This window comes from Chelonia mydas, chromosome 2 (genome assembly GCF_015237465.2).
Source record: "Chelonia mydas isolate rCheMyd1 chromosome 2, rCheMyd1.pri.v2, whole genome shotgun sequence".
NCBI lineage: Eukaryota > Metazoa > Chordata > Testudines > Cheloniidae > Chelonia > Chelonia mydas.
Genome location: NC_057850.1, coordinates 197534495 through 197606583, shown reverse-complemented (window position 1 = coordinate 197606583; position 72089 = coordinate 197534495). Strand labels below are relative to the sequence as shown.

The 72089-nt window shown below is 43.5% G+C and overlaps 1 protein-coding gene across 5 annotated transcripts; it reads right to left on the bottom strand.

The window, feature by feature from the left end:
- Nucleotides 1-14798: 14798 nt before the first annotated feature.
- On the bottom strand, nt 14799-52364 carry DAZL (deleted in azoospermia like). Of its 5 annotated transcripts, XM_043540987.1 has the most exons (12): nt 52261-52359; nt 40863-41006; nt 40418-40509; nt 39418-39469; nt 38627-38693; nt 38056-38192; nt 35134-35211; nt 27309-27359; nt 18436-18543; nt 18093-18112; nt 17357-17455; nt 14799-16380 (listed from the first exon to the last, which is right to left on the bottom strand). In XM_043540987.1, the coding sequence occupies exons 1-11, from the start codon at nt 52261-52263 to the stop codon at nt 17392-17394; spliced, it is 816 nt and encodes a 271-aa protein (XP_043396922.1). In that variant the 5' UTR covers nt 52264-52359; the 3' UTR covers nt 14799-16380; nt 17357-17391. The 5 variants fall into 5 exon arrangements, with proteins under 5 accessions (XP_043396922.1, XP_043396921.1, XP_007053304.2 ...); XM_043540986.1 differs by lacking the exon at nt 18093-18112 and having other exon boundaries at nt 17357-17484; XM_007053242.3 differs by lacking the exon at nt 18093-18112 and having other exon boundaries at nt 14803-16380; nt 52261-52364.
- Nucleotides 52365-72089: the final 19725 nt, after the last annotated feature.

Below are 72089 nucleotides of genomic sequence, written 5' to 3'. Positions count from 1 at the left end.
GAAGTGCAAGGGATTATATGAAGTCCAGAAGGAACTTCACTAACCTCTGAGAATAGGACAAGAAGCAATGGGTTTAAATTGCAGCAAGGGCAGTTTAGGTTGGACATTAGGAAAAACTTCCTAACTGTCAGAGTGGTTAAGCACTGGAATAAATTGCCTAGGGAGGTTGTGGAATCTCCATCATTGGGATTTTTAAGAGCAGGTTGGACAAACACCCATCAGGGATGGTCTAGATAATACTTAGTCCTGCCCTGAGTGCAGGGGATTGGACTAAATGACCTCTCGAGGTCCCTTCCTGTTCTATGATTCTATGATACTATTGCAACTGATTTTATAGGGAGATATAAAAATCTACAGATACTACAGTAATAGGTAGCAGTATAAATCCCAAGACGGATAGAAATACTCTATATTCTCTGTAGTAAAATAGTTCAGGATGGCTGTGACCTCAGTTTTTAAAGTGATTAATTTCTATCTGAAGGCACATGGAACAACTACACAGAACAGATTTTCTGTATGTTTTAGAAACGTAAAGAAAAAAAAGGAAATATTTTCAATAGAATTAGAAGCAATGAAGCTGTGTACTTTTACTTAGTTTTGGAACAGACATATTGTACATTTCTACTCTTCTGGAAATGGCAAAAATGGATTCTACATAGCTGCAGCTTTACTTTCTGCATTGGCTGCTTTTTGGCATATGAATGTATTGAATATTTTAGTTTTGACTTCCAAAGCCCTTAACGGATGGGTTTCTACTGTAAGTTACTGTTCACGCTCCTGCACTCTACCTTTGCTCTGAGGGGCTGGGGACACAAATGGTACAGCTCATCTAAGTGTCTCTCCTGCTCCAAATCTCTAGAATGCTGTTCCCCTAACGTGATGAGTGCCATGGGCTATATTTTTGATTCCTCCTTAAAAGGATATAGAACTTGGGAAGAAGTTTGCCCTTAGCACTGTAACTGATTTTGTTTGATCTGTTTTTAAGCTTGTGAGAATTTCAGTCCCTGTTGCCATAACTGAACTGTTATGTCTGTGAAGTGCCTAAAATGCACTTGGATAATATAGGCAAAATTATAGGGCTAGGTAGTAGCCCTACTGTCTATTCAGATTTCTTCTATGTACACAAAAGGGATTGGGGTCATTCTTTCCCCTGCACACAGAGTGCACTCCACAAGGTTAAAGACAGAGCTGGATGGAACATTTCTGACAAAAAGAATTGTCAAGCCAAAAGGAAACATCCGTTTTGACAAATTTCAACAAATGTGGGGGTGGAGGGAGAGAGATAAAGGATGGGAAGAAGAGAGAGACATGCCTATGGTTAGGACACTGGCCTGAGATGTGGGAGATAAGTTCAATTCCCTGTTCTGCCTGGATTTAGAACAGAGACTCAAACCTGGGTCTCCCACAAGTGCTCTAGCCACCCAGATGGGGGTCGATGGACAGAGACACGCACATGCCTCTTCCCCAATCAAAAGCTCAGATTTCAAACAAAAATGGATATTTTGACACAATTCTGTTTTTTGCAAAGATGTTTGAAAGGTTTTTGTTCCAATGTGAATTGCAAATTCCAACACCGCAAAAGTTGCTGTGAAATGGAATTGTCATCCTCTGGCCAGCTCTAGCTAAGGATCTGCTTGTGGGAGAGAGCGCTGCTGGAGCATTCAGAATTCACACTCCTCTACCAGACATGGCAGCCACACTGGCTGGCTCTCGAGGACAAGGAAGAAACACTGGCATTAAGTATTTACTAAGAAATGGAAAGAAACTGCTGGTATCTTGTGTGGTATCAGACGTGTGGATTAGCAAGACGGCTGTATTTTTGCTTACTGTGAATGGTGCACATTTAAATTCATAATCAGCAAGGTATACATTTGTATATAAATGAACCTTAAGAATTTTTTTTGAAGCTTACATGGTCAAAGTTATTTACAAATAACTACATAATAATTTTTCTAAGAAACGGACTTTGTCATTGGACAATGTTAATTCCAGAATGAGAACATTTCAGAAGAAATTTTCTACTGTAGAATCAGCCATGGAAGCTGAAACACTGAAAAGTCCCTGATCCTCAGCTGGGAAATCCCCCAAACAATCAAGTCAGGGCACAGGGGACTGATCTTGCGAGATGCTGCACATCTGCAGCTCCCATTGGCTTCAGTTGCAAAGACTTAGCACTTCTCAATATTAGGCCATATATCTGGCACACTTAGCAACAACTGATTGTATTTTAAATGAGTGGGCAAATGTCAGTGTCAGACTCCTACCTGCTCATATGAACGGACAGAGGAATTGGCGAAAATTCTGAAGAGTAGAACAACATTCTTATCCATTTAAATCCTAACTCCACCTGGTAAAGGAGGAGACAATGCCTTTCAGCTTACATTGCTAAAGATAACTATTGTGGTGTGGTCATTTGTACCCTAGGAATGGTAATGAAAGACAACTTATTTCACATAGCTAAACTGATATTTCTGTACTTTTAATAAAATGAGTCAGACTAGCTCAAGAGTTGCAGCACACTATGCTGCAGGATTCACATTATGAAAGGCAGTCACTCTAGAGTCCTAGTAGAATAACAGATATTAGGTTTTTGTTAGCTTAAAGCCCCATCTGCTGGCTGATTATTAAATTTCATCATGGCCCCTACCAAAGGAAGTCATGAGACTATTATTCTAATACCTCAAGGTAGCAATATGCTGTCACAGCAACTCAGAAAACTATGTGGAAAATGTGATGCCTGGTTGGGTGAAGTACTTTGTGTATAGATTAAAAAATGGTTACGTACCCTACAGTAACCAGGATTCTTTGAGATATTTTGTCCACATATATTCCACTTTGGATGCACATGCACCCCATTCCCGTGAGACCAGAATCTTTCTGAACAGCACTTTCCATTGGGGCCAAGCTTGCTATGTCCTCTGGTGCCCCATAGCAGAGGGCATAAAAAAAACAGGGTGGCTGCAACCATTCTCCAGTTCCTTCATTCATGTTGAATCCAAATTGGCAGGGATTCTGCAATAGTGGGGAAGGAGGATGGATCATAGAATATATGTAGACAATATCTCAAAGAACTACAGTTATTGTAGGGTAAGTAACCATTCTTTCTTGAGCTCTGGTACAATGGATCTTAATGAGCTCAAGTGAGTCTAAATAGGCCTCTGTGTAGCATGGCTTTCAATACAGTCCAAGACCCATTTTAATAGTCTTTGGGTAGAGATAGGCTGACCCTTCATTCTGTTGGCAAATGCTGGGAACAATCTAGCAGAGTACCTAAAACAGTTTTGTTCTGTTCCGATAACAGGAAAGATAACTGACAAATGTCCAATATGTGGAGTTAAGCCTTTCCCCAGGTGATGTGAGGCTTGGGAAAGAATGCAAGTTGGTGGATCAGCTGGTTAAGATGTAAGTCAGAAACCACTTTGGGTAAAAATTTTGTGTGAGGTTTTAAACACACTTTGTCCTTGTGGAATACAATATATGGTGGTCCTGTCATAAGGAACCAAACCTCTCCTAATTTTCTGGCTGAGGTTATGGCCACTAGGAACACAGTCTTCATAGAACAGTACAAAGAACAGGTTGCCAAATGTAATAGAATGCTGAACTGTATTATACTCAAATAAATGTGTTAGTCTCTAAGGGCCACAAGTACTCCTTTTCTTTTTGTGGATACAGACTAACACAGTTGCTACTATGAAACCTGTATTATACTAAAAAGAAAAGGAGTACTTGTGGCACCTTAGAGACTAACCAATTTATTTGAGCATGAGCTTTCGTGAGCTACAGCTCACTTCATCGGATGCATACTGTGGAAACTGCAGAAGACATTATATACACAGAGACCATGAAACAATACCTCCTCCCACCCCACTCTCCTGCTGGTAATAGCTTATCTAAAGTGATCATCAAGTTGGGCCATTTCCAGCACAAATCCAGGTTTTCTCACCCTCCGCCCCCCCGCCCCCACACACACACAAACTCACTCTCCTGCTGGTAATAGCCCATCCAAAGTGACGACTCTCTTTACAATGTGTATGATAATCAAGGTGGGCCATTTCCAGCACAAATCCAGGTTTTCTCACCCCCCCACCCCCCTCCAAAAACCACACACACAAACTCACTCTCCTGCTGGTAATAGCTTATCCAAAGTGACCACTCTCCTTACAATGTGTATGAAAATCAAGGTGGGCCATTTCCAGCACAACTAATGTGCTGGATTTGTGCTGGAAATGGCCCAACTTGATGATCACTTTAGATAAACTATTACCAGCAGGAGAGTGGGGTGGGAGGAGGTATTGTTTCATGGTCTCTGTGTATATAATGTCTTCTGCAGTTTCCACAGTATGCATCCGATGAAGTGAGCTGTAGCTCACGAAAGCTCATGCTCAAATAAATTGGTTAGTCTCTAAGGTGCCACAAGTACTCCTTTTCTTTTTGCGAATACAGACTAACACGGCTGTTACTCTGAAACCTGTATTATACTGTGTGCCACTAGGTGGCACTTACATAAAATACCTTATTTAAGCTAAACCCAGCCACATCTGGCAGAGCATTAAATGATCTTATGATGAACACATCTGGCATATATAAGCAAGTTCTGTGTCCAGAAATACCTGGTACCAAGGGCTCAGAAGAAGGTCCCAGAAGGGCAGTCTCCCTGACTGGTGGAATGACATGGAAGAGACCGTTGAGAAACTGAAGCACTGTCAGATGAGAGAAAACAGTGTGGCCAAAGGATGATGGGTGGAGATGGCTGCCAGGTGTACTCTCAGTCAGCTGAGGAAAAAGGTCTGAATGCCTTTAAGACAAGGCAGAAGTCCAGGAAGGCAGCCAGCAGTGCTTCTGAAGAAGCAAAATGATTCTTGAATGCTCAGATAACCTCTTCCATTTAGCAGTCTGGTGGAGCCCTTTCTGCTGGAAGCCAGAATGTTTTCAACTACTAAAGAGCATGATCTGTGAATGGATGTCAGAGAATGGGGTTTCCAAACTGTGCTGGGGCCACTGATAGGACTCATGTGCCTTTAATTTGCCCTCCTCAAGGAGCACATAAACAGAAAAGGGTACTACTCTATTGTATGGCAAAACTGAAGTCCCATTGGAGATATCTACAGATCAGTTTGGATACCTTGCAAACTGGAGCACCGGCATGCAAGCAGACATGTGGCCCAAGAGTCTGAGCCCAAGCTGCAAACTGAGCCAATGGTGCCGAATTGCCTGAAAACGGTTGGTCAACAAAAGTGTTCTCAAACAGAATCTACTACAGTCCCAAAGAACTCAATTTTCTGAGTGGGAACCAAATTTGACTTTCCAGTGTTTAGGAAGAGACCCAGATGGCCAAGCAAACACAGTACAATGTGAATGTGGGAAAAAACTTCCCCACAGTAACCAATCATCCAGGTATGAGAAGATGTGGATTCCTTTCTGGAGGTACATCATCACCACGACCATAAGTTTGGTAAAAACTTGAGGGGCAGAAAAGAGGCCAAAGGGAAGCATCATAGATCCAGAGGCTCCATAATATCAGCTCAAAGACACTCTAAAATGGGCCTCCAGTTGCATTAACCACTGTTACCATGCACGTAACCTCTTGCCCCCATCAGGAATCCTCATGAATTCCACAAGATCCGTTTCCACTTCAGTCGTGCTTGTTAAAGATGTTCCCATCTCAGAAATCTGCAAGGCAGCAACCTGGGCCTCTACCCATACCTTTGTGGAACACTACCTGATTACTCGAGACTCAACCCCTGATACCATCTTCAGATCCACAGTACTATCATCAATAACAGACTCCACTCCAAAGTCGCAGCCTTCCATGGGGGATACTACTGTGAAGTAACCTATAATGGAGCACCCATAGGGATAGTACTCAAAGAAGAGGAAGTTACTCACCTGCCCTGGACTTTACAGTGGTTTAGGTGGGCTCTCCAGAGAGGCACCTGTTATTAGAATCAGTGTTGCTGGGATTTGTGAATGGGATGCCTGCATGGACATTGGATAACTCTTTCCACCAGTCAAGTGAGAGAGTGTCCCTCGAGGGCATTAACAGTGGCTTGTTTAGCCTGTCTTTGTGGGACAGTAGACAGATCTGAGCCATATCCAAAACATCTCATATATGATGTTTGGGGTGTGGGGTCACAAGCGTTCATGCCGTCATGTGTCCAAGAAGCTGAATTCCTGGCCATTGTTTGTGGGCTAGCCTGGACTGTCTATGAGACTCATCAGGGTATGGAATCCATGGAGCTGGAGGAATGCTCTTGCTTGCACTTTGTCGAGTTCAGCCCCCATAAACTCTAGACATTGTACTGGGGACAAGGTCTATTTCTGGGTATTGAGCTGTAGACCCAGTGAGCAAATATGTGCATATCTCTGGGTGGCTTCCAGGGTGGCTTTAAAGGAACGAACCTGGAGAAAGTAGTCATCCAAGTATGGGTAAATGACAATACCTAATGTTCATGAATGTGCTGCTATGACTGAGAGGCTCTTGGAGAATACCCTGGGTGCAAACGAGAGGCTGAATAGGAGCACTCTGTCCTGATCAAAAGGTAAATCAGAGGAATCTCCTGTGAGATGATCAGGTTGAAATGTGGAAGTAGACATCTTTTACGTCAAGGGCGAGAACCAAAAATCTCCTTGCTCCAGAGATGGAATGGACTTAAATCTGTCCTGACGGGCTCTATTTCACTGTGGTTACGACCAAGGAATTTGGGGACAGATGCAAGTAAAAAGCTTCAAATCCTTGCCCTGGCACAAAGTAGCATCTCTCCCCTCACTTCACGGTAGACAGTACCAAAGCTGGCACACTCCAGAAAAATCTTAATAGGCTCTAGGATCCCACTGTTAATAAGGAGAGCAACTCTCCCAGAGGCAGATGGCTGCAGGATATCCAACAACTTATGGGTTTTCTCCTGCAGAACCTCTGCTTGAATACTCAAGGAAGTGGTCATGCACTACAAGAGGTCCTGGTACACTTTGAAATCCTCTGCTACCAAAAGGAGAAAGAACTAGATACTGCAGAATTGGCCAGGGACAAAGACAAAGCAGTTAACTGTGCCAGAGCCTGATCCTGCTCCATGATGCTGAAGGCTCCACAAGGGGAAGGTTCACTGGTACCTGGGCCTATGGTGGATCGATGGTCACCACTACATGCCTGCTCAGGGATCACTGCTTACAGTGAGATGAGGAGTAGGACCTCTGTGACCAAGGAGCATCCCATAGATTCCATGGAGGCCACTAGTATGGATAGGGCATTGGTGCCCAGTAGGTACCAGGCTGGGGCCCCCATCCTGACTGGGGCAAGCACCAACCCAGATACCCACAGTGCTCCAGGAACAGCCCTAGATGTGCATCAGGTGATGGAGAACAGGAAGAGGACAGGCTTCAGAGGATAATTGTGGAGCCAACCCTGGGGATGTGAGCTACTGGTCTGCTAAATTGGTAGCCCAAAATGGAGAGGGAACTAGCACCAACAGTGGCAGCCAGTACACTCCTATTGTTTCCAGTGCCGGAAGTGGTGTCAACCCCAGGAGTGGTACAGAGGTCACTAACAGTGCTGAAGCGATGGTGGTGAGTGCCGCCACAGTAACATTGGCAGCACCAACATCAGGGATGCCGAAGAGGTGATTTGTGCTGAGTCTAGCGCCAGCCCCACTTCCACTGACTGTAGAAGGGAGACAGTGGGGTTTGGGGCCAACTGACCCACAGGTTCAGTGCCCCTCCCCCCACCAACAGGGCTGAAAATGATGCAGCCCTGACAAAGTACTGAACCAAGAGAGGTTGGGACAGAAAAGCAGATGTCCATTGCATCCTGATATGCCGCTGGCACAGAAACAGCTGGTACCCACATTACCCTTGTTGCCCTCAGTCTCTCCGGGGCCAGAATTGGAGTTGATAGTATGGGGTCTCTGACCTCCCTGCATGGTACCTGAGAGCAGCTGATGGAATCTGCTTCATCTCACATCCCAGTATTCATACTATGCCAGTCTGTAGTCCTTCTGGAGAAGACAGATGAGTCTGCACACAACCTGGAGCAGCCACAATCTGTCTTACATTACTTTTTCCTTGATACACTCAACAGGGAGCGACTTCTTCGTCTCTTCAGAGCATGCAGTTCCAGGATTTATAGCAGCAGCACTCCCAGGACCCAGAGTGACCTCTGATCCAAAGCAGGGCGCATGGCCTATTCAAGCAAGTGCTGGTTTAGACAAAGATCCCTTGTCACCTGAGTCCGTTTCATGAACGATTTGCAAATCAAACACTACTCCTTGTCATGGGCTTTGCCTATACACAGCAAGCACCATGTGTGGGGATCATGTTGGGGAGAGATCCCCCAACAATGACAGAATGTTTAAACCCCTATGAGGGCATCATCAGGAAATACTTATACTAAACCTAACTATATGCAAGTAGAGAAAAGTCACTAAGAAATAGAGAGGTTGTGAGGTTAGAAACCAGACAGAGCTCCGATTTCAGCCATGGGAGGTAAGAAGGAACTGAGGGGGGTTTGGGGGGCAGTGCTGCCTCATATAGCCAGGAGAGGAGCTATGGCCAGGAGGCACAAACATTGTCCCTCTACAAATACTGCTAGGCAAAGTTCACTGGCTCCAGTGCACTGGGTGTGCCCACACTTAAGAGGTATACACAGCTGCATCTACTAGAAGAAAAAAAATGGCTTTCAAGGCATTTTTACTGTTTGCATTTCCTGGTTGCCATTTTGAATTCCACAAAGTTGGGGAGGGGGAGCAAGCCACCGGTGGCATACAATCCACCATGAGCAGAGGTAGTACATGCTGTTAGCCAGGGCTTCTAACGACTTTTGCATTGGTTCATAGTACAGAAATCTCTCTGTGACAGGTTTCAATCGGTCCACCGAGCCTCTACGGGGTGATGGAGAGCTACTGTCCCACTGGCAGGCTTTAGTCACACCTTTCGGTCACTGGGGAATTAGCGGAGAAGGTGTGCCGGCCTGAGGCCGCCGCGCGCCCCTCAGGCAGGGGAGCGCCGGCCCGAGGCCGCAGCATTCGGGATTCTGCTACCCAAGGCGGGTTGGCCGGGGTAGGGGAACGCAGGCCCACCCAACTCCACTGCGTTCCAGACCAGGGCCCTGACAGTGGCGGGAGGAGAGGGTCCCGCCGCTGGGTCAGCGGGGAACCATCCGCGCCCGCTGAACAAATACACCCACCCCACGGTGCAGCTCTGCCCCTGGGCTACTTCCTACCAGTCTCTCAAGCGGGCCTCTCCGGACCCTCCAGCTCGTCCGGGTATACCGCTGCTGGCAGCTCCAGCTCCCCCTCCGTGTCGGGCTCACGCTGGCCCAGGTTACAGCCTGGCCCCTCCAGGCCCTCCGGGTACTCGGCGGCGGGCAGTCCTGGTCGCCTCAGTCCTTCCTCCAGGTCAGGTTTCTCCTGGCCCAGGGCCTCCCCTAGGTCGGCACCAGGGTCTGGAAGGAGGAGGGAGCAGCCTGTGTCTGTCTCCCTCCCTGGTGCTCCCCTCACTGGGCAAAGGGCCCCGCCCTCTGTACTTCCTATCCCACCCCTCCCCTTCCGGGGATTGGAGTAAGCTTGGTCTGGCCCCACTCACTCAGGCTGAGAGGGTGGCTTTTACCTACACTCTCCCATTATTATAACAACATTAAAATAGAGCTAGAAACTTATTGGACTCAGGGGTCACTTCTGGCCCTTCTGTGTCTACTGCAGGTTCTACCTTGGGCTGTTCTTTGGGGTGGGGGCTCAAACAGCTCCTATGCGTACATCCCAAAGATGTGCTGCTGCTGCTCCTTCTACTGCAAAGCCTCCTCTGGGACTGGTTTCAGCAAGAGTGACTGCATTATCCTCACTTGGCACCTACTGCTGGCTCCCATCAGGCCCCATGTTGGATTTTGGGCCCAGCTGAGCACCGTACAGGCTGACCAAGTCATCATGCACCACTGGCTCCATGCTTGGCCCAGTACCCAACAAGAGGTCATAGAATGGTCATGATATAGCCACTTTGCAGTTCTCATCCCTGGTTTTCCAGTACTCAGTCTTGAGCCACTTACTCCACTGCCTGCAGTGGTCACTGGTCTAGTAAATTTGCAACACTGCCAGCTTCTTCACTATTTGCTAGTATGTATAGTCATTCCTGGTACTTTTACTTAAGTCCACTGTTTTGCTGGCCCTGCACCAGAAATTTACCAAAGTCTGGCTATGCTCCCCTGACCATGGAACAGCACCCATTGCAAAAGATTTCTTGTGTTTGCAATGGACACTGAACAGAAGGCTCTTTGATGAGTGTTTGCAGCTCAGTGTTCAGAAGACAACGGAAGGATTGAACACTGACTCTCAGAACTGTTGCTCTACACCACAGGGAGATGCTTCCATTTTCCTGGGGTCAATTAGAGATTCTTGGAATCAAGAGGACAAAGGAAGTTGGCTCATGGGATTCTGGGATACTTTTGGCAGAGTCCCAGAACCTGAGCTGCGGGGGAAACTGTGTCTGCACTGCAAAGCAACTGAATTTAAACCCTGGGTCCCAGTTTGATTAAGGCTTGAACACTTCAGCCCCGTAGGGTCCTAGCAATTTAGGTCCAAGACAGAATCAGAGAGAGTTGTGTGTAGACAAAAGGGAGTTGGGATCAACTCTGAGTCTGGTCTTAAATTGCAGCCTACACCTGCCTTGTGAGCCTTCTCCAATTTTCAGTAGTCTCACTGGATTCAGATTATATTTTCAAATATTCCCACTGAGTTCAGAATCATCTTTAAATAAAAATGACCCCAACTCAGCAAGATGAATTAAGCTTGCCTTTTTAAGTGCCTCTGAAACCCAAATATCTGCTCAGAGACCTCCCTCCAAAGGAGCAACACTTGATACATCAGGCCATCAAGGTTAAGACTGAGGAGCATTCATCTCCAATTGAAGACATGGGGAAAAAACCCCATATTTAGCGACATGCAATATGCTGTGCTTGCCTTGAAATATTAGGTCCACCAAGATATACCTGTGAGTAGCTGCAGCTTGTATACCTTTTAATTAGCAGATCTGGAAGACAGACCATCTGTTGCTTTAAGTCATACATAAGAAAGCAAGCCCTGTGATGTGAAACACAATTAAAGAAACATATCTTTACAAGTTACAGCTTCAAGCATTAGATCCCTCTCATGTAAAACGTCACAAGGAATTTAGCAATGTCTTTGCTTTTAAACATACAAATACCTGAAATGGAAATACTTTTTTCCTTTTAGTGTCGACTTCATGTATATATCAGACACAGAGTAGGATTCTAATGCAGACAGATAGTGCCCTTCTGTCTGATACAGAGTAAATCTGTCTCACATGGTGGGGCCTGTGAAAGGAAGGCATGGGGGCCACAGCAGCGTAGCAGGTTGGTTGGGGGCAGCCGGCCACGGAACCAGAGAAAAAGTAACAATAAAAACTTGATGTGGTGTACTTAACACAAACTCTAACATTATGATGGTATATTTACCTCTCTTGTCTAAGTACTCTTTGGGGAAGGGTCTGTCTTCTCATCCATTTCTGAAGTCCCTAGCACATTTTGGATGCTACCAAAAAAAACAGCTTAATTTTCCATTCAAGGTTGTATTGGGAAATTATACTATTTCCTTCATTGCTAAAAATGTTTGACCCTGTAAACATCAATGAGATTAAACACACAAGACTGAGTGTTGCACATTAACAATCCACTCAGATTATATATTTGGTGCAAATCTGCAAGACGCTCTACTGTGCGTGTATTCCGGTAATGCCCTCAACTACAGCCATACTAAACAGATGTTTTAAACTTCCTGAATGCAATGTACAATAGAGATTTACCTACTGTTCCCGTGTTATGGTTATTGTGTACTTCCAAAGAACATTAAAAAGTATATGTTATCACTTGTTACTTTTATTGGTGTATGCTACAAAATGTACAATTCCCAGATGGGAATAAAAAAAAATAAAACAACCCCCCAAGAATTTTCTATGGATAAGAAATAGCTCAGGGAAGCAGCACAATGCTATTGCGTGGAAGAGAAAATAAATGGCACTCATAAGGCCTGGACTATGCATTTCACCACAAAAAATCTTCACAGCATGATTGTAAGGACAACTCATATCCAGAACAATCAACACTCACCAGATGGTATTATTGGTAAGACTATCAAATAAACACTATGTACTCTATGTAGATATCTTCTTTTTATACTTTTGGAGGTTTTGCTACTTTGGTTTTTAATCTCATTTTGTAAGTAGGTTCTTATAGTTGCAACCAGAAATGTTAAGCTAAATGAAATTTGCATTAATGAAAAAACAATTACCTTTGGGGGGAAAAAAGGAAAAGTTTAACAAAAATCTATGATTTTGAGTCACAAAGGTAAGGGCACAGTGTTTAGTTGCTTAAGACAGCGGCAGGGAACAAAGAATCCCAAAATACAGAAAGTAGAGAACTCCCAGTTAAGTACAGAGGAATCACGTTCAATTATTGTAAAATTGCTCAGAAGCATATGGTTTGTAACTTACTACTGATGAGAACTAGAGTAAATTACAAATTAGTGATCAGATTTTATCTTTTCAAGAGTAAGAAAGGCAAATCTTTTGCAACACACCAGAAGGCATGGAATGGTGTCAGCTCTGTCTCATGCTATTCATAAGCCTATAAAATATCTCCACACAAGTTCTGAAGCAGGAGAGAGAGTAGCCCCTCAGCAATTCTCCCAATGAAGCCAACCTACTAATCTGTTCCAAGTTTTTTATTCATAATGAGGAGACACCCTAAACAGGTTTTATTAGTTGTCAGCCATAGTGTCATTTATAGGTCACCATGCAACAAAACATGTAATTTTACATTTTGGTTGTGGCCTGGGACCTTTTAAAAAGATATCCCATCTTAAAGAGCTCAAATGATGGAGAATCCACCATATACCTAGGTAAGTTGTTCCAACAATTCGTTATCCTGTTAAAAATGCACACACTACTAACCCAAGTTTGTCTAGTTTCAGCTTCCAGCCATTGGATCTCATTTCACCTTTTTCCATTGGATTAAAGAACTATCTACTCCCAGAAATCTCTTCCTCATGCAGGTACTTGTAGATAGATCAAGTCAACCTCAACCTTCTTTTGAATAAAATAGACTGAACTTCTTAAGTCTCTGACTTACTGGCTTTGTTTTCCAGACCTCAAGTCATTCTTGCATCACAAAACCTTTCCAATTTTCAAAATAATTTTGGACATGCTAACATCAAGACTGGACACAGCATTTCAATTATATAGTCTCACTAATGCCAAATGCAGTGTAATACCACCTCCATTCTCCTACTTGTTCTTCCCAGCTTACATGATCCATAGAGGTATAAGCCCTCTTGGCCATAGCACACAATGGGAGCTTGTGTTCAGCTGTTTATCTACCATTATCCCCAAATCATTTTCACTGCTACTGTACTCAAGGATACCATCTCCCATATTGTATGTGACCTTGCATCCAGGTGTAGTACTGCACACATTCAATTAAGCCCTCCTGACTAAATGATCCAGAGTGGCCTCTATAGCTGACCTGTCCTCTGTTTATCACTGAAAATGTTCATCTTCAATTTTAACAGCAATGATTGTTTTCTTCCAGATCTTGGATGAGATATTAAATAGCACTGGGCCAAAAACAGATCTCTAAGAGACCACACTAGAAACATGCCCATATAGTCTGATAACCCATTACAATTACTTTGAGATCCGTCAGTTTTTAATCCATGTAATATGGGCTACATTGAAAAGTTAGAATTATACAAAAAAATTAGAATGTTGTGTAATACTAAGACTAAATCAAAGAATTTAAGTATATAATCTCAATGTAGCTAGTTCTATCTTGTAATCTCAATTAAAAACAATATCGAATTTGACAAAACCTATTTTCCACTCAACTATGTTGATTGCCATTATGTAACCATCCTTTCAATTCTTTAGTGGATGTGTCCCATGTCAATCTTCCCATTATCTTGCTCGGGAATGTCGTCAAGCTAACTGGTTTATAGTTACCTGGGCATGCCATTTACCCTTTTTAAATAATGGCACAACTTGGTACCCGAAGATAATTCAAAACCTCTCCCTGAACAGCCAGTATTTGATACCCAGAGATGCTTTCTTCTGGATGTTTACTAACATATACTTGAGTCACACTTCAAAGCAGTGCCTATACACAGTCACATCTTGGAGCGCCTAAGGCCCCAGAACATCACTTCCCTCCCCACTTCATACTCAGCTGTGGCAACTAATAGCTGGTGTTATGAGAGAAAGTGACTTGACAAAACCACAGCCATTTTGGTGTACTCAGCCATCATTAACTAGAAGTGAGATCGCCACATAGTTGTGAATAACAGCTCTGCATAAACATATGAAATAGCTGCAGCTTCAGTTTTGCTGATACAGAAATAGAATTGGAAGAACCATGAGAACAGGTGGAAGTGTGGATAGTTAACCATGGATCTAGGTGTTCCTGATTGAGTTTTTGCTGATGTTATGACCAGAGTTGTTTTGCTGACAGTAGGAAAATTGTTAGTTTGCAAGGGGTTACTATGAGATATGTCCTTTGTTTTGAGCAACCTATTAAAACATAAGTCAGAGTGTGTAAGCTGGAGAAGTTTTCTATGAGCTCAGAGGGTGACATCCCACTCCCCAACGGATAAGAGGAAGGCTGGCCACCAAAAACCTGCTGCTGACTGCCTGACACTAGCTCAGACTTTGGGTAACTATATCTGGGTTGCTCTAGACTATTGCTATTTTAGATGTGTGCTGTAGACTCAAAATAGATTTGGGGGGGGGGGGGGGAGGGGAGGGGAGGGGAGGGGGAAAGGTGTGTGAAAGCACTGACGTTTGTATCAATCATTTATCAAATGGAGGAGTTATGTCCCCATTGATTTATTCCTGAAACCACCTGGAGAGGGGGAAAAAATATAAAAGTTACCATAGTTTTGTGTTCAGACAACCCTGGGCAACATTGGATATGGTTTATTTTCGGAGCCAATATTACTTTGGAATTTGCCAGGTCACCTTAGTTAGTCCACTTTTCAGGGATCAGTGCACCATCTTTGAAGAGGCTTAACTTTGGTCTAAAAGCAAGGACTGTACTACAGTCTCAAACTAATTCATTAGACAAACTCTTTACCTTGATCTTTAGTTGCTGGTTTTAGTTACATTTTATCCAGTTACTACAAATCTATGTAACAGTGTAATGTTGAACGTAGCACAAGTACTGCAACAAATGGCTGCTGGGAGAATACAGCGAAATCTAGAATGACAAAATTTAACACCTGTGTCAACAGCTGCAATACTGTAATTAGCATCTCCAGTAGGAAGCCAACTCAAACAAAAAGAAAATTTATTGTTTAAGTTTTCAAATACGAAACTCTAAAATCTACAGGTTTCAGAGTAGCAGCCGTGTTATTCCGTATTCGCAAAAGAAAAGGAGTACTTGTGGTACCTTAGAGACTAACAAATTTGTTTTTCTAAAATCTACATAATTATTATAAAACATATTTCCTTACAAAATTCTTTGATTAACAATTTGTGTGACATAACATAAGGATATTTTAATGTCAATATTTTCCCACAATTTTAAGATACAGGCATTGTTAAAATTTGCTCAGTAAAAAAGTGTAACCCACTGAGTAGTTAATGTAGCTTGTTATGTTCTTGGGTTTTTCTTAAATTAGATCTAGGAATTTTAGAATTCGCTTAATTACTTTTTCCAATCAAACTGATAGTGATGCTCAGACTTCAGGTGCATAAACTGTAACTAATAAATGTAATCCCCATTGATTGGATTATTTGTAGAGAACCAGCAATATAACACCGGGTACAGACTTGAAGGGCTTCAACTGAGTTACAACTTGAGGTCTTCTGTTCCACTGATTAAGAACGCAATTTAAAAACTACCTCTTGGGCAAATTTCTAGTTCAACTTTTGAATGAGCTAAACTTGTCAGACATTTAAGCTGTGTTTTAAGAGAAAACAAGTGCAACATGCAAACTGTACCTTAAACCCCAGAAGAATATTCACACATTTACAAATTAAACCAAGAGTAATCTTTCCATACAAATTCCTTAAAAAACTTTAACATATTCTAGCATCAAGTGAAAGGACATGCACAAAACCCAAGTAATGTAATACTGAAACTTTCTAGTCTATCATATCCTTAAAATACTAGAAATAAAACAATCTAGGAACAGATAACATGCAAATATGAACAACTTCAACTTGAAGTAACTTTTTCCATAAGATTACATAATTGTACAGCACATATTGCTATACTGAACAGTAACACCCCAAATCAATGGAATACAGGCACTTTAAGTCTTCAAGTGTCATTGGTTAAACACTTTTAAGCACTGCCCTACTTCTTCTGAAGTGATGTACCCTTTTCTCCTGTGGGGGGAGGGAAAGAAAAAAATAGTTTAAATTCACGGAAAGGTAACAATATTGCTAGATATTACAACAGAATAAAGTAAGTTACATAAAGCAGAAACAGATTTTAAAATTTTGCTCCTTCAAAATCCCACGTTCTACGTAAAGCTTTTTACTTCAGATAATAGAGTAGGAGTGTCTATTCCGCAAAAACAGTAGAAACTGAAAAACTATTCAAAGATTCAGAAAGACAGCCTTAAAAAATCCTAATGGAGAGTTTAATCAGAAGATACCAGTGTGATCACAAGTTGTATTTAGCCCAAACACTTTTGTGACCTAAAGCAAAGCAAAACAAAAACAACCCTGAGAGTGATTGGAAACTTTAGGCCTTAGACCTGAGAGGTCTAAGAACAAGCCACCATTCTCCATTTCACGGTTGGAAGGGCTGCAGTGGCAACTCTTACTGATTTTGCATGTCAGAATACAGTTATGACAGATCTGAAGAGCATACTTTATAGAACCCAAATCATCCTCTGGATGAGGGAGTAAACTGCTGCTTGTTCAGTACCAACAGACCAAGGTTCATCTATTTCTCACTGAAGGAAAATGTGGAAGAAAAGGCTAATGCCAATATTGCCAGTTTGAATTGCAAGCAGTTTTTGTGCAGGTTTGTGATACTGAACTGTTAAATCTAAAACCCACAAATCAAGGGCATCAGTGATTCCACAAAGGTTGTCTTGGGCAGTAGTATTAAGGTATTAAGATTCAAGACCTTCCAAATGATACTGCAATATTTATATCGAAGATCTCTACAGAAAAAGCAAGCAAGCAAGCAATCACAGTAAGTGTCAGAGCCAGACACAGCTATGGTCCAGAGCAGCCTACAGTTGCAAAAATGGAACAAGTCTATCAGCATTTGAGTTACTTGTCACCATAGTATTTAGTGGTGGAAGAAAAACTATGTGTCAGATCTTTAAAGTTTGCCTTTACTCCGTACCTTGAAATAGTCCTCTTGGGATACAAGAGTGTTTCTCAGACGGTTCTCGGGATTAAACAGACAGGATACCACTGTCTGTATGCTTCGGTCCACAGACTTCTGAAATACATGTTTTCAGTAACATGCATCTACAACAATGCTGATTTTATTATCTAGTTCATTGCTACCATCATGTCTATAAATCAGATGCTAAAAACTTTGAAGTGTAAACATTCAGGATTACTGGCAAGTGTCAATATTTATCAAACAAACACTTATTTTTTTATAGTATCTGAATGCTAAAAAACTAGTTTATATTCACACTATATCAATATATTACATAACAGTTTTGTTCTTTCCCTCGGAGTTATATGAAGCTTTTCTGTTCTTTGTGAAAGAAAGTTACTAGGCTGCAGTTTTACAGCATTATCTGAAGGACAGATTTCAGTTAACTTGTTTCCTGTAGTAACCTCGTCCATACCTGAAATGCCACTGACCAAAAAAGTGTTCCATCTCCATATCTCAAGCCAGAATTTATTATTAATTGGCAATATGAGCAAGTGATGTCTATTGAATACCAAATTAAATTTAAGTCCCAAAAGTTAAGAATCTACAACCAGAAGGGGACATGATGCCCTTTCCTAAACTATGAGACTTCAACATGAAAGACAAGTGTGATACTCCCCAATGTTTGTCTCTACAAATGTCAGAAGCAAAACAAAATTCACTTTAACAATTAAAAAAAAACAAGCTGTACCTTGTTTCATGTGATTCCCACTGTAAGTCAAGCCAAATGGTTAAACAAAGTTGCTTGCTGAATTAATGCTGATTTATACATTTGTCTATCATAGTACCCAACAACCTCACACTGTCTGTTTGAGGAAGTATTTACCCCCCTCTTACTGAGGGGAAACTGAGGCACTGGGTAGACTGTGACCTTGGACAAGTCTCTCAAAGTCTAAGACTATGCAGAAACTGAACCCAGTTTTCCAGGATCCCAGGACTGTGCCCTATCTATTACATCTTCCTTCTACACAAGTTCCTAGAAATAGGTTATAGGGTGACATTAAGAATATACATCTTCAGAGTTGAACACTTGCCTTTTGTGGACTGTTTCCAGATGATTGTGCAGGCTCTGGAACAGAACATTCTGCTTGGATAACTTCTGGCTCTACTTCACTGCAGTGGTAGTTTACTGAAGTATAAGCCTGTATAATTAAGTGTTGCAGTTAAGGAATGAAAGTATAGATGCTCCCCATCCCAAGGTGGATGGTCGTAGGTCTACTACAATTTGAGTTGGAGCAGTTTGGAAGAACAGCAGCTGGGTCCCTGGTCCTCAACTACCGCTAAGGCAGAGTAATAATGAAAAAAAATATTAAAGTAGAAGTGTTGACACTTTAAAAAAAATAAATCAAAAAATGTCACAGGAGTATCTATTGCTCCTTCCAGACAAGCTGAATGACTGGTCCACCAGGACACATTTCATGGTGTTATGCTGGAAGTTAGACCCAGCTCTCCCTCTCAAAAAGGTTATTTTAATAGGGAATTTTATCTAATTTGGGTGGAGAGGAAGGGAAAAAAAGGTGTTCACAGCTGAAGCCAATAGACTGCAGAGACCGGGCCAAGAGCTGGAAGGGAGCACAGGTAAATCGTTTCTGATTGCCACCAGAAAGAATCTGGCACGGGAAGTTCTGGGGGATCCAAGGTACTGACAGGTGGGTAGTGCTCAAGGCACTAACAGCGGCCCAAAAATCCTTGAGAACCACTGAGGTTCCAGTAGTCTCCTCGTGAAAGACTTAGGAGTACAAGGCCATCCCATTAGAGGTATTGCACAAAAGTAGTAATCATTTCATGGTTCAACTGGCATATCAAGGCAAAAATGACATGACAGTATCTTCTACCCTATATGACCACCCAAATGGGAGATAAGAACTCAGTCTAAAGCTATTCTGTGAGTAAGTTATAACTAAGCATTACAAGAAACTTGCTGGTATCTGAAGCTTCAGCCAAGAAACACTGCTCTAATCAAGGAAGGGAGCTTGGCTGACTACTCATATGGCCACAACACCCTTGTGGCCACTGCCCTTCTGAGAAATGCCCCCTACACACAAATCTGTGATAAATTTTCTTCCTAAAAAGGTCTGTTCTCCCTACTTGTTCACTCTGTGTTCAGACTACTACAATTAATGGCTTCATTTTTCCTGTTCCACACTATAAAATGCTTAATACATTGCCACAATGAAGCACTATACCATGAAGCTGTATGGTGCTTACTACATGCATACATACATACCAGCAAAATGTCTAATTCAAAAAAAAGACACTTTACCCTTTCCATAAATGGTGTTCTTCGAGATGTGTTGCTCATATGTCTATTCCACAATAGGTGTGCGTGCTTGCCACATGCACCGGTGTTGGAAGTTTTTCCCCTAGCTGTACCCATAGGGGAGTGCTCCTAGCAACCCCTGGAGTGGTGCCTCCATAGCACAGTATAAGGGGCGCTATGTGCCCCCCTCCCACCCTCAGTTCCTTCTTGCCAGACAACTCTAACAGAGAGGAAGGAGGGCAGGATGTGGAATAGACATGAGCAACACATCTCGAAGAACACCAGATGCAGAAAAGGTAACTGTCGTTTCTTCTTTGAGTTATTGCTCATGTGTATTCCACAATAGGTGATTCCAAGCTATATCTGTTGGAGGTGGGTAGGAGTTCACAAATTCTCGGACGGAGTACAGCCCTGCCGAACCCAGCATCTTCCCTGGTCTGGGAGACAACTGCATAATACGAGATGAATGTGTGAACTGAAGACCATGTAGCAGCCCTGCAAATGTCCTGAAAGGTGACATGAGCTAAAAAGGCACCCGACAAGGCCTGCGCCCTAGTGTAGTGTGCCCTCACAATTGACAGGGGAGGGATTCCCGCCAGGTCATAACAGGTATGGATGCACAAGGTGATCCAGTTGAGAGCTACTGAGTGGAGATCGGTGGACCCCTCATGCGTTCGGCCGAGGCAATGAACAGCTGCGAAGACTTCCTGAATGGCTTAGTCTGCTCCAGATAAAAAAAGCCAGAGCCCATCTCACATCCAGTGTTTGGAGATGGTGCTCCTCGCTGGACTCCTGGGGCAGAGGACCAGCAGTAAAATGTCCTGACTCATGTGGTAAGCGGAGACCACCTTTGAGAAGAACGAAAGATGTGCGCAGAACTGGACCTTATCCTTATGGAACACCGTGTACGGGGGCTCCGAGGTCAGGGCCCTGAGTTCCAAGACCCATGATCGCCACCAGGAAGGCCACCTTCCATGAGAGGTGCGACCAGAAGCACAGCTCAAAGAGGGGGCCCATGAGCTGGGCCAGCACCAAGTTCAGGTCCCACTGCGGGACTGGGGGCCTAAAGTACGGGAAGAGACGACCACTCTCTTAAGGAATCGGCCAGTCATAGCATGGGAGAATACCATGTGTCCCTGCACCGGCAGGTGGAAGGCAGATATAGCTGCCAAATGCACCTTGACAGATGAGGGTGCCAAGCCCTGGACTCTAAGGTGAAGGAGTTAGTCCAAGATGAGCTGGATCAGGGCAGCCATGGGGGAAAACGCCCCAGTCAGTCACCCACTGGGAAAACCGAGACCACTTTGCCAAGTAGGCTCGGCGCGTGGAGGGTCGCCTGCTTTCCAAGAGGACATGCTGAACCCCTTCCAAGCACGTCGTTTCCTCCTGGCCTATCCACTGAGGCAGCCACGCCATGAGGTGGAGTGCTGCTAGGTTGGGGTGAAGGAGGAGGCCCTGGTCCTGGGAGAAGAGGTCCGGGCAGGACGGTAATGGCCATGGTGGGACGACTGCCAGGCTCATGAGGGTCCTGTACCAATGCTGCCTGGGCCACGCTGGGGAAATCAGGAGGACCTGGGCCCTGTCTGTCTTTATCTTTTCCAGGACCTTGCCGATCAGCGGGAAAGGCAGACAGAAACTGGCCTGACAAGGACAGGAGGAAGGCATCGGAGATAGCGCACCATCCCAGCCCCCTCCCCGGAGCAGAACCGGGGACAGTGACTGTTCTGCCGAATTGCAAAAAGGTCCACCTGGGGAGTTCCCCACTCTTGGAAAAGTCTGGGCCCCACCTCTGGGTGAAGAGACCACTCGTTTTGAGAGGAGAAGTCCCTGCTCAAGCAATCCACCCGCGAGTTCCAGGCGCCTGGTAGGCCTGTAGGAAAATGTTGTGGGCTATACAGAAATCCCACAGCCTGAGGGCTTCCAGGCAGAAGGCAGAGGATCGGGCCCTGTCTATTGATGTAAAACATCGAGGCCGTGTTGTCAGTAAGGACCTTGTCAATCCTGTCTCTGGCCTGGGAGAACACAGAGGCCAACGAGAGCTGGAGGGGCCTCATCCTGAGCCTGACATGATGAATCACATGTACACGCCAACATGAGACCCAAGAGTTGGAGACACGCTCTGGTTGTTGTCACTGTTGTGACTGTATCAAAGAGCCCTTTCAGGGTCCTGAACCTGTCCGGTGGGAGGGAGGCTCTGGACGACATGGCGTCCAGGACCGCCCCGATAAACTCTATGCGTTGTACCAGGACTAATGTGGACTTGGTGTCGTTTACCAACAGGCCCAGAGTGATGCACGTGGACAGAACGAGCACCATGTGGTCCTGCACCTGAGACCGGGAGCTGCCCTTGACCAACCAGTCATCCAGATAGGGGAAGATCTGGACCCCGCAGTGCCTGAGGTAGGCCACCACCACAGACATACACTTTGTAAATACCCTGGGGGCAGTGGACAGGCCAAAACAGGAGGACCGTAAATTGGTAGTATTCCTGCCCCACCGTGAAACGGAAGAAATGTCTGTGCCCCTCGAATATATGGATGTGGAAGTACACACCCTGCAGATTAAGGGCAGTGTACCAGTCCCCGGGATCCAGGGAGGGAATGATGGAGGCCAGGGAGACCATGCGGAACTTGAGCTTCACCAATGTACTGGTTAGGCCTTGCAGGTCCAGGATGGGCCTGAGCCCCCCTTTGGCCTTCGGGATAAGGAAATAGCGGGAGTAGTCCCCTTTGCATCTGAACTCCGCTGGCACCACTTCCACTGCTCCTAGGCCAAGGATTCGCCCCACCTCCTGCTCGAGCAGAGCCTCGTGAGAGGGGTCAAGGTAAACTGGAGGGTGTAGCCCCGAGAGATGGTGCTGAGGACCCAGTGGTCCGAGGTTAGCCACAACCAGTCCGGGAGAAAAGCACACAACCGACTGGAGAAGGGAAGCTTTATTGAGTGTGGATCCCTGATGAGAACTGGTAGGTCTCCCCCGGGCATCCCATCAAAACTGCTGTTTCCCTGCCTGTTTGCCTTTGGAGGACCCAGGCTGGGGGGCAGACAGACTGTCTCTGTGGCCGTTTCTTATAGTCCCGCAACTTTTTATAAGGGGTCTTGTATTTAGAGTGGGTAGCCTGGGTGGGAGCCTACTGCGGCTTAAACTTAGGTCTAGCCAGAGCCAGAACATAGAGACTTAAGTGTAGTGTGGGATTCCTTCAGGCCATGCAGTTTTATGTCCATCTGTTCTGCAAACAGAGCCTTGCTGTCAAATAGGAGGTCCTGTAAGGAGCTCTGCACCTCTCTGGACAGCAGGAGCCACGACGCCCTTCTCATAGACACCGCAGAGGCCATGGACTGCGCGGCTGTGTCTGCCACATCCAATGCTGCCTGCAGGGTTACCCTGGCAGCTGCTGTACCCTCCTACACTAGAGCTCTGAACTCCTTCCTGTCATGCTCCTGGAGGGAGTCCTTGAACTTGGGCAGAGAGCCCCATAGATTGAACTCATACAACCCAGGAGAGCCTGATGGTTTGCCACCCGCAACTGGAAGCTCGAGGACAAATAAATTTTTCTCCCAGATGAATCCAGCCTCCTTGAATCTTTATTTTTTTGAGTAGGGACTGGCTGGCCCTGCCATTCCCTATGGTTGACCAACTCAACCACCAGGGAGTTAGGAGCAGGATGGGTGTAAAGGTATTCATGTCCTTTGGTGGGCACAAATTACTTGCGTTCCGCTCTCTTAGAGAGGGGGGCCAATGAGGCAGGGGTTTGCCATAAGGCATTTGAAATTTTCACCACCCCTTCGGGGAGTGGCAAGGCCACCCTGTCTGGTACCAAGGCAGACAGGATGTTAAAAAGGGAGTCTCTCAGGGCTCCTCCACCTCCTCTGCCTGGAGGTTTGATGCCACCCTTTTCAATAGCTCCTGGTGGGCTTTAGAGTCCTCCTAAGGGACAGAGGGAGGAAGGGCTATAATTGCCTCACTGGGGAGGGCGAGGAGGCAGGGGTGGTACTTTGCATGTTCACTGGCACCGGAGATCCACCCCCTGGTCGCTCTCTGGGCCCAGTCCTGAAGATGCATGTCCCACTGACTCCTTCCTCGGACGCTGGGAGAGGGAGGCTGATCCAAGGCTCGGGCCACCAAGCAAGCCCCCACCGGGGGTTGCGTCAGAGGCCACGGTGCCCACTGGTACCACTGTGCCAGCCACAGGGCCCGGTGACATTGCACCTGCTGTGGCACCAGCGGAGCAGGCTGTTCGGCCTGACCCACTGATGGACGACTACGAAGTGAGGTCAGGCTGATGTACAACCTGCTGCTGTCCCTGGACCAGGAGGAGCAGCGGGCCGGGAGTGGTGCTGACCATGCGACCATGACCCTGATGTAGAGGAACAATACCGCGGGTAGCAGCTCCTCTGCAATCGGCTCCAGTGGGCTGATGCGCGATGGTGAGGTGATGACAATTGACAACTGCGGCTATGGGAGCGGTGGGGTCCTGGAGCAAGACGAACGAGAATGGTGTCAATGTTTGTGTCGCAACTGGCTATGATAGCCCTTCTAAAACGAAGATGTTTAGTGTTATCTGCCTCAGTCCTGTCGGTATCCGCTCCTTGAGGTGGAGCGGTGCCTGGAGTCTGTCAGATGGAACCCAGCCAGACAACCTGGTGGGGGGGGGAGGGGGGGGTCCGATGACGACCTGCATAGACTACGCACAGACGGTCGCTGAGTGGCGAATGGCGTCAGGAACATTCCCTCAACCAAGATCGGTACCAAGTTGGGGGCGACTGCGGAGATCCCAGTGGCACCTTGCCTCTGGACCACAGGGCCAACATCGGCGGTGCTCCTGGTACTGGCATGGACATAATGTCCCGAGCCACTTGCAGGGCCTCTGGCATGGAGGGCATCCCGACATCCGGGAAGCCTGCTCCAAATGGGCCGGGCTACTCCGGAGGCCTACAGGCCGATGGGGACAGAGGACAGCCCAACATGGGTCTAGCCTCTCCCACAGTCTTGCTCCAGTGCCGTGGCAGAGAAGGCCTCTTCGCCATCTTGGCGTGCCCTGTGGATGGGGACAAGTGCCGACTGGTAGATGGCGCTGGTAGGTCGCTGCGTACCAACACCATGGTACCCCGTACCGACTTGGAGCGGCATGCCGGAGTTGGGGTCAACGCTGACTCCATCAGGATGGCCCGGAGCCTAATGTCTCTCTCTCTCTCGGTCCAAGGCTTAAACGACTTGCAAATCTTGCAGCGATCACAGAGATGGGTTTCACCCAAACAGTGTAATCACTCACTGGCATTGGTCGCCTACAAGTGTCGCATGACTTAAAACCCAGGGCATGGGGCATGCCCTGGCCCAGGCGCTCTAACTAAACTAAACTACTAACTACAGGTACTATACACTGAATGAACAAGAGCTCTGGGGACGACCTAAGCGAAGCTGGAGCAGAGCAGTTCCGAAGCACCTTCACTGGTGGCAAGAAGGAACTTGAGGGTGGGGGGAGTGCACAGCGCCCCTTATACCGTGCCATGGAGGCACCACTCCAGGGGTCGCTGGGGCACTCCCCTACAGGTACTGTTGGGGAAAGCTTCCAACATCAATGCATGTGGCGAGCACACACATCTATTGTGGAATACACATGAGCAATCACTCGAAGCAGCAGCTGTGTTTCTTCTAGAGAAAAAATTCTGCTGATCCATATAACCCAGTATAAGCACTATAATTCTGAAAGACAGCTCACTCTACAGCACCTGTCTTTAATGCACACTATTTGTCTGCCAGCTAGTAATTGGAATGGAACTAGAAGTTGCTTTTAGGAGAATGTTTAGCAGCCTGTTAGAAGGAATTCCTTTAAACATTAACTGTTATGTAGCTTAAACTGGCTGGAGATTCAGGGATATGGCCACTTCCAGACTGCTGTGAGTGGTGAGTGATAAGTCTGTTTCTGGTGAGCTCCAGTAAATGGAAGACACACTGGAATGGATCTACAGACTTTCCCTGCAAAGAATGTGTTGAGCACAGGGATTTCTCCCTCTATGTTAGATGTAAGAGTATGCTACCAAGAAAGCTTGGTACACATGATCTATCCCTACCCACTCAAAAATAGGACAATATAAGTCCATTTCTTAACTATGACTTGAACTGAGTAATTGTTCAACATGGGGATGGGTGGTGACACCTGCAATAGTTTGTGAAAGAGAAGCCCATCCCTGAGACTCAAAACATCAGAGTGGGAAAGCGATGAACATTATTTCCAATCCCCCACCCATCCTATAGGGGGACTGTGAGAAATGGCATTGAAGAGATACACTTTTTTTTTTCTTCCTGTGAATGGTAGCAACTTTGAGATAATTCCAGTGTAGACCTAGTCTAAGACACCTGCAACCGGCCCATGCCAGCTGACTTTGGCCCAGGGAGCTTATGTGTTTAACTGTGGTGTAGACGTTCAAGCTCAGACCCAAGCCCTGTGATCTCCAGGCTCCAGCCCAAGCCCCAATACCTACAACTGCAATTGAACAGCCCTATAGCCCAAGCCTCACAAGCTCAAGTCAGCTAGTACAGGCCAGCCGCCGGTGTCTAATTCCACTGTACACATATCCTATCCATATACTCAAGCAGCACAATTTCAAATCATGGCCAAATAATTCATTGCACTAAAATAAATTATCCCTAAAGTGATGTCAGACCCTCCAATGGAAAAAAAAAAGTACATCTGGATTAAATGTGGACAGTGATTCGAGTTTTAGGTTTTATACAAGTAGAATAAAATTCTTACAAGTCTCTAAAGGGAAAATAAGAGTAAGAATTACATGTTTTGTCACTTCTGCAAAGCCATGGAAAGTTACCTTTCTTTGGGAGTTGGAGCTGATGGTTTCCAATCACTGTTGCCAGTTCATTCAATTTGGCAGACATACTATAGTCTATCTTGCTTCAGAAGGGTTTGGAAGGAACCAGATTCAGCAACTTGTAGACACTTTCAGAAATACTACAAGCGTCTGCTTTATTATACACTATCAGAGAGCCTTTCAAAAAAATTGAAACAATCAATAAGCAGCAGTAAAGCCCTTGTTGTACAGCTCTTGGAGAAAAAAGTGAAGGCTATCATTTTATCCCCTCTAAGTTTCCATGAAAAAGGAGTAGTTCAAATTATGTTATTTTAGAGCCTTAGAACTCTCCCAGGAGCTTAATTGGGAGAATATGAAGAAAGAAGAAATGAAACTTGTTTTTGTTCTCCCAAGAAACCCTTCCTTAAGAGAGCTTCCATGCAAGTACGAAACCCTAAACCAAGACTTAATCAGCAATATCAGTCATGAGTACCACTGTCAGCATTTAATCCAGAGATGTCTACTCTTTGCAGAAAGAAAAGGAGTACTTGTGGCACCTTAGAGACTAACAAATTTATTAGAGCATAAGCTTCTGTGAGCTACAGCTCACTACACGGGATGCTCATGAAAGCTTATGCTCAAATAAATTTGTTGGTCTCTAAGGTGCCACAAGTACTCCTTTTCTTTTTGTGGATACAGACTAACATGGCTGTTACTCTGAAACTACTCTTTGCAGAGCAATTTTACACCAATAAAAGTTTGATTTTGATTACAAGTGTTAAGATAGCAGAGCACCACACAAACAAGAAGGTTGAAATTTCATGCACTAAGTTTTAATCACCTTACCGGAGGTATAACATAATTCCTTTGCTCCCCAGGAGGCCACTGTGGTGGGACCTTAAAGATTTAATAAATAAGAATTATTCTTTATCTGGTCTTGTGCAAAGAACAATTACTTACCTCCAAGAACTGCAGTTATTGTAAGTGTGAGTGTGACAATTGTGGTGCTCATACACTCTAATTCATTCACTCTAAATCCTTTTGACCCTCAGCATTGTCTCCTCATGCATGCCCCAGCTGAAGAACTGTACGGCAGCGCAGCCCTTACTGCTTCTCACTTCCCTCACTAATTCAGAATCCCAGCAGACATGGACTCCAAAAGCACAGGGATAGAGGATAGGTCATGGGCGCTACACAGACTAGACATCTTGAACCACTGTAACTATAAAGTAAAGTTGTGAGTTTGTCATGAAGGTCATGGAAGTCAGAGTCCTTAACTTCCAGAGACCTGCATGAGTTCAGCCCACAGCATCTGGGAGCTGCAGGGTCTTCCCACCACCTGTGGTGGCTGGAAACTGCGGGGTACCCAGGACCTCCCAGCCAGACCCCACAGCTCCCCATTTTGTCACACATATTTTTAGTAAAAATCAGGATAGTCATTGCCTTCCATGAATTTTTCTTTATTGCCCGTGACCTGTCTGTGACTTTTACTAAAAATATGCATAACAAAAATCTTAGCCTTAACTATAAGGAAATGTGCTCTCAGTCTTTGTCCATGTGGATCTGAGTTCTAGCAGGTTCCAAAGGAAGCGGGGGGAGGGAAGTTCAAGGAGTTCTATTTATATCTAACTACAGATTGCAAAACTGTTCTCCAAAATTTGGCATCTGACCTAGATGCCAAATGTAGGGCATATTTTGTAAAAATAGAAATGGCACTCCTTGTAGCTATTCTGCAGATTTCCTGAACAGGAGTCTCCCTTAGGCAAGCTGAAGGGGTTTGTGCTAGCTAGGCAATAAAGAAAGGCTCTGAACACAGGGTGTGCAATTTGGCTTCTCTATGTCTGAATAGGGTTTGGAGAAGAAAACTGGGAGATTGAGGGCTTGGTTTAAATTAAAGGTAGACAGCACCTTGTAAGGAATTTAGGCTATGATCTCAGCACCACACTTTGGAATACCATCTAAGAAGGATATACCATTAGTGCTTGGGTTTCACCAACGCTTCTGGCTGAGGTGATAGCGATCAGGAAGACTGCTTTAATAGTGAAATGGTAGAGTGCCTTGGATAAGGGATCAAATGAGAGATCTACAGGGTCCATGAGAACTATGTTAGGCTTAACAGTTTCTTGACAAAGGAGTTGTAGGTACTCCCTTGCCTGTTGACATACTACAGGAGTGGCTAAACTGTGGCTCTTTTTACTCCTAAGGGTATTCTGTGCCACTGTTCAATGCAGAATTTTGCAGAAATTAATGTGTGCACACAATTTCCTTTCCCCCACAGAAATGGGCTGAAGTGCTGCTAGCCTCCACTAGGGGCCACTGGGCCCAGCAGAGCCAAGCTCACATATAGAAGACACTGCTGGGGAGAGGGAGAGGATGTTAGAGGGTTCCTGGCAGCTGCAGTCCCCAGCATGACCTGAAGGAAGGAGAGGGTGGCACACAGGAAATTCCATGCAAGCCTGGGATAGAGCATCAAGCTGTTTCTCCCTCTGGATCCCTGGGCTCTGGGGGTGGGGAATGTCTGGGCTAGGGGGACCATAGCTGGCCTCTGGCAGGGGAGGGGGTTCAGGAATCTGGGCTGGGGGCCCCGCTGCTGGCCTCTGGGGGGAGGGGTGCAGATATTGGAGCTGGCGGGGGGAGGGGGCACGCAGCAGCTGCCTTCTAGGGAGGAGAAGAGATTGTGGGTGTCTAGTCTCCCAGCTGGGCTTGGGAAGGAGGGACTGGGCAGAGAAACAGGAACTGGGGTGTCAGAGGGGTTTCTTTAACTCTCTACTCCTGAGGGGGAGAGAGTGCATCTGGTTACAGACATGTGTGGCTTACAAGTATTTTTAAACAAATTAGCAAAATAATTGAAAGTGGCGTGATACCATAGTGTTACTCTGACAAATAAAATTTGCAGAATTTTAAAATATTGTGCACAGAATTTTTTGGGGGGCAAAGAACACTCCCAGGTGTATCTTTTACAGTTAAAGTGTGGATCATGGTGCTCCCCTTGCTGCCCTTCCCAATTCTCCACCTCCCAGACTGGGTGGGGGGGGGGGGGGAAGCTTGGGACCTCTGCCTTGCAGGTAGCAGCTTCTGCACAGAAGGGGTGTGTGCGTCTTGGGGCTTCAGCCCTGCAGGGCGTACCTGCCGGGGCTCCAACAGGAGCACGGCTGAATCCCCAAGCCCCAGCAGGTACCTGCTGGATCTCAAACTTCTGAAGATTGTTGTATGTAGCTCAGAGGCTCAGTAAGTTTGGCCAACCCTGACATAATATATTGTTAAGCAAGTATCTGCATCAGAATCTGCATTGTGGTTTCTTTCAGAAATGGTAGAAAGGCTCTGCAAGGTAGCCAAATTACCAAGAATGCTTTACAAAACAAGACTACACCTTAAATTTTTGCCTGAGTGACTAGTGATACTGGATACCCCACCAATCACTGATCAGTTTTGACAACTTGACCAAAGTAATTCGTGGAGCTCAGGAGAGCTAGAGTGGCCTACACCATTAAATTCAGCGTTTTGACTCATCTAATCAAGATTATTAAGAGCCTTTACACAGAACTCTGGCCATCCAGTAGATATCTTTGATTGCACCCACAGATTAGTGGCTTAGACACAGCTGAACTTCAAGACCTCTCAGGATTGGGATGCTCACTTCCTGGTATCAAATGCATTCTTTGACAGGAAGCATTTATTTTAAGACTGAAAGCTAAGTAAGAGAGGGTGTTTTTTAAAAATCAGACTTTAAAACTTTCCTATAACTCAAATGGCTGAGAAATTCTTAGAAGAGATCTCTTAAAAAGAGAATACCCCCGACTCTCAGTTAAGAGGTGAAAAAACTCAGAATACATATTTGAAATCTCCAATCTTTTAGCAAACCCAGGGAAAACCAGACTTGACATTCCGAATATTTTTAAAGATTATACACACACACACACTTTGATCACCTGGCTTCTCAATGGTCCTTTGGGCATTCTTTATATTTGAAGAATACAAAGAGGGCTCAAACCCATTTTTCTTTTTCCTTTGCATGTCACCTTTAAAAGCATTTGGTGAAGATATTTACAGCCTAGCTTGAATAGAGCATCCAAGGCCCACAACTAGAATATCATCCCTTCACCAAGCAGAAGATTTCATGTTGTTAAGAGAGTCACTTTATCAGTTTAAGTTGTACCAAGTTCAACTGAAGTACTCTACAAACTTTTTAAAATAATGCAATAGGCAAGATAGAATGCCACCCCCAGTTTGGCAGGAGCATGAGGTGCTTGAGGTCAGTTATATGTGCAAAAACAAGCCTACAGATAAAGCCTGTAGCCCAGTGTGTTACCCAAGCATGTCAAGAACAACATGTGTCAGTGTATTTATGGAGAACAGGTATTCAGCCCTTAGTATTTTGGTTAAGTATGTAGCAGTTTTACCACCACGTCGCACTTCCTACTTCTCTACTGTAGGTCAGGATGATTTTATTTAAAATAAAAGCAATTTCAATCAGGATATAGGGAACATGATTTAAACAATCAGTTTTAATCTGGTTTTGAATTTGTACTTTAAGTTTTCCTCAATAAAGGCTGATTCTTATTCTCAATTTTTACTTTCAGTGTTAGAAAACAACATTTAAGTACTACAGGATTACTCTTTTTTTTTTTAAACTCATGCAGTGTGTAAAACTGCATTTGTGTGGCAACTGGAGTTCAATAAATATAAAAAAAATAGCTGTTTTGTCAAAAGTTACATTAGATGTGCTGATACATAATAAAAGCTTATCAAATCTTGTATGAACTAAAGAAAGAATTAGCGGCAGATATCCGAATTATTTAAGTGCTAAACCAAACAACTGGTTCCAGTTGTTTAGCCAGTGACTTAGCTGTTCAGTAGTCTGACATTTCAGCAGCATGTATGTATGCTTTGATATTTTTATTCAAATAGGATTACAATAAGTTTAGGCGTTTTTTTAATTAAAAAAATATGCATTTAAATCAGTTTTTTTTTTTTTTTTTTTTAAAAAGCCATTTTTATCCACATTGATGTGCAGAATGTTTACTTATTCCCAAGCAGTTACTGAAGCTTCCTCACCAAACTGTTTGCATCATAGACTCATAGGATGGGAAGGGACCAAGAGGTCTCCTAATCCAGTCCCCTGCACTCATGGCAGAACAAGTATTAACTAAACCATCCCTGACAAGTATGTGTATCTAACCTGCTCTTAAAAATCTTCAATGATAGATATTCCACAGCCCCCCTAGGCAGTTTATTCCAGTGCTTATGGACCCTGACAGTTAGGAAGCTTTTCCTACTGTCCAACCTAAACCACCTTTGCTACAATTTAAGCCCATTGTTTCTTGTCCTATCCAAAAGGAATTTTTTAATAAAAACCTTCTCGTAACAAACTTATGTACTTGAGAAGAAGCCTGAGGGGTGGGGGGACAATCATTTTCTAGACTAAACAAACCCACTCCCCCGCCTCCAATCTTCCCTCATAGGTCATGTTTTCTAGACTTTTAAATCATTTTTGTTGCTCTTGTCTGGACTTCCTCTAATTTGTCCACCTCTTTCCTGAAATGTACTGCTCAGAGCTGGACACAGTAGTCCAGCTGAGGTCTAATCTGCGCAGACTAGAGCAGAAGAATTACTTCTCACATCTTACAACACTCCTGCTAATATATCCCAAAATAATTTTTTTTTGTTGTTTTTTTTAAATGTTGACTCATTTAGGTTGTGATCCACTATGATCTCCAGTACTTCTTCCTAGGCAGTCATTTCCCATTTTGTAAGTATGCAACTGATTGTGAATTTAATCCTATGCTTCAGAGCACTTGCAACCCCTCCAAGCTTGGTATCATCCACAAACTTTAACTGTACTCTCTGTAATTATCTAAATCATTAAGATATTGAACAGAACTGGACCCAGAACTGATGCCTACAGGACCCCACTCGATATGCCCTTCCAGCTTGATTGTGAAACAGTGACTTTTCTTTCTGAGAACAGGAGTACTTGTGGCACCTTAGAGACTAACCAATTTATTTGAGCATAAGCTTTTGTGAGCTACAGCTCACTTCACTGGATGCATTCAGTGGAAAATACAGTGAGGAGATTTATACACACACAGAACATGAAAAAATGGGTGTTATACACACTTTAAGGAAAGTGATCACTTAAGATGAGCTATTACCAGCAGGAGAGCGGGGGGGGGGGGGAAAACCTTTTGTAGTGATAATCAAGGTGGGCCATTTCCAGCAGAACATCTGAGGAACAGTGGGTGGGGGGGAGGGGAGGATAAACGTGGAGAAATAGTTTTACTTTGTGTAATGACTCATCCACTCCCAGTCTCTATTCAAGCCTAAATTAATTGTATCCAGTTTGCAAATTACTTCCAATTCAGCAGTCTCTTGTTGGGGTCTGTTTTTGAAGTCTTTTTGTTGTAATATTACGACTTAGGTCAGATTGAGTGACCAGAGTATGAAAGAGTACCTGCCCCCAACAACCTTACAACTGAAACAGCAGACCTTGGCTGGAGTCTGCGCAGGCCCCTTCAGCAGGCAGCGCGGTGCAGCGGAGCCCAGGGAGCCAGGCGGGGAGCCGGGGAACGAGCGTTCACTTCAGTGGCTCCTACCTCCAGCTCCACCATCTTCCGTCTTCTTTTTTGTCTCTACATATTTGTGTTGTTTATGGTCATCCTTTGATAATTTGACCTAGTTTCCACTTTTTGTAGGACTCTTGAGTTTCAGATCACTGAAGAGCTCCTGGTTAAGCCAGATAATGGTTTGGAGAACTCCTGCCCTCTCCCATCAGAACATTTAGCAACATGATCAGTTGTCTGTTGTTTGCTGGCAAACAATTTCTAAACAGCCATGCAACCCAGGAGAAAATGTCCAGAATGTCTAAATTGTTGCCAGTATTCATCTATTTTTAAACAAAATAGGGCTGTCGAGCATTTACAAAAATCATGATTAATCGTGCTGTTAACAGAATACCATTTAAATATTTTTGGATGTATTCTACATTTTCAAATCCATTGATTTCAATTACAACAGAATACAAAGTGTACAGTGCTCACTTTATATTACCAATATTTGCACTGTAAAAAAATAGTATTTTTCAATTCACCCAAGTACTGTAGTGCAATCTCCTCATCATGGAAGTTGAACTTACAAATGTAGAATTACATTAAAAAAACAACTGCACTCAAAAATAAAACAAACAATGTAAAACGTAGAGTCTACACGTCCAGTCAGTCCTACTTCTTGTTGAGCCGATTGCTCAAACAAGTTTGTTTACATTTGCAGGAGACAATGCTGCCCGCTTTTTGTTTAGAACATCTGAAAGTGAGAATGGGTGTTTGCATGGCAATGTTGCAGCTGGCATCGCAAGATATTTACATGCCAGATGCGCTAAAGATTTGTATGTCCCTTCATGCTTCAACCACCATTCTAAAGGACATGTGTCCATGCTGATGATGGATTCTGCTTGATAATGATCCAAAGCAGTATGGACTGACACATGTTCATTTTCATCATCTGAGTCAGTTGCCATCAGTAGAAGGTGGATTTTATTTTTGGTGTGGTTTGGGTCTTGAAGTTTCCACATCAGAGTGTTGCTCTGTTAAGACTTCTGAAAGCATGCTCCACACCTCGCCCCCCAGATTTTGGATGGCACTTCAGATTCTTAAACTTTGGGTTGTGTGCTGTAGCTATCTTTAGAAATCTCAAATTGGTAGCTTCTTTGCGTTTTTTCAAGTCTGCAGTGAAAGTGTTCTTAAAATGAACATGTGCTGGGTCATCATCTGAGACTGCTATAACATTAAATAGATGGCAGAATGTGGGTAAAACAGAGCAGGAGACATACAATTCTCCCCCATGGAGTTCAGTCACAAATGTAATTAATGCATTATTTTTTAAATGAGCATCAGCAGCACAGAAGCACGTCCTCTGGAATGGTTTCCAAAGCATGAAGGGGCATATGACTGTTTAGCATATCTGGCATGTAAATAATTGCAACACCAGCTGCAAAAGTGCCTTGCAAACACCTGCTCTCACTTTCAGGTGACATTGTAAACAAGAAACGGGCAGCATTATCTCCTGTACATGTAAACAAACTTGTTCAGCCAATTCCAAAGACACACAAGATAAGGAATGAGTGGACTTGTAGGCTCTACAGTTTTAGATTGTTTTGTTTGAGTGCAGTTATGTAACAAATAAAATAAATAAAATCAATCTACATTTGTAAATTGCACTTTCAGGACAGAGATTACACTGCAGTACTTGTATGAGGTGATAAGCAAAAGAAAAAGTATTTTTCAATTCTTTAAGGTGCAAATGTTTGTAATGAAAAATATAGAGTGAGCACTGTACACTTTGTATTCTGCATTGTAACTGAAATCAATATATTTGAAAAATGTAGGAAAACCATACAAAAATACATTCAATTGGTAGTCTATTAACAGTGCTATTATAATGGCAATTAATCAGGTTTTTAAAAAGTTAATTGTGATTTTTAGTTAATCATGTGAGTTAACTGTGATTATTTAACAACCCTAAAACAAAGAATTTATCAAGTCAACTGGAGAAAGATTTTTTTGGTGGGGGGTGGGACCAACAAATTGAGGTCCAATATTTAGACATCAGAATGTTCAGATATTCTGATTCACGATTTTTTTTTAAATCAATTAAGCCATTTTAAAAAAATATGTACCTGATAGTTGTAGGCAGGCTGGTAGCCTACAGGAACTTGCTGTTGTATCAGTACGGCTTGCGACCCATAAGGGTATGCCTGCGGGAGGGGGGAAAAAAAAGTTTTGCATTTCATAGGTTAAAGCGATTAGGTAAAGTACATCTACACTGCAGCCAGTGTGTAATTTCCAGCTCTGGTAAACCTACCAGCACCAGCTGATTGAGATAGTTACACTAAAAATAGCAATCAGAGTAGCAGCCGTGTTAGTCTGTATTTGCAAAAAGAAAAGGAGTACTTGTGGCACCTTAGAGACTAACAAATTTGTTAGTATCTAAGGTGCCACAAGTACTCCTTTTCTTTTTAAAAACAGCAACGTAGCCACAGCTACATGGGCAGCGGCATAGACTAGCTGCCCAACTACAATTGCAGGGAGTCAGGTATGCTCAGGGTGGCTGCCCACATAGTCATAGCTATATGCTTTTTTAGCACAGAAGTTTGATGACAGCTAACACGGGTATGTGTATGAAAGCCAGCAGTTATACCTCTGATCGCAGTGTGGACACACCCTAAGTGTCAAAGACCTATTTTCAAAAGGGAGCTTAAGGACTTGTCCACACAGCTACTTACAGAGTGGCAAGCCATGGTGTGAATTTACAGCACACCAATCTGCTGTACAGTAACATCCTGTGTAGCCACTGTTTTATCATATCCCACCAAGCTGCACTCTGCGGCTTTCACTGCATTGGAGTAGTTTCCATACAGGACTTCCCCACTGTAGACCCACACCTTGGCTTGCCACAGAGTAAGTCAGTCAGTCTTACTGAGCCTCAAATGGGACTTTTAACATACACCGACTAACAGAACTTTCTTTAGGGCTTATCTATAAAATACTGAATTTGAGGCAAGCTGGTGTGTAAATCTAGCTCACTTTAGCCTTCTGTGCACTAAACATTTGTATAGGAATGGAAGTAGTTGCTTCTAACAATGACTTATTTTAACCACATTCTGAGTTTAGGCAAAGTAAACAATTCACTTCCAATAGTTTAACATCAACAGAAGTCTGAAGTAGATTGTTCTCTCAGGACATGCAAGGTTTCAAGCAGTTGAGTTAGAATCAAATATCTACTGTCCCCAAAAAGTGTTACACTACTTGATTTCTTAAAATCCTCCCCCTACTTTCCTTAAACTAAAGGTTCATCTCGAACAGCAGTTCTCATACTGTGGGTCAGGAGCCCAAAGTGGATCACAACCCTGTTTTAATGGGGTCACCAGGGCTGGTGTTAGACTTGCTGGGGCTGAAGCCAAAGCCAGAGCCCGGCCCCGCTTTCTGGGACCAAAGCCCAAGGGCTTCAGCCCTGGGTGGCAGAGCTCAGATTACAGGCCCACTGCCCAAGGCAGTGGAGCTTGGTCTTCATCTTTGACTCCCCACCTGGGGCTCAGGCTTCAGTCCCCACTCCTGGGATCATGAAGTAATTTTTGTTGTCAGAAGGGGGTCATGGTGCAATGAAGTTTGAGAACCCCTGGTCTGGAGTTGTTTAAAGAGGACTTACAACTGGAAAACTGAGGTAAGATTTTACAGACAGTTTATTTTTGGTTTGTTACAGCTTGTTTGATGCTAAATGGTAAAGCCCTTCCAGTGTCTACTTAAACTACTTCAGCACATGAGGAATTAGAATCATTCCCATCCCCCAAATTTTTCTTCCTTCAAATTTTAGGGCCAGAGCACATTTACCAAGTATTTTACTTTTAGTAAGTTATTTTCTTAACTCACCATGGGATGCATGCCTTCTTAAGAAAAAAAAAAAAGTAGCCAAATCCAAGCAAGTTTACAATAAATATCAGATTTGGTCATATTTAATAGGCAATGGGGTTTGGGGGAGTTCAGAAGAAGAGCTATTAGGGGATCCTCCCAATGTGGTGCTGGGAGGGAACAAAGCATGACGACAGCTTAGGAGACTACTGCATAGATATGTATGAGCATGTATTCCATTTCCCCTCATTAGATGTATAAAGATATCACTTAAATGGGGATATTGGTCATGCCCACAATAATGGTATGTCTTACAGAAGTGAGTGCAATATTTGTGTTTTATACAAAAGGTACTGTACCAATCCAGAAGCAAGCAAACGGTTTTCCCTGGAGAAAGCGTTGACAGAGCCAGCTTTGCTGTTCCATACCCCGTTAATAAAAACGGACGCTGTACACTAGTCCTTTAACTTACTCTCAAGCAAAATCAAAAAGATCTTTCAAATAAGTTTCTCTGCTCAAATGTTATGTAAAGAATTGTGTGCTTTGGGAGCAACCTCCAGACTACTCAAGATCTCTTATAAGCTAGGTTACTTCCCCCCATTCCCTTTTCTTGCTCCATTCTGTAGCATTACCAGGCTGAAGATTTCTGCTTTGCCAGAAGATGGGAAATGGGTAACTGGGGATGGACCACTTCATGATTACCTGTTCTGTTCATTTCCTCTGAAGCACCTGGCATTGGGCAGTCAGAAGACAGGATACTGGGCTAGATGGACCTTTCGTCTGACCCAGTATGACCATTCTTATGGTTTAGCTTCATTTGAAATCAAAAATCTCCCTAAATACAAAGTGAGCTTACACAGTGCAGAGGTACTTTGTGGTATAGTGGGTTAGTAACTGGCTGCACGTATCAAGATTCTATAAAGTAGAAGACTAATTTGAAAGACATATTGAGGTGGTACTTCTAAATTGACAGTTCTGCCTGCTTTAGAAGACAATTCTGTCCACACTTGGTTTATTTGCTATTGTTACAACTAGATTTTCATTTTTAGGGGTATGAATGTCAAAAATTAAAGTTCCTCTAGTACATATTTCAGAGGCCATGCAAGTGTGGCTCTCAGAAGTGTTACATTCTAGTGCTTTGAAGAAAGCAGTTATGATCCAAGATCAGACCATAAAGAAATAAATAATCTTACCTGAACATACTGAGTTACTGGACTCATCATAGCTGGAGGAGGCATGTATGTTTCTGCGTTTTGATTACTCCACACGCTATGAAACTGTGGCACAGGAGGATTAAAACCCAGATGTCTGGGTTGCACATGGTAAGCACCTAGTTTAGAGACAAAGGAAAGATGATCCAAAACATTTTTTTGTAATTTTATCAGTAGTTTAGGCCTAAAAAAAAAAAATCAAGGTTTGTAGGAGTTCAGATATGTATGTTTCCATTAATTATTATTATTTTAAATTAAAAAAGTAGTGCAGGATAATAGATCAGTTCAGCAGTGTTTGCAGTTTACATGCTGGGGCATTATGATAGTACAAAATTTATCATAGTTTGCTTTCTTTGTCAAAACCAAGTAAAAAAAAATTACCAGTCAATACTGAGATAATTACTTAGATTTGACTTTAGTTGTAACACTTTTCATACTAATAATACAAGATTGTAAATATCACAGATAAACAAATGACTTTAATATCTTACATGTTTCTCCTTATGAAAGGATGCTGCTTTACAAGTTAAAGTTCCAGTCTAGATCTACTTACATAAATTCTGTTGTTTTCTGATTGCTGGGCCCAGTTTCAGTTTTTTACCATGGAAGTTTATTTGTGACTGGGGGAGGAAAAGGGAAAAAAACAAAACAAAAATCACTCACCACTTACTATACTTTCAGATTCAACGACAGGTCAATAACTATTCAAGTCAATCTAAAGGTACATCTACATTTACAGCAGCACGTAGAGTACAGAGACTGCATGCACAGCTAGCATGGATATAAATGGCAGTGTGGATAGCGAGGCACCACCTAGATGAGTAGAGTGCCCTACACACTGAAAGCCCAGGGTGTTTAACCTACTTTGCTCTCTACATGCTCAAGCATACTGCTAGAGCCTTTTTTCACAGCTGTCATACTACAATTCTGTTGTACTCTTGGTCATTTCTATCAGTTAATAGTGCAATTTTTACATAACTTGGTCAGTGTATCTTGCCCTTAACTACCCAAGTGTGCTTTGAATCGCAGCTAGGAGTGGAAGGAATGGACTTTGAATGGACACCTCCAAGCAATAAAACTAAAATGTTTTAGTCTTATTTTTGGCTAAATACGTTGCGTAAAAAAAAAGCCTACTTCAACAGCACGGGGCATTTTAGAAAGATTGTTTTGAACAGTCTTAATCTTTGCCTCTTCCTAATCACTTAATCTATTCCAGATGCTCATATAACCTTTAGACAACTCAATTTCCTTGTTATTACCTGCATAAACCAACCACCACACTGCATTCTTTGTTACAGAATACGGATATGAATATGAGCATCCTCAAATAGCCAAGTAACTTACTTCCACTATTTTCTGAACATCCACATTGTCCAAAAAGGATACAAATCCATATCTGCAAAGGAAAAAAGTTCAGTGTGACTATTGCACAACCTACAAGCCTGTTCTGAACAAGACTCAATAACATAAATTGGGTTACTGTATACCAAAAGATAGTAAAGTCCAAGTCAGTATCATTCCACTGGATTCTGTGAACCAAAAACTGATGCAAAGATGTATATATATTACAAGGTGTCAACTAGCATCCAGGTAGGGATTTGATTCTCATTTCAGACTGGGTGCGACTGGTGCAATTCACTTCACCTGTCTTGGTTTCCACAATTTGGGAAACTAGGATAGTATTTGGTCCCATCACAGAGTTGATGCGAGACTTAGAGCAACAAGATTTTATTACATTAAGCATGGACAAAACAGTAATTTTAAAATCAAAATTAGTCTTCTGTCTAGCACATTACCAATAACCAAGACTTCCAGCTATCCAGGGTGGATCACAACTTGCAAGGGGAAGGCTGGGGCACCAGGTATAGAGGAGTGAGAGTTCTTTCCAGCTCCAAAAGCTCATGCCTAGAAAGTGGATCCATGATTCTTTTGGGTGAACAGTAATGTAAGCAGCTGGGCTAAAAAGATAAGAATTTCATCCCATCCCGTCCCATCAAAAGCTGGCTGCATTTGGCAGACAAGGCAAGTTTTAAGTTTTGCTTCCACCAATTATATGCCCCCTGAAAAGCAAGATTTATTAAGTCAGCTAAAGCATACCATATTATTCTTTACAAAATCAGCTATACTTAAACTGAGTCTATATGAGCCAACTGGTTAGTTGTAATTCACCACTTCTGGAAGTAGTGATGCATACAGGGCTCAAGCATTTTAATAGCGTGTTGTAGGGTTGGGTTAGTCCGACTCTCCATGTGTTGCTGCTTCCTCTGGTGATTTATAGTTACCAACTTCACTAGGTTAGAAAAGGCTTTAATGATCCAAGACAAATCATTCATGTTCTACTTACCCTTTGGAAACACCAGTTCTATCAGTGATTATCTTCACTTCTTTCACTGTACCATATCGTGCAAAGAAGCTTCTAATTTCTGTTTCATCCATCTAAGGAACAGAATTTGTTTAGCTTAAAAAAAAAATTAATCACTGGCCACCACAAGAAAGCCTTGAGCACAAGTTTGCAAAAAGGAGTTAACTGTTTGAAGTGGATTTACAGAAGCAGGAGCCACTTTCAAACCCACCCACCGTTACTGCACAATTCAGTGCTGCTCACCTAGTTAAGGGATAAAACTGGAACTGAACTCAGATCTCACATAGCAGTGCAATACCATAAAACTGGTAGATGCCATGGGATCAGGTAATTCCTGCAAAAAGTAAAAGTGTTTTCTGCTCTGCACTCCCAAAAAGAACAGTCCAATCACTACAGAATATATGTGAAAGACAAGACATTTAAATACCCTTATATCAATTCCACCAACGAAGACTGTGTTCGGCATGATTTTTCCTTCTGGTAAAACATATCCTTGACTGGTTGTTGACGACAACTGGGTGTTCTCCTCCCTGGAGATGCTTGCACATTGGGACTCTGGATTTGCTGCAGACTGCAAATTCGATAAATTTATATACTACATTTTAGGATACTAAAACTTCAAAATGTTCCCATGGATAAAATACTTTCCATTTCCAGTTTACCTATTTGCAACAGAAATACCTCAAATAATTTTCCAAAAACATATGTTCTGAATTAATTCCACTTCATGGACTGGTTTTTCAGTATTTATTCTTTTTACCTAGCACTAAGCTGCATTTAGAATAATTAAATATGTATAGTTAAAGCTGCTTTTCCTCAAAGCTCCATGGTCACTTTAAACCTATACTACTAATTCTACAATGAAACTGTTGAAAAATGCACTTCTATATCTATAAATGGGGATTTAAGACAGAGTTAGTAGACCTAGAAGACTGCCAGATCTGCTTGCAGAGTTCCAGAATTCCACATTATCCTACCCCCCAAAAATCCTTAAACAAGTAATTAAATGTGGCACTCATATATGAGCAATCCCAAAACAAAACCCAGCAGCTACACATGGAAGAAATTTATCTTTAAAAAAAACATTATAGCCACTACAACTAGCTCTTAATATGATCAAATTATTGTGATCCCTTTGAAGGAGAGATTTTGTACTCTGTCGCACTTTAAAGTTATATCAAATCAGAGGTCTATCAAGATCTGCAACTTTGTCTTAAACAGTCTGAATAGTCTGAGATTAAGTGACTTTTACAAATCACTTACATTTGTAATAGGGTATACACACAGGCCACCGTGTTCCCCCCCCCCCCGATTAAAAGAAAAAACAAACAAACAGAAAAAACAAACAGAAAAAACAAACACCAATCTTAAGTCAAGCACTCAGAAGATAAATAGTAGAATTAAGGCTGCCTAGGCAGCCTTAATTGCATGCATTTATGTTTATACATTATGATACAGTCTTTAATTACATGATCATATACTATTTTTTCCACAGGACCCCAGTTTCACTTAGCACACAGAATGGATGGTACTCAATCAACGAGCAGCTATCCAGTATTTTGTTCAAAGAACATATAGCCATGAGTGGCCCCTTGTTTTTACTGCACACCATTCAAACCACACGCTCTGAAGAATGAATTATTAGTTTCCTCATGGGTTTTTCTATGGCACGCAACACTGTAGTATCAGAGAGCTTCACAAATGTGAATCTAATTTATATTCACAACACCCACATGAGGTGAGATGGTATTATAAGAGCTGCACAGAGATTTTCAACAAACAGCAAATTCATCAAAAATGCATTTTAGAATACTAAAACTATTTACCAATTTAACTCCAGTTTTTGAATAGTTTCAACTAAAAAAACCCCTGATTTTCTCCTAAAGAAGTGTTGATTCAACTCAATATTTGTTAGTTTTAAACCAAAACAAATGGATTATTTACGTTCTCCCACTACACTAAATTATTCAGTGTCAGATCTAATTATCCTCATTTTAGCCATAGAGAAAATGGAATCACAATGAAGGTCAAAAGCGTCCACTAAGTTTGGGTGCCTAGGGCCTGATTTTTCAAATAAAATTTAATACATAGCACCATATGTTCAAAGCACAGCCACCACGGACTTCAGCTACAGTTTAGTGATCAGCACTTTTTCAAATTAGACCCCACAGTTGCAAGCTGAGCACGCAAAAAAATTTGAGTGTAGTTAGTGACCAAACTTTTAACATGTGGTTTAAGTAACTTGCCTAGCATGACACAGAACACCCATGTGGCAAAGGCAGGGTTAGAATCATTGCCCCAAGGTAGCTTTCAATTGCCTTAACTATGAGACCATCTTTTTCCTTCATCCAATCCCCTGCTTCATTGACTACACAGTTTTGGCCCACTGACCTTCACTCCCATCATTTCTTGTTCCCTGCAGCTTGTGGTCTGGGTTCACTGGCCTGCCTCTTCCTTCAGTCGATGGGGAGGGCCTTTAGTTCTGGGCATGGTTAGGTCTACCATCTCCCAGAACCACAGGAACACAGTTCTGGCCCTTTGACCTTCACGCCCTTCCCCGTTTTTTCACTTGTTATCCCCATTACTCACATGCAGCCTAGGTCCAATGGCTCATCTCCCACAGCTGAGAGGGCAGGTCTTTAGCTTTGGGCAGGCCTAGACCAGACTGTCTCACTATCCACAAGCAGTGCACACACACTATGTCAGCTCTGTGACCTTCACTCCTTCCCCCCCACCCCTTTTTGTCCCCTCAGAGGAGGAGATGGGCCTTTAGTTTTGGGCAAGTCATCCCAGTATGTGCAGTAGGTACATGCACCCTCAATATCTACAACAAATGAGGGAGGGGGTCCTACTGCTTTCTTCCATTCACAATCCTGATTCATTCTCAGAGCAGGTCCAGCCTGTGCACTGAATGAGGGAGGAGTGTGGGGGGGAGCAGTAAATGATCATGTAGTCAAGGACAGTCACAATACAGATGCACAAGGCACACAAATTAAGTTTGTGCAGCCAATCTTAATTCTGGCATTTCCTAACTTTTGAGTGTTTGACTTTTCAAACTTAATATTCTTTTAGTGCAGCTGTGTGCAAGTGATTTCCTGGGTTATTCTTTATTAAAAGAGAACACAAAGCTAACTGAAAAGCAGAAATTCAATCAGGTGGCTCTTACTCTTACTCCCACAGGAGTCATCTACAGGACTGGAACCTTTAGATCTAGACAGATCTCGGCCACTTGAGATATTGGAGAAACTGGTAACAGTAGAGGATGTCATTCTCAATGTGGACCAACGCTAGAGGGGGACTTGACACACACTTTGCCAATGGGTTTCAAACATTTGTCAAAAGCAGAACACAGATGTGAGTCTTAGGTTCCACTCCAGGTTCTGGAGGGAAGCAGTCTCTTGCTGCTGTAGATCCTGCTTCCCCCTTTACCCCCAACCCAGTGCTATCTGTTCCACACAGACCCCTCTGCTTCTTCACCCCAACCTCCCTGCCTAGCTAGACCCAGGCTCCGCCCCTCAGACTCTGCCATTTGAGTTCCAAATCTTCATCCATCTCTGGCTCCTCACCCAAACCTGTCCCAGTCAAGAGTCAAGGAAGAAAGCAGTATCCTCAACATTGAATCCTTAATGATGCAATGACCAGTCACTTGCTGGGCAAGTATCTTTAATTATTCCTGTAAGCCTCACCCCCCACAAAGGGGTAAATTTAAGATCTGAGAGAGCAGCAGCACAACTTCCAGGCCCTCAAAAATGAATAAGTCTTGACTGGTTGAGCCTTTTGTACAAACAGAATATTTGTTAGAAATAGGTAAAAACACAGCAAGAATTAGTGCCAGAACCAAGTTGTAGAGTGTCATCTGGAAAAAAGTCAGCGTATCTGTCTAATGGTCCCATGAATGCGGTCCCTTAAACATTTTCAATAAAAGCAAGCATTTGTAGATTGAGAGGACATTTGTCCCATGGCATTTTTACTCAGATTTTTCCATCCCAAGGAACAAATATTGCTATATCAAGAAAACTGAATAGAATGCAATCATTGTGCATGAACTAAGACAACTTTTATATAATGTTATATACATAAGACTGCTACAGCAAGACTAGCTATTTCACTGGATGTACCTATAGGATCTCAAAAGGATCCTCATCTTTTTGTGCCTGGCTATTAACTAGCTCAAGTTTCTCTAAGCAAACTCATGGAATGGTAGTTAAATTTAGTGGAAGTCAGCAATCTAGTTTTGTTAGTTTTTCTATTCTACTTGCAAAGCTCCCCCAAACCCTTTTGGGCTACAGCAATCCTTTAAACATCCAGATACAGCTACTAAATGCAATTACTTTTGCATTCTTTAAAAGGATAACTTTTCATATTTGGGATACCTAGCAGACATGAGGTAGTTGTATGGAAACTCATCAGTTTAGATATATTTCTAGTATAGTTTGACCCAGGGTAGCTATCAAACGCAGAAGTAGAAACCAGCAACCGCAGCTTGTTAATGGCAGGGATACCTGCCATTAATTTCATATGCACAGGAATAAAGTGCTACTGTATATGATAAAGTATTTCTCCTCAGTGGTATTACACAAAAAGGACTGGGCACTCCTTTCATAAGAGAAACTTCCTTGATTCTTCAAGGTACACATCTATCTGATTTACAGACAAGGGTGCTGGTGTAGGTAGATCTTCCTTCTCTCCCCTCCCCCCCGCATCCTTTTATTCTTCTGTGTTTTTCTTTCAAGCCATTTGTCCCTCCATAACAGCCTTCTGCTATAATTGGAGAGAGGGGATAGGCATCCCTTATGGTTCTCCTGCTGTGATTTATGTCCCACCTCAAACTACACAGCTACAGAAACAGGACTGAAATGAGACTATAAAAAAGAAATACTTTTCTGGATTGTCAAAAGGAGTTATCTTCAACTGAGGGGGGAAAAAGACAGTAGGGAAAGAAAAGTATGCCAAGCATCTATGGGAAAAGCAGCAAAAAGGTAAGTGAAGCCTCAGTGATGTAGTAAATAATATGTTATGTTACTTCCTTTATTTTGTTCCATTTCTCTGGAAGATGAGCTCCAAACATATGAAGGAACAGGATCAAAGTAATACTCAATTAATGTAGCATCAAAGTTATATCAGAGATCTTCAACAGGATCCAGAGTGTGAAGGAAAACACCAGCCTGCCATGACAACTCTCTCCTATATAAAAAGGTATCACAAGGTTCTGTTCTGTCAATCTTCCTGATGCCTGTGTAGACAATACATGTGGGGGCAATACTGAGATTTAGACTGTATTGCCATTGGGATGCAGAAGATAACACCTAGCTCTCGGTGGACTTAGTTTTTTACTGGACCTGGGTGACTCAAAATCTGTTTAAGCCAGCCTCTGACCAAATCAGGACTCAAACCAGAAGATGCCAGTGGCTGAGCAGAAAAACAGTATAATTATCTCCAGCTATCGGTCCCCTCTCAGATGGTGTTTGCCCGCTTTCTGCTAGCAAGTACACAATTGGGGGGGGGGGGGGGGGTCTTGTTGTCTCTTGGCTGTGTTTTGAAGATAAGGAAGCAGCTGAAATCAAATAAAATACCTGAGCTGCTAATTTGAAGTGGCAGGGAGTGATCAGAGAAGAGGCCTTTACTCTGAAAGTCAATCTCCATGCTGGGTCTGAAAAAATAAGTTTGACTTTCTAGGCACACAAGATCCATACCTGAATACATGCTTGACAGCAGGGGATACTATCAAGGGAATGAAGCTATCATTGCAGCTGCCAAGAGGAACCTTCTCTTCCTCTTTCCTGCCAAGCTTCAGAGCCTCCTCACTGTTGCAAACAAGTCTGTTACACTATTCTTCCACAGCCTTTTGAGTGTGTCCAGTATCTGCCACAGCTCCTGGCTTTGTAAGCACAGTGAAAAAACAACAACAGCTGCCATTTTTGCTAGTTCCTACAAGATTCTGAACTGCAACACTTTAAGTACCCAGAGTCTACTAAATCCTACATTGTTACTGCTGCCTGACAATACCATGAGCAGCAGCAGAGGCACTGGAGCCATTTTTCTTTGATCTCAGGAAGACCACACTACATCACTTCACATTCAGAAGGTTAACTTGAACCATAAGGCTAAAAAATGTAATCCATTTAGTTCAAGGTAACTTTACAAAGTGTAATTTGACTTAGAACAGACGTTTACATCTTTCCCTGCCTTTTTACTTTCATTCTTCTTCTGTGAAGTCTGTTTTACTGTATTCAGAAAAAATACAGTAAACTGCAATAGCCATTATACATGAATTCAATGGAGATTGGGGTACTTCTCAGGTGGCTGGAGGCATTTTCAGCTGCTTGCCTCTCAATGAATCAGTTGTCTAACAGCCTATTACATACATCCTCCAGTGACTTATATTGCTATACTTTAGACACTTTTCCACTTGTTTAGACAAACTAGTTTGGAGCCACTGACAGGTTTTTGATTTGTCAACTGGATCTTGAAGGAGAGAAATTAAACAAGTTTCATTGCTAACAATTTCTTAAATCCAGCTACAAAATGACCTGCAAGGGAAGATAAAGTTATATTTTGTGCCCTTTCTGCTTTTGATGCATAAAAAAAAGCAACCTTAGTTTATTTCAGGAAGTTTAAGCTTTGTGTCAGGAGCATGTTCCTATGACTTTTCCTGGAAGACTCGAGTGTGAATTTTGAGTTTCTTGCACCTCAAGGTTCAGAGTTCTGGATCTAGACATATCCTCTCTCCCAGATGTTTATCAGGCACTGGGATTAAAGAGGTTAATGGCACAGATTTAAACAATCCAATTAAAAATCTTTTTAACTTCCTAATTGCTCAGCTGTTACTCCTGTAATTGTCCTAGTTCTCCAATTATCCATGAGTTCCTGAATAGACCAAATCAATTTTTTAGTGTTGAGACAAGTTTAAGAAAAGTCTTCTTACAAAATAAAGCAGCAAAGAATGGGTACATGCCTTTCCCCCCCCCTTGGTATGTCACCTTTCAAACTCTAATGTCATAGTGCATTTCAGCCATATTCCAGTTCAAATTGTCCAAGATGGGCAATCTTTCCTCCTGACAATTGACCTAAACTGTTCACTGTCCCCATCCCAAGCGGGAATCTATTTAAATGCAAGCATATAAACTGTTGGCCCTTATTCCAGCCACTATGATTTAGATAACAAGGCATTAGCAAAAGGGTTTTGCCTTAAGTGCTAGATGAGGAAAAAGCAAGAAGTTACCATTTTAAGCTCCCACAAGGCAAAGATTCTACAGCCTTTTACCATATATGCTGGCTGATCCTCAAGAGTCCTGTGTTTCCATAGCCACTGAATTTACATCTTGCTGGAGAATTACACTCTAAAATGAGAGCTGAAGTTCAAGTCTTTCTTACTCTTGTAGTTAGAAATAAAACCTCAAGACGGTTAACTGACTATACTCAAACATATTACTGCTTTAGTTAACAGAGCTATTGTTGCAGGCTGTCTAAGTGTAGTGGGGTAACCTGCCTCATTCATCTCAACCTGAAGCCTCTGAAATCAGATTCCAAAATGCCAAGGAATTCAACATTTATGTCACACCATTTGCTATTATAATGTCAGATGCATGGCTGCAGTAAGTTTTCTTCTTGCAACTGTCTCTTATTCTCCAGATTTCATGACAATGGGAAGTTAAACAGATTACAGTGTATGCTCTCTCTGTACTGTCAAGAGTCAGGTAGCAGGAAGTTGGGGAACTAGAACAGGAATCTAACTTGCAGCCAGGAAGCCAAGCAAACCAAGAGTGTAAGATGTCAAGTTGAGCTTCCTAGAGAGCATGATCGCAGTTAGGAGTAGCCAGCTTCAGCAGATGACTGCAAGCTCCACCCTTCTCTATTATACAGGGGAATAGGAAGAGGTTTTGACCCAGGCTGGCTGGCCAGCCAACCTCACAGGGACCAAAAGTTAGGGAGTGCAGCAAGGCTGCCTAGAAAAGTTGGGGTGGGGGAGCCAGGGGAAATCTTCAAAAAAAAAAAAAAAAAAAAAAGAGCAATAGTTGAAACTGACATAAAATCGATGAGTCTCAGATGTGTATACAGAAAGATGGCAGATGGGAATGTAGGACATTTCATGACAATCATAAATTAGAGTTGCCAAAGAATTTAGGTATTGTTGCTGCAGCACTAGGTCCTATTCTGCCTCTGCATAGGCAGAGCCTCTGTTATACCCTACAATATTTATAATAAAGCAGAGTTGATATTTATGAAAAGCAATGCAGAAGAACAAACCTCAAACTTAACCAACAGTTCTGTTGGATCCTCACTAGAACTTCAATTAGCCCACCCCAGAGCAATATGCCTGTGCCTTTTTTCTCTCCTAGACAGGAAGTTTGTCCTACCTTTCTCCACCCCTTCCACACCCTGCTCAGAATATAAAGAGATGTAATGTCTACTCACACTCCTGGCATTGCACCCACATGTGCAGCATTTCTACATATAGGAGTTGAAGTTACCATGACAGCATATTACCTGAAAGGGAAAAGGAACATGGCTCCCTATAGCAGTGATAGTATAGTTTACACATCAAGCAGCAGGTGGAGCTATTAGCCACGTACTGTACATGCTTTTTGCAAACTAGTAGATATCCTAGTCAACTTTTTCAGGACTTGGGTCTTACAGCTGACAGCTAGGAGTATCTCTGTTTTATGTACGTCAGTTGTTCTCAAAGTGTGGGGACATGTCCCCTAGGGGGAAATGGAGGAACATTCCGATGGGGCACATGGCACAGAGGGATCACCATATTTCCAGCCCCACACTGCTCCCAGACCAGCTGCACCTCCAACCTTGTCATCCCCCAGTCCTGCTCCACCTCCAGACCCAGCTCCACCCTCACTCCTCCTCTGCCCCCAGAGTAGTTCCGCCCTCACTCCTCCTCTGCCTGTAGCCTCAGCTCTTCCCCTCATCCCCAGTTCTACACCCACCTCTGCCTTCAACCCAAGCTCTGCTGCTGAGGAAGCCTTGGCTATGCAGTAATTGAAGGGAGGGCACAGACAGATTCCATCATTGATAAAGGGAGTGGAGCACGACTGGAAAAGTTTGAGCACCACTGATGCAGACCAATACAATTATTTATTTATAATTAATTCAACCTCTATTTTTATCTATTCTTATAAAGAGGCTGGAAGCATGCAAACATTCTCTAGCAAATAGTTTTGGAACAAACACCCAAGGTGAAAAAGGCCGTTGTTCCAGTGTTAACTGCTTTGCTTTTCAATTTAATTTAACTGATAAATGAGTCTGGTAACACAAGATATCTTACACGAGGGGAATGGGGAGAAAGTGTACCTTAGATCAGTGGTGCCCAAACATTTCCTGTCACACCACACACACCCCTTACCAGTAATGGAATCTGCCCACGGCCCCGCTCCATTATTGCGGTTGGCTCAGCACAGGAGCTTGGGCTGAAGACAAAGCTGGCCTGTGAGTGGAGCAGAACTGCAGCTGGGGCCACGACTGAGCTATGGCTGGGGCCAGAGCTGCAGGGAGCATAGTGGGGGTGCTCCCTCTCCATCCTCCAGTGGAGGCTGACCCTTGCTCCACCACACACACCCCTTGGGGACCACTGGCTTAGATTTATAAAACTAATACTTAACAGAACGTGTACAGACTGAAAGTTCTTATACGATCAGGTTGCTAATATGACAGGAAGTGGCTTTTGGATTGTGTGTGTTTAGGACCTCATTACAATAGCTATGAAATACAGCAGTGTCATGCACTGCTATAAATGAAAGAATGTGAAGTATGAAGAGCAAAACTGCATTTCAATATGAAAAGCAAGTCACTAAAAAGAATTTGCTATTTCACAAAAAAGTTACATATTAATAAACAACCAGCTTTGAGAATACAAAAGGTCAACTGAATTAGTCTCACCATTTGAAACATTTTAAAGCCAATTTATAAGATCTATCCATGCACACCTGCAGGAAAGGCAGTTTTTATATATTTGTACAGAGCATAGCACATGCTGAGAGTTACAATACAAATGCTACCTTTCAACTGAGATTCTTGATTTCTAGTATCTTCAAATTGTTTTACCAGTTTAAGCTTGATGTGATGCAAACAATAAGACTAATGCAGAACACCCCCACACCCACCCCCCCAAACAGACAATAGTATAATTTACTGAAAGATGTGCAAAGAGCATCAAGTATTTTCTTAAAAAAAATCTCCATATTCTCAACTATTTACTAGATAACTATATGTGGGAGCCAAATATGTTCTAGTACACCCTGAAAGTAAGAGAACTCATATAAAGTGAGCTAATTTCTCTCAAAAGGAAGAAGGTACACTTTGACTTTTAAAAGTTTGACAGACAAAAAAAATGCATGCTTTAGTTACTAGTACACCTCTACCCCGATATAATGCTGTCCTCGGGAGCCAAAAAAAAAAAAATCTTACTGCATTATAGGTGAAACCGTGTTATATCAAACTTGCTTTGATCCACCGGAGCACGCAGTCCCACCCCCCCGGAGCGCTGCTTTACCACATTATATCTGAATTTGTGTAATATCGGGGTAGAGGTGTACTTTCAACATGCACATCTGAGAACTGCAGTTGTTTGGTGTTGTTTTTTTTTCTTTTTTAAGAGCAATTAGTAGCAAGCTCATGATATGAAATTGCTTTTGAAAAAATTCAAACCAACTTTAGTTCAGCTGAAATACGCAACCGTCTAATGTACATAAATTAGAATTGCTTTGTTTTGTATAACCTGGGCAAGTCTCCATAGTAGCCAGTGGAAGTTAACATTTCCAGGCAGTGCCTGCATCTACTACTGCCAGTGGAGAACCTGCCATGAGGCCAATGGAAGCATGGGTTTCAAACAGTCTGCAAGATCTGACCTCACATGGGGCACTACACCATACAGCCCACAAGAGAGAGGCAGGAGGGAAGAGGAGGTTTGACGCCTCTCCTGAAAAGGTTTCCTACAGACAGGCTGATCTGAGCGATCAGTAACCTCGCGCTGAAGCCTCCATCCCACGGGGCATCAGAGCAGTGAAACGTCGCCACAGGCCGGCTAAACGCAGCCCCCCAAGGTGAGGCGAGGCACAAAGGGAAGAAGCCCAACTCCCCCAAGCTTGGGGGCTGCTGCTCCGTCCGGCAGTACCCCGAGGGAACCGGCCGGGGCTCCACTGGAGTCACACTCTAGTCTGCCCTGAGGGTGGAAATGCCCGGGACCGGCCCCACCCCAGCAGGAAAGCGGCCGGGGCAGAACCCGCCCGTTGTGAGCCCCCGGCGGCGGCGAGCTGCAGGCGCCATGTGGCGCAGTAAGCGTGCGCGGCGCGGGTCCGGGGAGGGGGCCGCAGCTCCGCCCGTCCTGGGGAGCGAGCGGAACAGGCCAGGCGTCGCAAGCCAGGCTGCAACAAAATGGCGGCGGTTGCGGGGCATGGCCGAGTCTTCTCGCCGCCCTCGACCGCCTGAAGACCAATCTCAGCGGCCGCGGCTTCCTCCCTCCTGCCCTCAGCAGAGCCGGCCCACTGCACCCCGCGGCGACCGCTCGCCCTCCAGCCCCGCCTCTTCCACCCCACATGGACCTCAGTCCCGTCCCTCCCCCAGCCTCCGTCACATTGAGCCCCAGGCCGTGGTGAGCCCTTCCCCACAGGCAGGCCAGCCAGCCCTGCACCCCGTTCCTAGCGACCCTAACCCACGACTGGGCAGCGGCTTTGGACCCCTGCCTCACCGCTCCAGCCACATCCGCCGCCCCGCGATCCGCGGCTTCGTCCCCCCGGGGACCTAGAGCACGGCCTTTCTGCCCCCAAACCACTTCGCTAACCCCCCTGAGCACGTGCCCCGCCGCCAGCCCCACTCACCATCGTTCCCCACGCGCGGGACAGTGCCCGTTCCCTGCTAAAAACAGAGGGGGAGCGAAACACTAACCCCACCAACTCCCTCCCGCCTACCCCCCTAAAAACAGCCGCTCCTCCCGCGGGGCCAGCCGCCTCTCTAAATAGTCAGTGAGGGGAAGGGGGCGGGGAGAGGCCACACCCAGCGGGGTACTGCTGGTCACTAGACAGAGGGAGGGAGGGAGGCCGTCTTTGCTCGAAGACAGGCTTCTTCTAGGTGTTCCCACCCTGCCTTTAATGTGGTACAGGATTGGGGTGGATTTTGCTCTAACCCCTCTGGAGTTGGGAAAGGTATTTTACTGTGTGTCCTGTAGCTTCCCCCTGCCCGCCAGTGAAAAGGGTAACATTTTGCAGTGTAGCATAATCTCTTTTCATCAAATGGGAGGACTTTGCTCAGGATGTGTTAATTTTAATGAGGCGCCCATCCTTTGAGAATCTTACTTCATCTAATCGGTCCTCACTTAAGACATGGCCCTGGAGAAGAGGTTTCAGTTTGATTTCCTCATTTTAACAATCACCTTCAAACTGAAGGTTTTTGTAATATAGATTATTTTCATAAGAGAACTCTTATTGCCTTACTACATGTACTTCTGAGGGTGTTTGTGCCTCTTGGGACTTTCATCCTTTCTTTTGAGGCTTCTCTACACACCCTATGTCTAAGCATCTGTCTAATGTGAGGCACTTGTTCCAATCAAAGCCAATGGGAGTTCTTTTATTGACTTCAGTGACAACCGGATGGGGACCAATGTTTGGTATCTGTGCTAGTCTATAAGGGTATGTCTACACTGGCTTGGACTAAGGGGATGTTTAATTGAGGTGTAGATGTCTGGGCGCAGGCTCAAACTCTGGGACCCTCCCACCACAGCGGGTCCTACAGCCATGTGCCAACCAAGTCCAAATGCAAATAAATGGCCCCTTAAACCTGAGCCCCATGAGCCCAAATCAGCTGGCATAGGCCAGCCAAAAGTTTTTAATTGCACAGTGTAGACATCCACACTGCCAAGAAAAACCTGCTGCACCAAATCTCACAGCCTGGGTCAACTGATTCACTCACACAGGGCTCAGGCTGCAGGGCTAAAAATACCAGTGCAGACATTCATGTCCATACCGCCCTTCTTTTGTCGGTGGTGCGCATCCTCACCAGGAGCACTTCCAGTAACATAAAGTGGGGGGGGGGGGGGCTGAGAGCCAGGGCTCACAGCTGCCTGCCAGGAGCTGGGCTGCATCCTCCCTTCGGCTTCTCTTGCCACCGGGAATGGGATAGCCACACTGGGCTTCTTGGCTCCCCGCTGGGAGCTGGGCTGCCCTTCCCCCCTCCCCACCGCCCCCCGGGCTCTCAGCTCCCCCCCCTCCCCCCGGAGCGTTGCAGCTGACCAGGATCCAAGTGTGGAGCTCCCCGCCGGGCACAGCTGTACTCTCAGTGTGGAGCAGGGAGCTGAGACCCCTGCAGGGGGTGCGGGGGAAGGGCAGCCAGGCTCCTGGCAGGGAGATCTGTATCTGGAATCTGGGCTGCTGCCGTGCTCCCAGTGGAGAGTCAAGAAGCCCAGTGCAGCTGCCTTGTTCCCAGCGGGGAGCCATGAAGTGTGGTGCGGCTGCCCTGTTCCCAGTGGGAACTGGAGAGCCCAGGGACAGCAGCTGGGCTCCCAGCGGGGAGCTGAGAGCCTGGGCAGCAGCCTGGGTCAGAGCAGAGAGCCAAGAGCCTGGGCAGCAGCCCACTGGGAGCAGGGAGCCAGGACTCTGGGAGCTGGCTTTCTAAGCTGTCTTACGTCGACCTAATGCTGTAGTGTAGACCAGGCCTCAGTCAAACACCTTTTATCAAAGGAAAGAAGTAAAAGGCTTTGGTACTTATGACCAGGCAGAGGCCAACGGTTTAAGGGCCTACTTCTACAAAGAGATCCATGACGGCACAAAGGTCTGTGCATGAGGATCTTTTTGAAGGATCAGATCCTAATGTTCCCGTCAGACTGTGTGCAGAGACTGCTTGGTAGCTTTGAATCCTGTTTGTTCCCAACTAATCAACTTTCCAATGGTTCTCATTACTAATTTATTTGCAAGGATTTTTAAATCTATATTTGACATTGGATAAAAGGATGTATGTAGTGGATAAAAGGTTTACTCTATGTTTTAAACCTACCGGTATAAATTTGTCTCAACTTAGGGACAATTTTCAGAGTTTCAACAAAACCCTTCTTAATAATGAGGATTTTTTTCCCCTAAAAATTTATATAAGTGAAAACCCATCAAGATCTGGATATTTTCTGATCTTTATTTCTTGCTCTGTGCTGCTCCTTTTTTCTTTTCTTTTTTTTTTCTTTTTTAGTTGTAGAAATTCTTGATCATTCCCACTGAGTAAAACTTGTTTAAACTGTTTATCCCCATAAATTCCCAAATTTCTTTCTAAGTAATTTAAAATATACTGCAGTTTACCTTCATGCCACTTATTTTTATTGCCACAGACAGGAAATTATTCTGTGAAGGTGGACTCACAGATGTGCAGTTACACATAGACTCTTTGATGTCTGCCCTGTGCTATTTAACTGTGTTATCATTTTGCAATAAATTATCATAAAAACCCAGTGCTTTGTCTGTTTTGGTCCCAATGAACTGCTCATTAAAGCCCACACAGAGGCATAATCTGAAATAATGATATAATTTATCTCACTTTGTTCTACCGTGTGAAGATTACTTCTATCAGTGCAAATTAAATCAATTCTAGAGTAAGAGATGCATCTCAGAGTAATTTCTCTTATGCATTTTTCTCCAAATATCCGCAAGCTGTAGTTTAACTAGCTTTTCTGAGAGTATCCATGTCTTTTTCCTTGCTCTCTTTCCTTGAATATTAACAATTTTTCTTGTTGGAGCCCAGTTAAAAGATCAATATACAGCATCCTTTTGATGTGTTCAGCTGAAATTATGGGGGGGGGGTGATGTTTTTATATATATATATATATATATATATATATATATATATATATATTAGGCACATAAGATTCCTTGATGTGATATAGAAAATCAGGTGCCTCCTCAGATGTATCAAATAACTTTGTGTTTGTTGTTGTACACATATATGACTGGATGGGATACTGCAAAGCAAACTAGATTTTTTTTACTTTCAGTCTTTTTTTAAATGGAATATACTGCATTTGTCTGCAATATATTTCTATAATGACACCAAATCAGACTCCTTTATAAGAAACTAGATTCCATTTCTTTCTCCAATCTGAGTATTTTTCCTCATTCCTGAATAGATTGACTCAAGGATTTTTGCCATATACCAAGTGTTTGACCTGCCTGTATGGTATAACCTACTTCATTGTGAAAAGTTAAGAATTACTTATTGGCATAGAAGGAAATGAAGTCTGCAGGCAGCCTACTGAGTTTACATTCAGACTCCAAATGCCATGTAAAAAAAAAGGGGGGGGGCTAACAACAGAAGCATATTGTGAGACCAGGCAACCCCTGATGAGGTTTATAAAAATTACAAGTTCCAAATTTTATGTCCACACTGCCAGGAAACTATGACTAAAGTATGTGTGTGTATTCAGGCACATATTTCTACTTGACCCACTAAGTCTGCTGCAAAGTTTTCCTTTCAAGCATTGAAGGAATGTGTATTGTTTTTGCTGATACTTTTTATGCATGTATAAGTGTTTCTTCACCTCTGATTAAGGTGAAAATCAGAATGCAAAGACATGGCAATGATTCATTTAAGATAATGTTTTTTATTCTGTTCAAAAGCAAATTTATTCCTCTTTCTTCACTGTCTGACTTCATGTGGGATCAGACTTCAAGAGATCCCAGATTATGAGTTCCAAGTTCAAGAAATTTTTTCCTATTCACTTCGAAATGAAATTTATTAGCCATTTTTATATTTGTGACCAGCAACTCCTGCTTAAAGGCTCTCATTTGTTTTGTAGCTTGTCACTAATTTCTTTTGAATCTGATTCCAATACACTTAGTGAACACCTTGCAAAGAATACTACCCAATTATCCAATTCTTTTTGTAACCCTTTTTATCTTTTAAGAAGTTATAACATAGAAAGGCACATGTAGTGCAGGTTATTGTTCAATACATTTCCAGGACATCTCAACAGTCAGCACTATTCTGGTCTGGATACAGGGGGTTTGAGGCTGAGTCAATGACTGCTGCAATAATGATTAATTAATATATTTGTTACTTGTTTATGGAATGATTATTTTTAAGTTTAACATGATTTTACATGTAATTGATGACTTAAGACTTATTGGCCAAGAGATCTCACACAAGGAGAGAGTTATTCTCATGGGTGTACTATCCTTTGGAAGGTAAATCCAAGCACACACACTGATACAAAATTAATAATGTTGTTGGCATAGCTACAGAAGCCAGTTCCATAGTTTCTGAGCTCTAACACATCACTAGCTTTACAGGTGCAGAGACTCAACAGACAGTGGTGGAGTCCAGTTCCACTCAACAAAGTGGGGAGGAAGCTAGATTTGGGATCCAGGAGGACTGTTCAAAGGTGGCACACTCCTTGCACAAAGCTGAGTTTTTCAGGGTCCTTCAGTGGGGAATCACACAGGGACAGTAAGGGGCAAGCAATAGGGATCTGACACTGTTCAGACCTTCTTCCTTCTCTGTCTTGGCCAGAGGGTCACATAAGAATCCACAGGGCTGCGGGCTGCAAAGTGCCACACGTGCGGTGTGACACACATTTGACAGCCTGTCGCACATTCCTGCAGCGCATCTGAAATAACACACATTCAGTTGGACTACAAAAATAGCCTGTGATATTTGATGCCAGTGACCAGGGACCACTGTGGTACCTACTGAACAGGCAGTGTCACTGCTCCCTGTGCTGGGTCCAAGCATGAAAGGAAGCTGCTGAAAGGAAATGTCATTAGTTTCAGCAAGAACAAATGGGGCATGTGGCAGCAGCAGAAACAGTAAGGGGCCTAGTACTGGCCCTATCTTTGTTCCCAGCATCATCATCAGGAAGTATCACCATTGACCCCAGAAAGCCAGCAGCCACTGAACCCAGATACCCTAATACCCTCCAGTACCTACCCATCTACCCAGCGCCTGCCAATCCCAGGTTCAGCTTCCAAATTTTATTCATCTCTGTGTCCTACCCTACTTGGGGGAGGGCACACTGACCATCAGCTGAAGTTTGTGCTTATAGATAAATCAGCTAATTCAATGTTTTGTGTAAAATGTCACACACAGAGTGGCACAAAACTTGGCACTTATAAGCAGAATCTGTGGATAAGGTTCACAGCTACTCTGCAACCAGGGGTGCAGGATTCCTTCTGTAGTTCTAGTCAATGGATAATGACCCCGTCATGTGAGAAGGGTATTACTGTCTTAGGGCTCTGACTCATGCCAGCTGACTGGGTCAAGGAAATAACTTTCAGCACTTTACCAGTAGTCCTCTATCTCATACTTTTACAGCATTGCCATCTCCAAGCATTAAAAAATCGTAAATAAGGCCCCAAACATTTGCCTAAAAATAATGAGATTTTAAAACTAACATATTTTAGATTCTTTTTCTTTGTCTTCTGGTATTAGAGCATTTAGGGTTCATGTTTTTAAGTTCTCCTCCACAATCATGGGGTTAGAAACCAGACTGCCAACACCAAAAATTTAAAAATCATGAGTCAGGCCTTAAAAAATGAGATTGAACATAAGAATGGCCATACTGGGTCAGACTAACGGTTAGAGCCCTGCACAGATACAAAAATGTGGATCTGCATCCGATCCGCATCCACTATCAACTCGCAATCCGACCCATGATCTGCGAGCCATCTTTACCGGCATCTGCACCTGCAGCAGCAAGCCGTCCAAAAGGGCTAGCAATGTGTGTGTGTGGCAGGGGCGGAGAGAAGGGAGCGAGTGGGGGGCGGGCCCTTGCAGGGAAGAGGCAGTGCGAGGGTGGGAACTGGGGGTAAGGGGCAAAACGGGGGAGTCTTGAGGAGAAGGGATGGCATGGAGGGGGCGAGGCTGGGGGGAAGGGACGTTGCATCACATGCTGCTCCTGGGGGCTTGCGAGCAACAGCACACGGCAGCAACAGTGTGAATTGCATCACAGTGGGATGGAGGGGTGGGGTGCCGGGGCCTCCAATCCCCATGCCCAGTGGGCCATGAAGGGGATGCTGGTGCTGCCTGAGGGGCCTGAGCTGCTGGACAGGAAGTGGTGTGGCGAACAGGTACTGGACAGCCCCAACTCCGACCTGCCACCCAGCCCCAACTACTGGCTGCCAGCCCCGAGTGTGCTGCCCCCCCCGGGCCGCCCGAGCCAGAAGTCGCGGGCCAGGAACCGCCGGAAAGTAGAGCCCTGCATGGTTGTATCTGCATCTGATCCACTATCTGCAAAAATGGTCCACGGATCTCAGCAGATTTTCAGGGTTCTATTAAGGGTCCATCTAGCCCAGTATCTTCCGACAGTGGCCAATGCCAGGTGCTTCAGAGGGAATGAACAGAACAAGTAATTATCAAGTGATCCATCCCCTATCGCCCATTCCCAGTTTCTGGCAAACAGTAGCTAGGGACACTTCAGAGCATGGTTATGCATCCCTGTCCATCCTGGCTAATAGCCATTGATGGACCTATCCTCCATGAACTTATCTAGTTCTTTTTTGAACGAAGGCAAAGAGTTCCACGGGTTGACTGTGCTCTGTGTGAAGAAATACTTCCATTTGTTTGTTTTAAACCTGCTGCCTATTAATTTCATTTGGTGACCCCTAGTTCTTGTGTTATCAGAAGGAGTAAATAACACTTCGTTATTTACCTTCTCCACACCAGTCATGATTAATATATACCTTTATCATACCCTCCCTTAGTCATCTCTTTTCCAAGCTGAAAAGTCTCAGTCTTATTAATCTCTTCTCGTATGGAAGCTGTTCAATACCCCTAATAATTTTTGTTGCCCTTTTCTGTACCTTTTCCAATTCCAATATATCTTTTTTTGAGATAGGGCAACCAGATCTGCACACAGTATTCAAGATGTGGGCATACCATAGATTTATAGAGAGGCAATATGATATTTTCCATTGTATTATATATACCTTTCATAATGATTCCCAACACTCTGTTAGCTTTTTTGCCTACCACTGCACATTGAGTGGATTTTTCAGAGAACTATCCACAACAGTGGTGGGCAACCTGCGGCCCATGGGCCACACGCAGCCCATCAGGGTAATCTGCTGGCGGGCCGCGAGACAGTTTGTTTACATTGATCATCCACAGGCATGGCCGCCTGCAGCTCCCAGTGGCCGAGGTTTGCCATTCGCGGCCAACGGGAGCTGCGGGAAGCAGCAGCCAGCATGTTCCTGCAGTCCACGCCACTTCCTGCAGGGAACGGTGAACCGCGGCCACTGGGAGCTGCGGGAAGCCGTGCTGCGGATGGTCAATGTAAACAAACTGTCTCACGGCCCTCCAGCGGATTACCTGACAGGCTGCACCCACCACTGATCCACAATGACTCTAAGATCTCTTTTGTGAGTTGTAACAGCTAATTTAGACGCCATCATTTTATATGTATAATTGGGATTATGTTTTCCAATGTACATTACTTTCATTTATCAGCTTTGAATTTCATCTGCCATTTTGTTGCCCAGTTACCCAGTTTTGCAAGCTCCCTTTGTAACTCTTTGCAGTCTGCTTTAGACTTAACTATCTTGAGTAGTTTTGATCATCTGCAAATTTTGCCACCTCACTATCTACCCCTTTTTCCAAATCATTTATGAATATGTTGAACAGTACTGGTCATAGTACAGACCCCTGGGGGACACTGCTATTTACCTCCCTCCATTCTGAAAATTGGCTTTAACACTATTGAGTTTTTTTTAAAGTAATACAGTTTAGGAGTTTTTTTATTTGCCTTCTGGTTTTTGAGCCTTTAGTGTACATTTGGTTCACATTTTCAGGCTTTTCTCCACAACCATATAGGCTGGAAATTTACTATTTTTAAAATAAAAGCTCACATTCTCATGTATTCATATGACTCCAGCAGCTAAGGCTTCAAGAAAAACAATTATTATAAGACTCATGATAAAATCATGGAAGTTGGAAATACAGTATTGCCAATCTGAAGAGATCAAAAATCACGAGTCAGACGTGCTCAGGAGATCAAAAATCTTGAGACTGCCTGAAAAATTCATGAGGGGTTTTTGTTGTTTTAAATAAAATCGTGTTTCTTACTGGACTTTTTAACAGCCTTCTATTCCTCTGCCAATAAGTTCAGGTTGAAAAGTCAACCTTTAATGCGCACACAAAAGCACACCTTTTCCTGGCTGCTCAGATGTAGACTTCACTTACTGTCTCCTCACCCCGATATACGGAAATTGCCATCAATTTCCTATTACAGTCTTGATCCAATAGCAACACTTCTTTGCCTCCCTCTGCCCAGGGCTTCTCTCTTTGAGCCCAGTGGCACCATTTCCACAATCCCCCCCCCACCCCCCGCTTTCCTGGGGGAATCCCAATGATACCACTTCCCAGTTCCCCTGCCTCCTGCTCTTCTGGCGCCTCTCCTCTGCCCAGGTCCCACCAGCACCACTTCCCCAGATGCCCTCTCTGGCTGCCACGATTCCCCCTTGCCTGCCTTTCGCTGCCCTGGGCTCCTCTCTCTGCTCTAAGGCCAGACATGAAGGCAGGGCTCAGTGTCAGAGCAGGTCCATGTGCCTACCACAAGGCTCTCACGCAGAACGCTGCCCACATGCCGAGCCCTGAAAATTGCAGGATCAGAGGAGCTTCTCACATCATCGGGACAGCTCCTCTTGGAGGCAAGAAAATCCTGCAACTTGCAAGAGTTGACCACGCTGCTCCCTGCCCCTGACTGTTAGGAGGGGAAACTCCCCCTTTCCGACTACCCCCAGGCCAGAAGAGCTGCCATTCTATCTCCACCATCTCTCACTCCCCTCATCCACTCTCCTGTACCCCTAAATCTGCTGCCTGCTCCCCTCAGTGCCCTGCTGCCCTCACTCTCTGCATGCACCTCTCACTGCTCCCATTTTGCCTATGAATGTGGCTTCAATCTCATTGAAAACAGTCAATGACGACAGCCAACTTTATTAAGGGTAGCCTCACTTCCATATGCAGATAAACTGTAGGGAAATGGCAGCTATTTGGCTTCAGTCCCATTGACAATAATAGGAGATGGTGGAATAAGGGAAAAAATATGATTTGGCAGCCTTTCATCCTGTTTTCCTAAGACAGGTAAAAAAACCTTCTCCCAGATCACTAGAATCATGATAAAATTGTGCAAGCTGGCAATACTGGAATCACTGCCTTTATTAACCTCCCCTCCTACCATTTCATCATGTATCTGCCCATGTATCTGGCCTATCTACCTTTCAGGAAGGCACACCCAGAGGGAATCTAAAAATCTACACATCTCTCTTAACCTCAGTGGCATTAAATTTTCTACAGCTAGCTAATTTAAGATAGCAACGTTTGGCGGAGAAGCCTGTTGTTCACACACATCTGTCTTGTAAAAAGAGTTTCAAATGCAGAAATCAAGAAGATACTAGATACTTAGATATTACATTAAGACTTAGATACTACAAGAAGACTTAGATACTATAGTGTGAGTGTTCTAGAAATGCCTAAAATTAATTTATTAGAATAGGCAAATACTCACACTTGAGTTTAGTGTTCAAGTCCAGAGGGCAAAGCTATTGCGAGTGGACTGCTAGTACTAATCATTCTTGATCCTGACATTACTTCACTTTGATCTTGTGCACTCCCTACCAAAGTACCAGAATCACTGTATAATAATTTCAGTTTAGCAGTTAATCATATAAGTGAGAGATAGGAAAGACCTAGTCCTTCTGAGTGTGGGGAAGAAGGAAAGGGAAAGGCACATGGACCACTCCATCTATAAAAAATTTTAAAATAAAAATTGGTACATGATTTAAAGGGAATTTTTTGTTCTTTATTGCTTTCATTTCTAAGAGTATCCTAGATATTTGCCTACAGAGCCAGCATTTTCATAGTAATTCCATCCATCACTGTCCTTAGATAGTCTGCTACACTTGTGGCCTAGCATTAAAATGAGCTGAAAATCTTGCTCATAATGCAGATATAGTGCTATGACGATAGTGCTGCTGGTCAGGCAATTACAGACAGGGTTTTGCTAAATAAATAAATAATCACCTATTATGCTGTAGCTGTCCCTTTTACACTGCTATTGTCATGAGTCAGCCTCTTCATTATAAACCAATATTTTCACAGCTGTAAAATTTCCATTTGAATTTCCACATGCATCTGACGAAGTGGGTATTCACCCATGAAAGCTTATGCTCCAATACGTCTGCTAGTCTATAAGGTGCCACAGGACTCTTTGCCACTTTTACAGATCCAGACTAACACGGCTACCCCTCCGATACTTGACTTTCATTTGAATTGAAACCCTGAAGTGTAAAAACCCTACATGGATCTTCATCACCATCATCATCAAGTTACAAGGGAGTAAAAATTATATTATTTTCTGATTTTGGATGATTTTTTGCACTCTTAACACTGAAATAAATCCTGTAGTTTTCAAAATGTGATTTCTGTCCAATCCTTAGTGCCCAGCGTATGCAAGTTCATTTGGTTGCCTGCTTTGGGGAGAGTACCCAACCGCAGTTCTGGTATAGTGCTGTGCTACTGACGTACTTATGGTTGAGAAGGCCTTCCCATTATTTCAGATGCTAATCACATTCCAAAAATAATTGCTCTCTGGGCTGAAATTTTCTCAAGCTTACAGCCCAAAGGTAATGTTTTAAACATTTGGTAAATTTCTCTTTAGACTTTGTTTTCCATCATCTACTCAACTTTTCAGATGTATATCTTGTGCTCAAGTAGTACGTGTCATCATGTCAATCTCTAACGCCTCCGACTATAGCTGCCTATTTTCCTCATAACTTAAGGAACCCTCTTTTATCTTAAATAGTAAAGGCTTGTGCTTAAAAGGTCCGAGCTTTGTTCCTTGCTTACAACTGTGTGTCTGTGTGTATGGTGCCACAGCAAGATATACTGAAAATTTAAGTGGTCTCGTCCAAAACTTGAAGTTTGCCCTGGATTGTCTATTCTCTCGTCTGTTCAGTTCAGGTCTGAGTGTTCTCAGTGTATAAAGTGCCTTTGACATGTCTGAAGAAATTTAGTTTTTAAAAATTCAAGCTATAAGTTTTAGAAAATTGCATTCTCTATATCTACAGTAGTTAATTTTTTTCACTAACTTTTAAACAATGTACAATACTAGGGTCTAATCTTGTACCACTGGTAATAAGATTGTTTTAACTTTATGGGAGTAGGATTAGACCTCTAGTACTTAGAGTCTATAACCTCAAAAATATTTTGGTGCCTATCTCCCATTGAAATAAACGGGAGTTAAGCAATTAAATACCTTTGTGTATCTGGGCATAGGTCAATACATATACTCAAGTGCCTATGAGTTTTGCTGAAGCATTGCACCATGAAATAAACTCAGTAATATTTATTTCAATGATTAGATATTTAAAAAAAAACAAAAAAAACACTGGTAGGACAGAGCACACGCATTTTAATGTAAACGTCATCATTGGAGTGTCTCCTGAATACTACCGGATGGATAACATCAACCTTAATTGTGCCCCCCATAATTTTCAAGGCAAACCTTTTAGGGAAAGGAGAAATAAAGATGCCTGTACTTAAAAATGACGTTAGCTGAGTGAACAAGAGAAGCCTCCCAACCACTAAAAAAACCTCTCACAATAAAATGCCGTGGTTCCGTTTTGCAAAGACACTTTTGTAATCACAAAGCACAAACTTTCCATTATTTTTGCTATGATACCTATGACTTTGTCTCCATGATTCTAAGGCTTTTCTGTAACATTCCATGGAAATCCTGTGGCACAGCCAAGACAGCTTTGTTCATGACCGGTTGAAATTTTGGTCCCACTGAAGTCAATGGGAGTTTTGGCGTTGGCTTCAGTGGAACCAGGATGTAACACTGTGGAAATGATTTATACGGCAGGTCTACACTTAAAACGATGCAGCAGCACAGCTGTAGCGCTTCAGTGAAGATGCTGTCACACCAACAGGAAAGCTTCTCCCGTCGGCGCAGTTAATCCACCATTGCAATAACTATCTTGACGGGAAAAGCCCTCCCATCGATATACCGCTGTCTATTCCGGGGTTTAGGTCGGTATAACCGCATTGCTCAAGGATGTGGATTTTTCACACCCCAAGCAACGTAATTATACAGTGTAAGTTTGTAGTGTAGATTTGGCCAACATATTGCTATATCTTTTCCTCACATGGTGCATATGTAGTCTATGGTTTGTACAGCGTATGTGCTACACTTAGTATAGGGAGGAATAATTAATTCTGCATAATCACTCTGGAGTGATTAGGTCTTATTAACTCTGAATTTCTTTGCTTATGTCAGACCCTTAATATTTCTGTTTGACTTGTTGTTTAATACCACAGTGTATGGTTTGCCTTCAAATAAAACACTGGCATCCATCCAGTTTTCAATCCAAAAGCATAGCTTTATGACTCAAATCAAAGTTACTATAGCGAGTGCAACAGCTCATTAAAAACACAATCTCCAAAGGCTGGAAGCCTTTAAGGCCACTTTCTTACATTATAAATGTAGGGTTTATAAAAATTATATTTTGAAGACATGGGGAAAACATTAAAACTTTACTTGTTTCCTTTACTTGTTTTTCTTGACAACCAATAAGTCAGTGCCCAGTGTCACTTAAGAGCGACAGGATACTCTTGTGATGTGGTACCAGACTTTCAAAAAAGCTCAGCTCCCATTTAGACACCAGATTTTCTAAAGAACTTAGCATGCAATTTGTGTTTAATTCAGTGCTTAAAAGGCAGCTGAGTTCTTAGTGATACATAATTGCTTAAAGGTGGATTGTAAGGTTCCAAAGTAAAAGATCACATTCTGCCTTCAGCTCAGGGGAGAAACTGCTCTGCAGATTGAAGGGAAGGCTTGTATTATTATTTATTATTTGTATTGCACTAGCGCCTGTGGGCAACAGTCATGAGGTAGGTTTCCATTGTGCTAGGAACTGTACCAGACCTGCTGACAGAGGGTGGGGGGCAAAGAGGGCAGTGGCCCAGGGGCGATTTAAAAGGGCCTGCAAGCCCCGGGTCCTTTTAAATCACCTGGGAGGGCCACTGGGCTCCTAGGGACTCGTGGGGTGGTAGTGGCGGTGGCAAAGGCATCCAGGCAGGCATGTGGAAGCCCTGGCTCTGCCAGAAGAGCACCCATTGACTGTTCTGCCCTGGGGCCCGGAATTGCTGTTGGCGGACCTGAACTGTACAAACAGAACAAAAGACAGTCCCTGGGAAAACACTATAGGGAAACTTTTATGTATGTATTTATTTATTTACTTATTTTTGCTATTTACTGCTTGCATATGATGCAAAGACACCCTCAATTATTATTTTAATGATTTTTTTCTGCTGTTTTTCCCCAAGCATGAAGATTGGGACTGATTTTCCTCTCACATACACTGGTTTTACACCAGTGTACTACTTTTGACTTCAATAGAGTTACTTCTGATCTAGGCCAATGCAAACAACACACACACACACACACTCACTCCTAGTCCTTTTCTTCACTAAGAAAGCAGGTGTGTTTTTAAGACATTAGCTAACACACATTAAAACTTTAGTGCAGATAAGGCAAACTCTAGTTTTAACACGTGTTAACTGATCAAGGTAAATCCAAGCTTCTCTACTAGGATTTGGGTTTCTCTTTCTTTTGCCAATTAATATAAAGGCTAGTGTGTACATTCCTCAAATACTTGTTTCAGGCAACAGAAGTTTGTGTTTTACCCTAGGATTTTAAAACATCTTATCTGTTGTATTTTTAAAAAAACACCTTTCTGCCTGGGATGGACAAGAAAAGAGGGCTTGTCTTCAATGGAAAAAAGGTGTGTTCTGTTAACTTGTGTTTGGTAGTATGTGATATATGAGGCCTGGTCTACTCTTAAAAGTTTGTTGGTGTAGCTGTGTCAGTTGGGGATGTGATTTTTTTGTTGATATAGCTGTCAGCAAAATTATACTGGCAGAAAAAATCCTTTTGCCTATATAGCTTGTTTTGCTCAGGGAACCAAATAAAGTATACCAGCAAATGGACTTTTTTGCCTGTATAAACAATGTCTACACTAGGAGGGTTTGCTGGTATAGCTATACAAGCAAACCTTTTATGTACAGGCAAGGCCTGACATGAAGTAAAATCCTAGTGAAGGCAAGGTAGTTTGTAGTTTTAACACAAATAGAGTTTATCTGCATATGGAGATATTCCAGAATAGCTAATTTAGAATAACTCCATGTGTGGATGCTCTTATTGTGGAATCAGAGTGCTTTTCTCTATATCAGTTTAATCCACTTTGCATTTGTCAACGCCAGAGAAAAGGACATTGCAGTAATTGAAACACAGGATGATGAGAGGGTGGAAGAGATTTTGAGCTCTGGATAAAAAGGCCATATTTTAGAGATGTTTTGCAGAAAGAATTGGCAAAATTTAGATATGGCATGGATATGAGGACCTAGAGAGAGGTCCAAGTTGAAGATGGTACCCAGGTCATGAGCCAGAGTGACAGGTAGAATGCTGGTGTTGTTCTTAGTGATTGAGATAGAAGGTACCAGACAGGGGTTAGGTGGGAAGATTAATTTTCAGCCATGTTTAGCTTGCCCTGATAGCCAGACATCCACAAGGAGATGTAAGAGAGACAGGCTGAGATTTTAGTTTGGACAGAAGGAGACAGGTCTGGAGTTGAGAAGTAGATCTTTGAGTTGCCAGCATAGAGATGGTAGTTGAATTTGTGTTTGTGGTAAGATTAGATGTAGAGGGAAAAGGGAAGGGAACCAAAGACAGAGCCCTGTGGAATCCCCATAGAAACTTGGAGGGTGGTGAGGAGGATCCTCCAAAGGACAAGATGGGGAACAATTAGACAGGTAGGAGGAGGAGGAGAACCTGAATAGAACAGAGCCACGGAAGCCAAGGAGGACATTTCTAAAAGAAGAGTATGGTCAAAGGTGCCAAAGGTGGCAGACAGATCAAGGAGGAGGTGGATGGAGTACTGGTTTTGAACTAGGAAGAGGTCAGAGCCTTTAGAGTGGTTTTTCAGGATAATTTAAAAAGCAGAAGTTGGATTGGAGAAGGTCTAGGATGGAATTGGAGGAGATAAATTCCAGATAGTGATTGCACACAGTGCCTTTAATAAACTTAGAGATAAAAGGGAGAACGGAGCTTGGGGTGGTAGTTGGAGATGCAAGTGGGGCCAAGGATAGGACTTTTTAAGATGGGGGGAGACTAGGGCCCGGTTGTATTGTGAGAGGAAAGAGCAATATGAGAGTGAGAGGTTAAGGAGAAAAATAAGTGTAGAGATGAGAGTGGATGTGAGGGAGATCTGGAGATGGAATTGGAGGGGATGCGATCACTGGGACAAAGAAGAGTAACTAGAAACTTCTGCATCTGTGATGGGAGAAGGAGGTGAGAATTGTAGGAGAGGAAGGGGGAAGGGAAGGCAACATTATAATTTGTTTAAGCTGCACTGAAATAAGGCACTATTACACTGAAACAAGTGTCCATACAGGGTTTGCACCAGTTTAATTTAAATCAGATTTAGGGCATGGCTACACTTTCAGATGTAAAGTGCTGAGAGTTAAACCAGCCCTCGGAGACTGCAGCAGGGAAAGCGCTGCCATGTGTTCACGCAGTCAGCTGCAAGTGCAGTGGCGTGACCACATTTGCACCACTGGCAGCGGCATTGGGAGCGGTGCATTATGGGTGGCTATCCCACAGAGCACCTCTTCCCATTCTGGCGCTGTGGCTTGTAGGAAGGGGGCGGAGAGGTGCGGAGCATTCTGGGTCCTCTCCTAATGCCCCATAATGCATCGCTTCACATCCCAGCAATCCCTGTGCTTCCATCCACATTTGGTGCCATCTTTCAACATTTTTTGTACTGCGCACTCTGTGTTCCCTTTCAATCTGCAGGAATGGATCCTGAACTTGGGAGGAATATGCTGATGGGTTTCGCCAGCACGTCACAAATTGCAGTTGAGTTACTCCTTAAGCTACAAACTGACAGTGAGGAGTCCAATGACGATGTCCACTCGCGTAACGCATACGACATGAGATTGCTTGTGGCATTCACGGACATGCTCACCACAGTGGAACGCCGCTTTTAGGCTCGGGAAACAAGCACTGAGTGATGGGATCACATCGTCATGCAAGCCACGAGCAGTGGCTGCAGAACTTTCAGATGAGGAAAGCCACTTTCATGGGACTGTGTGCTGAGCTCGCCCCCACCCTGCGGCGCAAGGACGTGAGATTGAGAGCTGCCCTGCCGGTGGAGAAGCGGGTGGCTGCACTTCAGTGTGGCTAAAATGCATGGTGATGGGGGTTGAGTGCAGTGGGTAAGGGTTGTAATTTGCAGGGCTGGGTGGTGAAGCTACAGGAGTTGGAGGCAGCTGGTGATGATAAGAACCCAGATGTTGGGGAAAGCGGATTGGTGGTGACATGGGGGCACAAGGGAAAGAGTTTTGGGACAAGGGCTGCGGGGGGGGGGGGGGGGAGCGGGCATGGATGTGCTCCGTCTGCATTGCTACAAGCGCCTGTATCGAGTCCTCTTGGCGCTCCATGATGCTTAGCAGCCGCTTTGGTGCCAGCGATCCACATTCTGCTGGCGGAGCCTCCTTTCAGTCTCCTGCCACTCCTGCACTTTTTGATTTTCATTAAGGGTCCTCTTTGCTTCTTCGTGGATGCTTCCTGTTTCTTTGGAGTCTTTCGGCCGTTGGTAACTTGCAAGTGTAGCCAAGCCCTTAGTTAATGCTAAACTGATCCTTGTTAGGTGTTTGCACTGACTCTAACTGGCTTCAGTGAGAGTTCTACCTGAGTACAGGCTGTGGAATTTGGCCCATAGTCATTGGAAGTAAAATAAAATAAAATTTAAACATTCATAATGGAGCTGTAATCAGTTAAATTACTTCAAATTAATGTAGGGATGAAAGTAACAGAATCTTATTCTTAATGGTAAGACTTCATAGAATATCAGGGTTGGAAGGGACCTCAAGAGGTCATCTAGTCCAAGCCACTGCTCAAAGCAGGACCAATCTGCAATTTTTGCCCCAGATCCTTAAACAGCCCCCTCAAGGATTGAACTCACAACCCTGGGTTTAGCAGGCCAATGCTCAAACCACTGAGCTATCCCTTCCCTGGCTAGGCTTAGCAAGGCCATTCTATATAGCTTCACTTAGGCCTGGTCTACACCTAAAACAGATTAAGTGACCTGCAGCCCCCAAGACAGTGAAAAATTTCATACTCTGTGCAGCGTACTTAGGATCTAACCCCTTCTGTAGACACAACTAGGTCAATAGAATAATTCTTCTGTCAACCTACCTAGTACCTCTCAAAGAGGCAGATTAACTACAAGGTGATAGAACAACGCCTTGTTTTGCTGTAGTGGCTACACTACAGTGCTATGGTGGCATAGCAGCAGCACTACTGCTGTAGCACTCCTCCTACTACATACTCATACTTAAATTACAAGAATACGGTGTTAAGGGCACTTAAATATTTTGGAATTGGGCCTGAATAGGGTGACCAGATGTCCCGAGTTCATAGGGACAGTCCCAATTTTGGGGGCTCTTTCTTATATGGGCACCTATTACTCCCCACCCCCTGTCCCAATTTTTCACACTTGCCCTCTGGTCACCCTTGGCCTGAATTTAAAGAACTTGAAAGCAATTTAAGCATTTGGATGTCCTCACTCCTGTTTCTCCTGACACTCCTGTTTTTCCTGTCCTCACTCCTGTTTCTCAGTTCATTGTTTAAGGGGCATAAGTCTTTTGGATGAGAATTTATGGTCAATAGATCCCACAATACTCTCCATAAATAGGATGTTAACCGTAGTGCCTGGGACAAATTCCAGTTTAAGTAGGTACATTCTGCCTGCCTAAAATACCCCTTCAGTTTCACTTTAATAAGGTATTCTTGATTTTCATCGATAAACCACTGAGTTACTACATTGCTGCATGTCATTATAAACAGTTGCCTCTTTGCACCGTGGTGGCATTTCAGTGGTTCATGACGTGATCTCATATATTTTTTTAATCCATTTGAAATATAAATATAAGACCATTACATTTTAAGATCACCCTATGAGATATAGTAGCAAAATAAATTTGTATGATGGCATCATCTATTAAAATAATAAACACACTAAGACAACTGAGTCTTAACAATGTTAGGACTGTTAATATAGGAAGAGAGGAGACAAGTTTTCAACTTTATTACTATGCTCATAATAATATGTACACAAAAGCAGATACATTAAATTAATGGAAAAGTATTTCTGTGTTGTAACTTAGCACCCATTTTCTTGTTCTAGTTCCAGACAGGAACTTGTGCTCTATGTTCTTTACACTTTACCATTCCCAGCTCCTCAAAACACCACAACATTAAGATATATAAAAACAAAACAAAAACCCTAAAATAGCATAGCCAAGGGATAAATCTTTTGGTCTTTCTGCAAAATGTAATTTGTGACAGGGTAGTCCACCCCCTTAAGAGTCATGGTGACTAGGGGTCAGCCCATCCGCATCCCGTGGTGTGGCCCTTTAGGGTTTTGAAAGGTATTATATGTACAAGGACCTAGGAGTTATAGGTAGATAGGAAGCAGTCCTGGGAATACGTAGTGTTTGTGAGGAAATCCCATCACTGTTTCTTTATGTGCCCCTCTCACCCAACCAATTGGTATGAGCTTTAGGAAGGGGATCTGCTTATATGTTCCCTCATACCAGGAGAAAGCTGCGGGCTGAACCCTCTGAGCTGGGGGACTAATTGTGGAAAAGGGGCTAGCCTAAGGAGAAGCTGGCTAAGGCCTTATAGCTGGCCTAAATTATAACCCAGCTCCATGGAGCAGAGCTGGGGGAATTTTGCTTTACAGAGAAGCAGAGGGACTGCCTAAATTACAACTCAGCTCCAGGGAGAAGAGCTGGGGACTCCTGTCTTGAGAGTGTGACTGTTTAAAGTACAACTTCAGCTCCAGGAAGGGGACCGGGGGACCTCCTGAACAGGGACAAGAAAAACCTACTGGGACTCTTATATGGACCCAGTGTGGGTGTGAACTTGAGTGACTAAAGAAATGAGTTACTCTCTATAGAAAGAATTAATAAACCAGACCCCCATCAGGGGGGCATATGCTTTGAACTAATTGAGTCTTGAGTAATTGACTGAAGAAAGCCAAGTGGGTGCTGAGGGCAATCCACCTGCAGGACCACATGGGAGTATGTTTGAAGGCAGATCCCAATGACAGTAATTCACCTTAGACACAGGAGTTACAGACCAAATTCATGTTTTTCATTTCATAACCCTCACACTACTACTACTGTAAGCTGCACATAGAATCAGCTAACAGCTAGCAGTTTCTAAGTTCCAAAGCTCCTGTGACTGGTATATGTTCAGTAGTGACTGTACTAACAACTAGTATTTCCCTCATCACTGTAACGGACTTATATATTCACTTTCTTCACTCCAACAGCTGTAGCCACAATATCCAGTTAGGCAGCCTCGCATTATATATTATGATGTCTTAGGGTTATATGACATGAAACAGCTCTTTCCTAGCTTAATGGATAGGGGGAATATATTTCTCATGTACATTTTAAGCACTTAAGTTTGCCAGTTCTGTGGCTTAGTCCAGAAAAATCACAACTGAATTGAAATGCCAACATCCCTGTTCCTGTTTGTGATGGGGAGTATCAGGTGTTTGCTACCTCCCTGCCAAAGGCTTGTTTCCTCAGAATACCCTACCTTAAGGAA

Coding starts and splice junctions, on each gene's coding strand:
- DAZL (XM_043540984.1), bottom strand. Junction 39,470..40,417: donor AGAACTGGTGTTTCCAAAGG/GTAAGTAGAACA, acceptor TTTCCTTTGCAG/ATATGGATTTGTATCCTTTT. Junction 27,360..35,133: donor AGCCTGCCTACAACTATCAG/GTACATATTTTT, acceptor TAAATCTTTAAG/GTCCCACCACAGTGGCCTCC.